Source organism: Crocuta crocuta, unplaced genomic scaffold, assembly GCF_008692635.1.
Source record: "Crocuta crocuta isolate KB4526 unplaced genomic scaffold, BGI_CrCroc_1.0 scaffold6, whole genome shotgun sequence".
Taxonomy (NCBI): Eukaryota; Metazoa; Chordata; class Mammalia; order Carnivora; family Hyaenidae; genus Crocuta; species Crocuta crocuta.
Genome location: NW_027531917.1, coordinates 7,216,944 through 7,289,032, shown reverse-complemented (window position 1 = coordinate 7,289,032; position 72,089 = coordinate 7,216,944).

Below are 72,089 nucleotides of genomic sequence, written 5' to 3'. Positions count from 1 at the left end.
AGGAAGTTTTGTAAATATTAAATGAGATGATAAATGAGAAGCAATTAGCAAAGTTCTAGGCATAGGTATTCAATAAATGAAAAATGTTATTAGGTTTAAGGATTATAATGATTTTATAAATTTTATGTCTAATTCTGATGACTAATACTTATTTTAACATCTTTTCCATCATATACACTAGGGAGTATTTCTGAGTTCCAAATTGAAATATTAATAGAACATTAAAATTGGAGTTAAATAATAAACAGACATAACAGAAAAATGCGTTAAATCTTATTTCTTATGCAAATAAGGACAATAAAATATAAGAAAAAGAAATATGGTTGAAGTATGTATATGAGCAGAATGAAATGAATTACTGCAAAATATAAATTATCCAGACTAATGTTTGCTTTACTGCAAGATCTCAGGAAAAACTTTAATCTTCCAGAAGCCCATGATTGTAAAAGACAATGTTAGATACTTAGATTCAGGAAATAAAAAACTTGGCTCTCTCTTTAAAGTGTAGATAAAGCAGAAGGATGGTTATATAAATGATTAATATGGTTGGTGTGTTCAGGAAAAGGATGCAATTATACATTTAAGTTAAATTCTCACTTGATAATTGGTATCAAGTCAGACGTAATTGACAGATCTTTGCTGTTTCTCTTATGCATATAAAATTAGAGTAAAAACCTGTAAATTACGTTTGTTTTCTTCTCAATATACATATTTCATTAGTTACTTTTAAAGAACATGCAGTGTCCACAATACCTGTGGCTAGAATTTTATAACATGTTGCTGATAAATATAACTAGATCATATATTTAAAAGGTATCAGAGTGGTAAGCAAGGGAAAATCATTGCTAGTATGGCTTTTAAGTAAACAGTGGTATTCTTAGCATTGATCAGAGAGGACTTCCAATATGTTACATGCTCCAGAGAGCTGTAAAAGTGATATTCTGAGTGATGTATTATTGGACTGAAATGCTACATAGGAAAGGTATTTTGCAATTGAGTTCATAGTTTTGAGATGTTGCAAGTACATCTTACTCATTTAAACTAGTCTTTCTCTCTATTAGTAGATTCTCAGCAGCATAGGTACTTCCTTTCTCAGTAATGGTCGTATTGTCAAACAATTCACCAAACTGTTTATTTTTATTTGCCTAATTAAAGCCTGTGGATCCAGGTAGTTAGCACGTGGTTGGCATTTGTATCGGTAAGTTAAAATTTACTTTTAAAAAATCAGTACCCATGTTTTACAATTGCATTCAGGGTTTTCTATTAAAATTCAGTGTACCCTAAACGACATAATATCTAAGCACTACTTCTCAATTACAAAGAAAGCTGAGGAAATGTGATTTTCAAATGATTTGTTATTTGTTTGAAGTGATTTGACCTGATTCTAGTCATATACTCATTTGCATTTATGAATATATTGAAAAAATAAAGTGTGGGAAAGAGATAAGACACTTGATTTTCTAATGTTTTCATTTGCAAAAAACAAAAATGTGTTTATCACTTGGTCTTTATTACCAGCATTTTCATGTGTGATAAATACTTTTCGTATGGAGAGTTATGAAATATCCTGCTCTTGGATCATTATAATGACACTGAATTTTTCTAAATGCTGCAGATTAAATTTACTATTAGAAAAAGCAAGCAGGCTGAGAAATTCAAACTTGAACTCCCATTTTAAGATAAAGACATATAAAGAAAACACTTGGGAGTAGAAGGCAAGCATAATTAAGTAATATTCACCAAAAGTTAACTTAAAATGGATATCAGACTTTAACATAGAGGCTAAAATGATAAAACAAATGAGAGGAAAACAGGACTGCTCCATTATGACCTTGAGATTACAAACAATTTTTAGATAGAACATAAAAAGCACTAATTATAAAACTAAAAGGAATTATAAAAACTTAGAAATATAAATTGGATTCTAAGCAAGTCACAAACTGAACGAAAACAACAAACACACACACACACACACCCTGCATATGCATCTGACATAGAACTGATATCCAGAATATATAAAGAGCCCTTACAATTCTGTAATAAGAAAACAATCCAGATTTTTTAATTGGTGAAAGATTTAGACAATTTTCAAAACAGGATATACAAATTGCCAACAAGCATTTAAATAGCTACTCTACATTTTAGTCTTCAGAGAAATGGAAATAAGAACACAATGAACTGTTGCAACACACTTTCCATGATGGCTAAAATTAAAAAGACCGATATAGCAACCCTTGGTGACCACGTGGAGAAACTGGAATCCTTATACATTTTTGGTGGGAGTGTAAAGGGACACAGCCACTTTGGAAAACAGTTTGGCAATTTCTTACAAAGATTAACTTACAGTCAACATAAAACCCAATAGTTTTACTCCTAGGTACTTCTCTAGAGAAATGAAACAATGTTCACATAGAATCTTGTATACTATATACACAGCAGGTTTATTTACAGGAGTCCAAAACTGAAACAACTAAATATTCATCAACATAAATGTATAAACAGATTGTGGTATATACTTAGTAATATAAATGAATACTGCTGATCACACAAAAATATGGATGGAACCATAGATAGCATCTTAATAAGGAAAGATGCCAGGACGATATAAATAAATTGTATATCTTGATTAACATAGTGCTTACATGGTTATATATTTTTTCAAAACTCATCAAACATCATACAAAATGACTATTTTAATATATATTTATGAATTTACTTTAATAAATATTTAAAATTAAAATTAATTTATGTTAATTGATCAATAGAAATAATTATATGTTCATATATATTATAGATACACTTTGTTTTAGGTAAAATTTTTGATGAAACATGGAATTGCATGTAATATATTGAATAATTTGAGAGAGGAAGAGAGCACTCGCAGGTAGGGGAGAGGGGCAGAGGGAGAGAGAAAGAGAATCTTAAGCAGGTTCCACACTCAGCATGGAGTCCAATGCTGGGCTCAATCCAGTGACCCTGGGATCGTGACCTGAGGTGAAATCAGGAGTTGGATGCTCAACCTACTGAGCCACCCAGGAGCACCATATAGACTAATTTATGAGTGTATATTGGGCCTACATTTCATCATATTTAACATTTATTAGACATGTAGTGAATACCAGAAGGTGCATATCTCAAGGTTTGGAATTTAATTTTACTGTTGTTTACTATTACACAATTCTTTAGGTTCCGTCATTTATTTTACACCACCATCAGGCATTAAGTCGGGAATTGCATGTCTAATTGTTAAGAGTTTTCCCATTGGAAAATAGGACTCATACTGCACTGTGGTGTGTTTTTTTTTTAATTTTTTAAAAAAATTTTAAATGTTCTTATTTTTTCCTGGTTCTTTTCCTTAGTATACCTAGTAGTTTTTGTTGAATGCAAATATTCTCCAATGACCACAGAAGCTCTGGATGGTTGATATGTTTTTCTTTTCATCATGTTCTCTTTCAAGTAGCTATAGTAGGAAGAGAGCTCCTCAATCCATTCAGGAACTAAGATGACCTCAGTCAAGGTGTCAACCATTATAAGGCTTCTTCTGCCTCTGATTTTAGCTTAATCTCACAGTGTAGATCTTGAGAGGTCCCATCTGAGAGTCAGTGAATTTTACTAGGGTCATTTCTTCACTTGTTTGTTTTTGGGTGATTTTTTTTCCTTCCAAAACTATAAGATTAGCAAAAGCTCCACTCAGGCTTTCTGTCACTTTCTGCTGGTTTCCTTAGGCTTTCATCATGAGCAGCTGAGGAATCACAAATATTTGTGAAGAAAATCAGTGCACAGAATTGGGTTTAATTGTCTGTACCACCTGTTAACTAGAATCTTGACCCTAAAAATCCTGTTTGCCTCCAAGTTTCATGCCTGTGAAATAACAAGAAATATGTGCATGGCCTCTGCTCCTGGTTTCTGCTAATGTTTGGTCTTTGACCTGGATTACTGTCATGGAGCTTCTAAAACCCTTGGAATTTCTTGCGTGATGGGAATGCCGTTTTTTCTAATAAGACAACTTTTGGATGGAGCTGGTCACTAGAAAGATCAGACTACAACTGTAGGGCTATAACTTTCAGCCCTACCCCATCCTCCAGAGAGGGGAGAGGGGCTGGAAAATGAATTAACACCCCATCATTCCTACATGATGAAGCTCCAGCAAAATCCTCAAGTATGGTGTTCAGAGAGCTTCTGGGACAGTAGTGCAACCCAAATCCACAGGGACAGAAGCTCCTGTGTTTGGAACCTTTCCAGATCTCACCCTAAGGATCTCTTTACCTGGGTTTTCACCTCTATTTTTTATCATATCCTTTGCAATAAGTTGGCACTAGTAAGTAAACTGTTTTCCTCAATTATGTGAGCTACTCCACTAAATTATATAGCCTGAGGAGGAGGTTGTGGGAACCTCTGACTTGTAACCACGTGGGACAGAAGTTGTGCATAACCTAGAAACAAATTACTTTCAACTGGATATGAAGTTGGGCTAGCAGTCTTGTGAGACTGAGTCTTTAACTCTTGGATCTGAACTAACTCTGGTTAGTGTCAGAATTGAGCTGAATTGTGGGACACTGAGCTGGTGTTGAAGAATTGGCCACTGTGGGAAAACACACACACACACACACACACACACACATCCAGTGTCAGAAATGAAGTGTGACAGTCAAAGAAAAAGAGTGTGCTTTTCTCTGTATTACCATCCCACATTAGAGTTGCCAAATTACTCAAGGAATATACTTGCATGTACGATGTTCAGGTTTACCTTTATGAACTTTCCTTTCTTCAAGGATCATGATCTCTCAAATTCTGCCACACAAAATCTCAGAGGACTTCAAAAATATTTTCCCTACTTTATTCAGATATAGTTGTTCTTAGGGGATAAATGATTTTATTATAAGCTGTCCCAAAAATACTACAAGTGATAGTCTAGAGTGTTTATGAGTTAACCATGGTACCCAGAAGCCATCTTGCTAGAAGAGAGAGCAATAGCAAATTTCTCATAAAATGCCTAAAATCTAATAACGGTACATGATAATAGGAAGATACCTGACAGGAAAGGCATAGAAAGAAATGTGTAATTAATTTCTCCTCCCAAAAGGTTTTACTTTCATTTTACAATGTCAGATCCTATGAACAAGAATTTCAACACAGGGCAAAGGAAATTTTGTTTTAATTTTCCATACACGATAACCCTGTTAGACTTTCAAAAAAGTTTCACACCATCATAAATTACCATTTTAGCTTCTTTCTTCCTGTGATTATAATTAGAAGACTTGAGTGAGCTAGGATAACTGACTTGTATGAACTAATCTGAAAAAATTAAAAAATGAACCCGACAATGGCATTCTTTTCATTCTACCTGGCATTCTTGGGTACGGCTCCCCCTTTCTTTCAATTGTCTGTACTCTGGACCAGTTCCTTGCTAATTTCTCTGAATGGCTTTACATAGATTACATTCCGACATACCTTACTCCTGCTTGTTTCAATGGAGTATATGGTGTTTCTCTCACAAGAGCAGGCTTCTTACTGATAGGATATAGGCATTCTTTTCTATCCCTTAGAGACTTTTTTGAAATTTTAGATCCACCATTGATTAAAGACACATAATTTTCAGAAATTTACAGGTAAATATTCTAACCACTACCAGATGGCCACTTTTTTCAGCCAACCCACCTCAAATCCATGCATTGGAAACTCTATATTTTGCAAAGTACAAGTGTAGCATAAGTGTTTCTTTTTTTTTTTTTTAACTTTTTTTATAGTTTATTTATTTTTGAGACAGAGAGAGACAGAGCATGGGGGGGGGGGGGGTGGCAGAGCGAGAGGAAGACACAGAATCTGAAACACGCTCCAGGCTCTGAGCTGTCAGCACAGAGCTTAATGCGGGGCTTGAACCCACGAACCATGAGATCTGACCCGAGTTGAAGTTGGACGCTTAACCAACTGAGCCACCCAGGCGCCCCAATAGCATAAGTGTTTCTTAACTGTAAACTCTGTCTTAGGGCATTCATTTCTTTTTTAAAACTATAAATCAAATGGCATTACAATGTGTATTGAAAAGCAGCTCACATTGTTTTGTTTTAATGGGTTTGTTTTATAAATTGTTTTTGATTAAAAAAAATTGGTTAAGTGGTACTTGAAATTTATTTATTTATTTTTAATAGATATATATTCTTGCTATTAGTATGTTTCAGGAGATTTGAACTATATGAGATTTCAGAGGTGCAAAAAACCACGTCACATTGAATACCATCAAAAAGACCTACTGGAGTATTTGTGGAAACAATTCCACAAATGTCTGTTTCTCTTTCTTGCACGAAGAATTTAAATTCTAGTTAAAATTATTTAATTTCAAAATTGGATAATACACCTTCATTTATGTTCCTCCATAGTTGCGCAGTATCAAACAGCGTAATACTTATACAGTCATTAAGTATGTGATGTTCACCTACATAGATTTCCTTTTTTATGTAAGTATCAGTGACATATACCTTCTTCATGAAATTAGTTATTTTAATTCAATAATAAGTAAGTCATAGAAGAGTTGTAGGGTGTCCTATAAGGATGAGTATTATTAAGCATCATCTTCCTTCAAAACTAGAGTAATTATGATATGTTTAACTTTCCCATAAAGTTAGTTATTTGTGGGCCCACATACCTAAATACGTTTTTGCTTAAAAAAATTCATTTCCATAATATTTTTTACATTTCTAGTAGTGCATATTATATGGTGGGATATATTATTTATAGTATAAAATATGATACCAGTTTTCCATAAATTAACATGTTATGCAGTAGACATTTTTTCTATCCTTCTTAATAACATGTGTTTGTGGAATTCTCCATAAAATAAATTGCAATTTTTAAATTTTTTAATGTTATTTTATTTTTGAGAGAGAGAGAGACAGAGCACCAGTAGGGGAGGGACAGAGAGGGAGACACAGAATCCGAAGCAGGCTCCAGGCACGAGCTGTCAGCACAGAGCCCAATGTGGGGCTTAAACCCACGAACTGTGAGATCATGACCTGAGCTGAAGTCAGATGCTTAACCGACTGAGCCACCCAGGTGCCTTGATAAACTGCAATCTTTAAAACAGGATTTAGCATAGGCTTTTAAAGTAGTTTATTTAAACTAATTTAAATTAGTTATATTGCCTTGCCTCTAAATTAGTTTATAAAAAATATTTTGTTCTAAATATGTTTGTATTCATCATTGATCTTTCTGTCCAATTGCTTATTTTACCAACTTTGGGTTCCAATTACAAAGCTCAGGCTTGGGGTTTTGCATTTTTTTTAAATCAACATTTTTTAAGGTAGATTTTAAATAAAATATAATGGAGGTCAAGTGTATCTCTGATCTTCTTTCATCACTTTTTTTCCTGAAAATGCTCTTATCTTTAACCAGAGCTAGCAAGAATCTAGGATCTACCTTGAAAATTAGGGAACTGTATTATAAGTGATAGTTCATTGATTATCCCTGAAATAAATTCTCTTGCTCACAACTAATTTTATATTTAACTATTCAGTATTTAATAAACATCCTGAATAACAGTTTTCTTTAAGATTGTATGACTGTACAAAATCTCTTATTTATACTGTGAAGCACAATATAAGAAACAAAGGAAAAGTTAATCCCTCCTTCTCCTTTCAGTCATTTTCCTTTCCCTCCTTCCCACAGATACATTACCCATTTATCCAAAAACATTGCAATGAAAACTGAAAAGAAAAAGGAATATTACTTGAAAAATATAATTTTAAGGTTAAAATATTTATATACAAGAAATCATATGTGTGTTTTATATCCAATTTCATTTAATTAATGGCTTTGAGATTCATACAAAATATTGTAGGTAGAGTGGTTCATTTATTTTTATTTCTGTGTACTGACTTTAATTTATCTCAATTTATCAATTTATTCTTGTGTTTATTGTTTTGGCTAATGTGAAGATGATGATATTAACTTTCTTGAAAATTTCTTTTGACACAGATTTACACAATTCTGTTGGGTACAAAGTTTGAAATTGCTGAATCACATATTATATATGTTCAACATTAGTGTACATTGCCAAACAGCTTTTATTCATTTTTTAACTTTTTTAATGTTTATCTTTAAGAGAGAGAGAGCACGCGGGCACGCGTTTGACACAGGGAAAGGGGGGGGTGAGAGAGAGAGGGAGACACAGAATCCAAAGCGCCTCCAGGCTCTGAGCTGTTAGCCTAGAGCCCTATGCTGGGCTAAAACTCACAAACTGTGAGATCATGACCTAACCTGAAGTTGGATGATTAACCAACTGAGCCACTCAGGCGCCCCTGTCAAACAACTTTTAAAAGTGGTTTTATGGTGCGCCTGGGTGGCTCAGTTGGTTAAGCATCTGACTTCCGCTTGCGTCATGATCTCGGGGTTCATGGGTTTGAACCCCAGGACGAGCTCTGCGCTGACAGCTGGCTCAGAGCCTGGAGTCTGTTAAAGATTCTGTATCTCCCTCTTTCTCTGACCCTCCCCTGATCACACTGTCTCTATCTCAAAAAAAAAAAAAAAACATTAAAGAAAATAACCTTAAAAAAGTGATTTTATAAATTTACACAAATAGAGTGACTTGAATAAATTCCGTATAGCTTCCATCCTAACAGCTTGTATGTCACACATATCATTTAGAATCTCAATGTAGGTTTAATTTGTTTTTCCCTGGTTTTGTATGGCCTCTATTAATTGGCCATGTTTTTTGTGTTACATTTTATGAAGGGCTTATTCAAACATTTTATTCAATTTCTAATGTGGTGTCTGCCTTTTTCTTATTTATAATAAAATAGCTCTATATTTATTAAAGATGTTAAAAATGTAGTTTTAAACCTTCCGAAAAAGAAATCTCTAAGTTTAGATGGCTTCTCTGGTTAATTTTGCAAACAGGGAGAAAATATATCCATTTTATTAACAACCTTTCCAGAAAGAGTTGGGAAGGGGAGAATATTTCTGTAATTACTATATCAGGCTAACATGATCCTGATATAAAAAATCAGGGAGAAGAATCAGAAGAAAATTTTATTAAAGACCAATATGTCTCATGAACATAGGTATACCAATTTAAAAAGTTACTCTAGCAAATATTAAAGGTTAGTTTAATTTTTTTAAGTAAAACAATGTAATTTACCATTAACAACCTAAAAGAGAGAAAGTATACATAATCCTCTCAACAGATGCAGAAAGGTATTTTACACTATTCAACACTGATTCTTGATGAAAATTCTCAGCAAATTAAGACTAAAATGTGACACTGTCTTAACAAAGTCACAGTTAACATCACACTTAGTGGTGAAAGCCTATTGGTTTCCACCTAAGATCAGGAATAAGTTTATTCAACATTATGGTGAAAGCTCTTTCCACTGCAATAAGATAAGAAAAAGACATGGAGGTCATTCAGATTGGGGGAAAAGTAGTAAACTTGTCTTATTCAAAGAAAACATGATATTTTATGTAGAAGATCTAACAAGATATGCAAAAAAAGAAAAATTACCAGAAGTAATCATGGATTTTAGGAAGTTTGCAAGACAAAAGATGGATCTTTTTAGTTGTAAAAAACAAGAAGAAATTGAAATTAATAAAATAATACCTATTGCAATAATATTGAAAAATAAGTTATAAATATGACAAAAGATGTACAATTCCTTTATACTGAAAATAACAAAATGTTGCTATGAGAAATTAAAGAAGATTTAAATTAATGAAGAGCTAGGGGTGCCTGAGTGGTTCAGTTGGTTAAGCATCTGACTTTGCCTCAGGTCATAATCTCATGAGTCATAAGTTTGAGCCCTGCATCAGTCTCTGTGCTGATAGCTTAGAGCCTGAAGCCTGCTTCAGATTTTGTGTCTTCCTCTGTCTGCTCCTCCCCTGCTTGCACTCTGTCTCTTGCTCTGTCTCAAAAATAAATTAACATAAAAACAATTTAAAATTACGAAGAGCTATATAATGTTCATGCATTAGAGGACTACATGTAGTTTATATATCAATTCTCTTGCAACTGATTGATAGATTCAACAAAATCAAAGTCTAAATATCTACACAAATTTGTAAAACTTCTAAACATATCTAGATTTCTTCTGTAAATCAAAAGAGCAAATATTCTGAGAAAGAATTAAATTGGAGAACTTAACACTATCTTGTTTTAAAATTATTTTAAAGCTACAGTAATCATTTTATTGGGAAATTATTCTAAAGGAAGATACATTGATGATTCGGTAGAATCCAGAAATATACCCGAAAGTATATAGATAACTGATCTGTGACAAACACGCAAAGCAACTGAAGTGAAGGAAGTATAGTTTTTTTCAAGAAATGGTACTGGAATGATCAGATATCCATTTCAAAAAAAAATCTTTGACACGTACTTCATACCATATACAAATTTAAGTTAAAATGGATCACAGATCTAAATATAAAACCTAAAACTATAAATAAAGCATCTAGAAGTAATCTGTCACCCACAGGTTTGGAAAATATTTTTTAGATATGTGAGGTATGATGCTTAAAAGAACAATTTAGACTTTATCAAGATTAAAACTTTCTACTGTAAATAAGACACTGTAAAAAGAATAAAGAGGAACCCCAGAAGGAAAAATATTTGCAGGTCATATGTCTGATAAAGGACTTGACTCTGGAATTCATTAAGGAAAAAAACAACTGCCAATCAATTTGCTAAAAATGGACAGCAGCCTTCTCAGTATAAGCAATTGCCTACAATTAGGACAAATATCTGAATAATGTAGGTTTAAAAAAAACTCTTTGGTGGGATGCCTGGGTGGCTGTCAGTTGAGCATCTGACTGCATCTGTCTCTCTATTTTGGCTTATGTCATCATCTCACAGGTAGTGAGATGGATCCCTGCCTCAGGGTCTGTGCTGACGGTGCAGAGCCTGCTTGGGATTCTCTCTCTCCCTCTCTGACTCTCCATGTGCAGTCTCTCTCTCACTAGATAAACTAACAAACATTTTAGTCCCATATTTTAAATATTTTGATCAGTAATTTTTTCTGAATTTATAAAATGATTTCTATAATACCCTATCTTTCTATCCATTTATATTCCCTAAGATTGCATTGGCAATCCCACACTCAGACATTACAAGTATTAATTATAGTTCCACACACAGAGGGAGAGAGAATTAAAGAAAAGACTACAAGTCTAATTGCCATTTCTGGAGTATTTCCATTTTGTATTTATCTGAGGACTCTATTTTCAGTGCCAGTAAATCACATCAGATAATGCTGATGAAGTAATTGATTGCATTGCTTTCAATGGACCCTGCTTTACATTTAGAGGGACTAATAACTTTTTCTCTAACAACTGAGGTTTATCAATACTCCTACTCATTTAGAACTGTTTTGTGAGATATCAAAATTTTGGATAAATCTTAAAATGCAGATCACTTTGGGAGACTAATTTCTCCTTTAAAAGGCATGTTCTGTCTTTCAGGATAAATGAAATATTTTTATGGGAAGAAATGAAATCTCATCAGCTAGATCATAGCAGTTGATTTGATTTCCATGCTGATTTGAATTATCTGATATCAGATTAAATACATTGATTCAGTTGATTTGATTTCCATGCTGATTTGAATTATCTGATATCAGATTAAATACATTGATTCACTAGTTTATCTGATATTATCAGTAGCCAAAAAACCCCATAAAAACCATTAAAAAACAAGTCTAAATAAATGACTTCAGAAACGTTCTGTAGGAGTTGAACAATTGTCTTTGTTGGTTGAATGCCCTGAGATTCTGGGCACTCTGTCAAACCAAGAATTTCAGGTGGTTAGAATGTTGCCACCTCTTCACTACCTTATAATCACACTTAATTAGTTGCAGCAGGTGGTGGTAGCTGGCACAGTTGAATGGCTCTACTCTCTCCACCAACAATTGGCTATTTGTTCAGCAAATGTAAAGGACTCAGCATGAGGAATGAACAGAGAAGACCTATGCAGTAGCTGTGTTCTACCGATTCATTTATTCTTTTTTTCTTTTTTTTCACTACAGAATTCGTTCTTTTTTAAAAGATAAAATAATGTGTTACCTTTTTCAGGTAAATAAACTGTGTGTGTGTGTGTTTATATATTCAGTGTATATACATATATTCAGTAATTATATTTTCAAATGAATTGAACTTAGAGTATTTTTTCTTGGCTAGTGAAATCCTTTTCCTTTAGATGCCTATTTTAATGGAAACATATATATTAAATATATATTTTAAAAGAATGAAGGCCGGGGGTGCCTGGGTGGCTCAGTAGGTTAAGGGTCCGACTTCGGCTCAGGTCATGATCTCACTGTTTGTGGGTTCGAGCCCCATGTCGGGCTCTGTGCTGACAGCTAGCTCAGAGCCTGGAGCCTGTCTTCGGCCACTGTGTCTTCCTCTTTCTCTGACCCTCCCCTGCTCACGCTGTCTCTCTCACAAAAATGAATAAAACATTTAAAAAATTAAAAAAATAATTAAAAAATAAAAGAATGAAGATCTTATATAACAATATGTTCTAGACATAAGACACATAAGGACTTCTGAAAAGCTTCCATTGAAGCACTTTAATAAACATCTTCTTTATTTAAGTGTATATACTCCGAATTTACTTGATATAAAAGCAGAATCAAGATTACTACTGTGAGTTTGAAATACTGTTTCTTTTCATTTAGAAACAACGACAGAGGAGTCTGGGTGGCTCAGTCAGTTAAGCAATCCACTCTGGATTTTGGCTCAGGTTATGATCTTATGGTGCGAGATAGCCCTGCTTCTTCACTTCAGGATCTGGGCTGACAGAGGGGAGCCTGCTTGGGAATCTCTCTCTCTCTCTCTCTCTCTCTCTCAAAACAAAGAAATAAACATTAAGTACAAAGAAACAATGACAACTTGCCTATCTATGTCCTAATATCTCAAATGACCACATATTTGGTTTTTTCCACTTTGGGTTCATTGAAATGATTATTTTAATAATCAGAAGTTATTTTAAGATAATTATTATAATATTTTCTGCTTTGATTAGTTTTAGAGTGAGCCTAATTTTATTCTTTTGGGTGTCTTTTTTTATATTGTTTAATATTATTTTATAACAGAGATTTTGTCTAGGTTAGGGAAACACATTTTTATTACATTTCCAGGCAATTTTAGAATAGCAACAAGGTAAAAATAAGGTCTATGGCTGCTGATTGAAGGTAGTAAGGAGGTATCTTACATAGACTAAAAGAAACTTATAAACAAATTTATTATGAACAAATAAAATTATTATGAAAACTTTGATTAATGCCTAAATCCATGTATTAACTTTGCCAACTGCTCTTTTCTGGGATTTTTTTCTAAGAGCAGTCTTTCTTTGTTTCTAGGCATAATCAATTCCTCTCCCCCTCAAAAAAGACAACTAAGTCAGGAAAGGAAAATAGAATTATTAATATAGTTTAACAGAGTAAAAAAAAATTTGATTGGTTTGGTCATCTTTGAATTTGCTTATTTTTTAAGCAGTACTTAATATATTAACATATATCAACATATCAAGGCATTTATGTTGTTAAAGTAAGTGCTGATGCAACTTATGAACACTTTCACTGCAGTAAATTAAATCCATGTACTAGTAATACAATAGTTTGGATTTTAAATATTTAAATAAAATAGTCTTCCGATCTTTCAAATTTTATAATTAGCATTTTATTTGTTAAAATGGAAACTGTCACCACCGATCTCAAATACTAGAACTTTACCAATGCCTGTGCTTGTATATGTGTATTTCCCATAATTCTCTATCCCTCTGCCACACAGATGTAACAGATGTCCTGAATTTTGTATTTATCACTGCTTTAACAGAAAACTATATTTACCATTGTGCCAGTATATCTTTTTATAATACAGCATCAAATTTATTTTCTCACATGTTGCCTATCTCATCAGAAAGAAGCCTAGAACCATGTTTCTTGGCACAACTACCAACACAATTTTTGGTTAGACTTTGATATTGAGAAGCATGTATATTTAGGAGGCAGAAGGAAACCCCATCAATGTCCAGAGAGGAGGATTTTTAACCACATGCATGTATTTTCATATAAAGCATCTATTTGGCATGGATATCAGCCAATAAGAATACTAAGTATTTTCCAGAGGTTTCTGGAGCCTCCTGATATTCTGAAGTCAATGCAGTTTTCTCTCTCTTTTGCTTCCCCAGCCTTCAAGGCAGTCTGTCAGCTTTTAATCTCCTATATTAACGTCTTTCTGCCCCCTATAAATAGAGATGTTTCTGTGTTTCTGCCTGCACCTCAATGATACATAAATGAATCTAAAACAACATGTAGTTTTTCTTTTTTTTTTTATCCTCAGAAAGTGATATCTAAGTACGAATTGTCCTGTGTAACTTGCTTTTTTTACTCAACATTAAATATCTGTTATTCATCTATGATGTTTTATGTAGATGTGGATCATCAATATTTAATTTTGTAAATCTCCATTATATGAGTATAACACTATTTCTTTACCCATCTGTTGATAAAGTTTTGAGTTGCTTCCATTTTTCTTTTTTCTTTTTGTTGTTTGCTTGTTTGGTAGTTTAAAGCATGATGGCCAGTTGCATTCTTAAGAAGATAAATGTCTATAAGGGTTTCTCTATGGTACAGACACAGAAATGTTATTGCTAAGGTGGGAGAGAATCTGGATTTTCCATTTTAGGCAGTGATATTATATTGTTCTCTGAATTGACCCCAATACAAGTATACCGAAAATACCCATCTCCTATATATTTGCCTAATCACGGTATTGCAGTCTTTATGATTATTGTCAATCTATTGGATTTAAACTGGTATCCGGTTGTAGTCTTATTTTGTTCTTCCTTCATTATTAATGACGTTGAGTAGTTTGTCTATGGTACATGTTTTGTTTTTGTAAGCTATCTGTCAATATGCTATTGTCAACAAATATGCTATCTGTCAACAAATAAGCTATTTGTCAAATTCTCCAATATATTATTTTTCTATTACATGTGAATTTGTTGGAGTTTCTTCTCAGGATATAATCTCATTGAAAATACATTTATTTCAAATAGTTTCTCCCATTTTTTCATTTGTTTTTCACTTCTTTTTGATGTGCTTTGAAGAAAAGACATTTTTACAAGTTAGCCTTATGTGTACTAAGAAAACCTTTAGTTCTATTGACATAAAGATATCCTCTATTCTTACAGAAGTTTTAGATTAGGATTTTCATTTCTTTGATGTAATAGATCTCCACATCTCTCCTCCATGTCTTTTGCCCTCTCCTTAATATTTTCAATCTCTTTATCTCTCTGTGGTGCATTACAGACACTTGATTCTCTCATCAGCTAATCTATAGTCTTGTTTTAATCCCACTAATTTAATTTTTATATAGTACTATATTATTAATCTCTAAATATATTAGTATTTAATATATAATCATCCTTATTATTTTTAATTACATATTATTACTCCATTACTTATATATCTTCTTTTATTTCTTTATGTATGTTAAATATATTTTTAATATTATAAACTAAAATTTCAGATATCTAAAATCCCGATGATCTAAATATTTTCTCTATTTTTTACTGACCTTTACTCATGGTGGCATTTTTTTTCTTGTTTGTTTTATTTTCTTGGATTTAACCTGTGAGTATTCTAAGGGTCTAAACTGAGATATCTCAACCTTAAATAGGAAGGATTTAAAATAACAATTAAGTAGTAACCAAACTGTCCCTAAGGAGTTGAGACAAATATAGTTCTTCTCATGGTTTTTGACTTAATAGAGAAAACAAACTTTAGTTTCTCTCACTTGTTATGTTTTCAAAGGGTCGGTCTCCTGATCCCACAGAATTGAAAACATTTGTTTCAAGAGTTCCAATATTCTTGGTTCCACTCACCATTCCTTCTCCCTTCATTCTTCTCTTCCTCTTTCTTGCTTTTCCCCCTTTATTTTCTCCCCCTTTCCTTCCTTTCTTCCTTTCTGAGGACCCTTGATCTCTCCTTTACTGTGAACTTAGCAATGCAATAAAATGATGCTTATTTCAATTTATCTAGAAACTATTCATATTAGAATCTTCTTCAGATCTTTTCCATCATGCTGCTAAGAATACAATTTTTGAATTGCTTTATGATAAAAATATGATATTACTTTTATTGCACACTTTACAGTTCAAACAGAAAATATACAAAACTACTCAATTTACATTATTAATGATGACATTATTGATACTTGCTGTATGTAAATGTTCAGCTAGAAGTTGAATGTGGGAGGAAAATGATTGACAACTGGTTCTATGACCTATCCTTCAGTCACAGAGAGGAGGTCTAAGAAATTGATTTACGTTCTACATTCTCTTTGAAACAGTAACTCATGAAATTGTTAAGAATTTACCCATACTGGACCCAACATGGTTGATAACTGGGCTAAGTTTTATGTCAGACCAAATGCCTGTATCTCCTGGATAATCACGCCATGACCAGTTGGTGGTACTGACTTACAGTTGTGCTGGAGAATGGAAAGTAGCACATACTCTAAGGGGTTGTCTGTCTAGCTAATTACATACTCCTGAGAGAAACATTGAAGTCAACTCCAGTGATGACTGCTTTTCTGATCTGAAGTTGTTTCACAACTCAGTGTCATATGCAGTGACCTTGAAGGTAATACAAAATAACTGAGTCATGAGAATTTTTGCCTAGGAATTATGAGACTTTGCTATGCTACTGCTATATGTGCTACGCGGTTTCCTGTCTTATATCTTCACAAAAGCTAAGAAAACATGGAGCTGGGTGAAACTGAATGTATATAGTGAAGTTGTTAACCAGAATCATGACCAATGCTAAGCATCAGGTACATGTTAGCTAATTTTAAATACCAAACAATCAAATGGCATTGTAATCTTTATCAATCTAACTTGTATGAGGAAACTGAAGATCACAAAAATTAACTAACTTATTTAAATTAAGGGCTTAGAATATAACAAATTAACATTTAAAGTTTTCTTTTCATTCATTCTGAAGTCATAGGATTATTTTTACTGCAGTTGACACACAATGTTACATTACTGTTCTATATACGACATAGTGATACAATATAGATTGTGCTATGCTCACCACAAATGTAGCTATCATCTGTTATCATACAATTCTATAACAGTATTTAATTTGTAGGAATTTTGAGGAAACTACTTTAGGATAATTATTCTTTTTGTTGTGTCAGATAAAGATCAGTATATTGGAAATATCACACACACTTGACTAAAGCAACATAAAATAATTGATGTCATAGAAGTAATACAATTGGGGTACAAGAAAGTTGAGAACTGAATATCTAAAACAACTGAATATCTAAAACACAATAAAATTAAACTCAACTTTAAAAAATTTCATCAGGTTAAGTACCGGCACCAGATATTAGTACTTGATATATCACTATACTAATTAAGGTAGTAGTAAAGGAAAAGATGATATGGCAAACGATTAGAAATAAAAAATATGTATTAAGCCACCAAAGAGATCCATATATAGAAAACAACTACTGGCAAAGCTTGACTTGCAATCTGGGAAAACACAAACTCTTCATTCAATGATTTTTGAAGTTTTTGGAAAAAATAGTAAGACATGAAGTTTAAACTGAACTATATGCAAAAATAAATCCAAAATGCATTAAAAAGTAAATGTAAAGGGAAAAAATAAACTGTTCAGAGAAATATTGTATATATGTATATATATGTGTGTGTGTTTGTGTGTGTTTATGGATATGTGATATAAAAATTTCTTTAAAAGTATTAAATGTACTGACTATAAGGGAAGATTGGTATAAATTCAACTGTATTTAATTAGTTACACATGTTTATCACATGGCATTATGAAGATCTAAACTTCAGAGTAGACATTTACAGCATATATAACTTAACAACAGCCAAGTAAGCTACCTAAGGTTGCCTAAGTATTTAAAGAACTATTAAAAATTTTTCAAAAAGAACAAAAGCATAGATATAAAGAAAAATAGTTTATTAATTTTTTTTGTAAATACATTTGGTACATCTAAGTGTATTTCATAAGAGAGGAAACACAGATGACAAGCATAGAAATAGAGGTACAGCTTTCTTAATAAGGTTGTAGTACAAATTGAAATGGTAATAGAATTATATTTAAACCTATTTGTGTAGCAATAGAAAGTCATCAATATTAAGTATTGGGGAAATTATGCATTAATCAGAATTCTTATATTTTAGCAAGTCAGGAAATATGTATACATAATTAAAAATACAGTACAGTTCAAGAAGTTCCAACTTGATGGCCAAGTCAATTCACTTGTAGGTCTATGCACTAGAGCAGTGATACTCCAAGTGGTTGACTACTGACTCAAAGAAAGAAATGTATATTCCAGGTCTCTCTCTCTCTCACACTCAGACAAACACACGCGCACACACACACACACACGACTAAAACAAAGTTTAATAAGTGAGTAAACCTTACTACTGACATTTCATTCTCATATTTTCTGTCTTATTATGATTTATTTTTTCTATTCCATTTTACTGTTTTAAGTGATGTTTATGACCATTAAATTGATTGAGTGATCCTCAAATTAGCCACAACATTAATCTTGTAAAGCATTTCCTGAGAGATTATTGCATCTGTAAAAACTCTTAACTGCAATGTTTTAATAGCAAACTCCTTTGAACTGTAAGCGGTAAGTATCCAACAATAGGTTAATGAATAAAGAAATTGTGTTTTGTTCATACAATCAAATTGTATGCGGTAATAAAAAAACTAATGAGCTGCAACCACATATGTCCATATACATGAATTCCAAGAAAATTAAGATTGAGTGGAAAAAAGAACAGTAAGTTGTCGTATATAAGAAGTTCAAATATTGTCAATACATGAGAATATGTATTTTAATAATAAATAAATATGATATAAACTAAGAAAAACCAATTAGATGACAAAGACAACACGAACTTTGTAGTTCTGTGGGCAGCAAGGATGGAAAGGAAAGAAGTGTTGAGAGAAAGTGTCACAGTTGCTAAAGGCACAAAGGATGTTAAAGAGACTGCAGAATTCTGTCATTAATATGGGTGCCGAGAACATGAGTGTCTAATTCTTATTAAATTAATTTAATTATAATTAAAATATGATTATTTAATTAGTTTCCCCTTAAAATGAATGTAAGTGGGAAAAAGCCATTAACAAAAGGGGACATATGTAAGAATAAGTACTTCATGGCATATGTATCAGGGAAATATAAATTAAAACCACAATGAGTTACCACTACTCATCTATTCTAATGGTCAAACACCAAATGCTGACAAGTATGTGAAGCAACAGGAATTTTAATCATTGTTGGTAGGAATGCCAACTGGAAAACAGCTTGGTGGTTTCTTATCAAGCTAAACCTAGTCTAATCATACAATCCAGCAACTGTGCTTCTTGATATTTATCTAAAGGAGTTCGGAACTCATGTCCATAAAAAAGCGCACATGGATGTTTATAGCAGCTTTCCTTATAATAAAATCTGGAATTCATCAAACTGCCCCATTGTTTTTCTATGGATGTGAGAAAGGGGTTACTCTCTGATCTGTTCACGATGGGTATGGGAAACTTGTGATTATTTGCTTTCTGCCCCCTAAAAACCCATCTTTGTATCATATAGACTTCAGTTTTAAATATTGGGCAGGTTAGCTAAGTGTCCTTAGCACATTATATCATAATTTTTATATTCTTGGATTAGTGAAGAGGTTACTATCTTTTGATTCCTTGTCAGTTTAAATCTTTTTTCTTGCCAATTTAATTGCCAAATTAGTAAAAATTATAGGACTCCTGAAATTATAAAAATAAACAAATCATGAGAAAAATAGCTTACACAGTACTATTTGTTAATATCATTACACATAATGTAAGGGGGTTTATGCTAATTAAATGTTTCCATGTACTTGCCATTTGATTTGTCTGTTACTGTCTTATATATGTACATGTAGACTGTTCTCAAGACCACAAAAACACTCAAAGGTAGTCAGTCATTTCACAAATTACATAAAAGCAAGACCAGAAGCCCATAAAGCTTGGACTATGATTTTGGAATTGGGATAATTTATTCTAAGATTTAGGATACATGGTGTGCATGGAATCACTTTGAGAACCTTTGGGTAAATTTTAAAGTTCTTTTTTTTTTTAACATTTATTTATTTTTGAGAGAGAGAGACAGACAGAGCGTGATAGGAGGAAGGACTGAAAAAGAGAGGGAGTCACAGAATCTGAAGCAGGCTCCAGGCTCTGAGCTGTCAGCACAGAGCCCGACACAGGGCTCAAACTCATGAACTGTCAGATCATGACCTAAGCCAAAGTCAGATGCTTAACCAACTGAGCCACCAGGCATCTACTGGGTAATTTTAGTGGGATAGGAAGCCATCTATCAAAGAAGAAGATGAAAATTACATATGGACATGTCTATATGACAGCTGATTAGGAAAAACACATTAGGTATATTAAAATGAGGTAGAAAAAAAAAGTAATGTCTTCAAATATGCATATGTTCTGCAAAACCGAGCAGCAGGAATTTATAAATCTACCTATGAAGAGATATTCTTCCAACAATGCTAACTATTCACAATGGCACTTGTTAATAAAATCCCAATTCTTGTTTCTAATGGACTTTTTTGTTTGGTAAAATCTGAGAAAGTTTCTAAGTCCATCTGGAATCAAACCCGATGTTGTTAATAACTACCTTATTTTAGGAAATATTTAAAAACCAAAAGATTATTACAAATTGGAATCATGCATCTCTCAGGTATTAAAATATATCATGACATTTCAGAGTGCAGTATATAGATTTAAATTTTTTTAATATTTTATTTATTTTTTACTCAACATTAAATATCTGTTATTCATCTATGATGTTTTATGTAGATGTGGATCATCAATATTTAATTTTGTAAATCTCCATTATATGAGTATAACACTATTTCTTTACCCATCTGTTGATAAAGTTTTGAGTTGCTTCCATTTTTCTTTTTTCTTTTTGTTGTTTGCTTGTTTGGTAGTTTAAAGCATGATGGCCAGTTGCATTCTTAAGAAGATAAATGAGAGAGAGAGAGAGCATGAGCAGGGGAGGGTCAGAGAGAGAGGAAGACACAGAATTGGAAACAGGCTCCAGGCTCTGAGCTAGCTGTCAGCACAGACAACAAGGTGGGGCTCGAACCCACTAACCATGAGATCATGACCTGAGCCGAAGTCAAACGCTTCCAGGGGCCCTGTGTGCAGTGTATAGTTTAAAGGAATGTGAAAACAAGTTAAGAGGATAAAACAGGAAAATTAGAAATAAAATATATAGACAGATTTTCTTTGTGTATTACCAAATGAGATAATATCTGATACTTCACTCACAGATAAGAACCTTGTGGTTATTCTAAAGCATATTAGATTTTTGAAGACTTTCGGAACTTCCAGGAAAAGGCAGGTGCTAAATGTTCTGCCCATCTCCTATATATGTTGATCTGCTTAATGGAGTAATTTAGTATTGTCTGCCAACAACCACAAATTTGGTTTTGGCACAGTTCAAGGCTTTCTTATATTTCTTATAGTAAATTACAAGTTTAGTTAATTCTGAAGCAACCTCAGGTCATAAGTACATAAATTCCTAATCTGTTGTAGAAGTAGAACATAAATCAAGTAATTTTCAAGTTTTGGCAAGTTATTTGAATAAGTAAAAAAGACAATTTTTTTCCACCATTGTCCAATGTCACTTGAGATTGAAATTTTGCTCTACATCTGAAAAATCACTAATTTCTTTCATGCTCCCAGTAACCCATTGTCATTTTTCTGTTTTTATACATCTGAAAATCATTCTAATTTTCTTTTCATCTTAAGCTATCTTTTGCATTAAAAGTGACACACCATAGGATGTTTTAGTATTTTAATACTTTTAATTTTCACATTTTAAACATTTGTATATACAACTAAAGTTATGTTAAATTTTATGTTACTAGCTTTTAACATATGAAATCCATTATTTTCTCTAAAATATTGGGTTTTTCTTTCTGACTTCGTCATTGTGTCATTTCCTTTCTCAGAGAAAACATTAATCAATTATTTTAAATAATAATAGCCATCCTATTTATCTTAATTGCATATCTATTTATATCTATTTATATCTATGAGCTTTGCCTACTTTTAATTTGTATTAAAAACTAAAACCATTTCAAGAAACCAAGTCCCACAGTAAGATAGAAATAAGAACAAAAGCTAATTTCACCATATAGACCAAGAATGTTGAATGAGGTTTAATTATTGGTTTGAAATGACAGACATAAATAATGGTAACAGTTTATAATTGTCTATAAAAGAAAAATGAAGTAATACTAATGAGTGATAATTTGAAAATAAGACTTTATCTTTACTGAAGTTTCTAAAGCAATGCACTAGCCTATAAAGCCTAGCTATAGATGGAAAAAGTAATGTATGTAATGTTGGTCATTTATAAAATTAAGAAATGTGCAAGTATTTAACAATTTAAGAACTATAGAGAATTTTCATTATTACTTTCCTACTCACATTAAAATATTTAGTTCGTGATGAACATATACAATATGATGTAAGTGGAGGTTACTGATTTATTTCTCTTGATGTTAGGCTTAGTTTTAAGATACAGACAGACATGAATGTAATGTCTAAACTGTTTTTATAAACTTATAAATAAATCTGCCACTTGATGTGTTTCTAGCAGCTATCACTCGGGATGTATCTGTGGACAAAACCCACAGACATCCACTGGTGAACTGGTGTTGGCAAATCTTAGTTTTTGAGAGCAGATTGTTAATTATTTAGGATGTTTGTGAGCCAGTCATTGACTGCAGTTGGCCATGGTGGGGATATTTGACACCATGAAATTCATGCAAACAATTCAGATCAGACTGCCTGCCCCCCCCCCCCGCCACATTTTTAAGAGCCAATTTACCAGCATGGCATTGCAAATATCCCTTTTCTGGCACAGAGAAGCAGACCAAAACCAATATGGATGCACAATAAGTAAGTATACAATATAGCATGCTAGATGTTGATAAGAGGTAAGGCTAATAAAATAGAGAACAGTAGTGGAATTGTTAGTGTCGCCAGTGAGCGATTTGCTGTATAAAATAGGTTAGTGAGGGTCAGCCTCATGAAAGAAAAACATGAAGTTTTTTAGAGGATTATCCACACAAAATATCTGGAAAAAGTGTTCTGGGCACAGGGAACAGGTAGAAAAAAGACCTTGGTTTGGGTATTGCCCAGTGCCTATGAGGAATAGCAAATAAGCTATAACCGGAGCAGAGTTGAGAGGGCAGAGTGGGGGAAAAGGCAGTAAGAGGGATAACAAGGTCAGATCAGGTCATCTTCCAGAAGCTAGAAACAAGTTTTGACTTTTCCCTTTTAATGTAATAAAGAGAACCTGCAGGGCTTGAAACTGACAGGATCTAATATGTTTTTAAAGATAACCCAAGCTCCTGTGATGGATGGAAATTAGCATGTGGGAGGCACGTGGACAAAACCAAAAGTGCAGCATGTTAGGATATATCCCATTAATCAACATGAAAAAGGATAGCAATTTCATGAGAAAGGATAACAGTTTATAACGGAGTAGGAGCAAGTAGACATGACAAGATGTCCTTGGATTCCAGGTATATCTTAGAGCTAGAGCCAAAAAGGACTTCGTGGTGGCAATTGCCCATGCCTCCCTCACTATTAACTAATCACTTAAAGTTGGATATTCTGAAAAATTAAACTTCCGTCATGACCAGTGAGTTGCCCTTGGTGCAAAATTTTTAAATGTATGATTTATTACAATTGTTGTGATGTAGTCTTCTCACTTTCACTGCAAGCTTATTTTTAGAATTTCACCTTTTTTAATAAGGTTAATTTTTTTCTGTAATTTTGAAGCATTAACAATATCATTTTGACTTTGAGCAAATTTGAAGCTTTATTCCATTTGTGTTACCATATGCCATGAGATGGCCTTGTTCATCAAGAGTGTCACTAGCACCATAATTAACATACCACCAACCTGAGGCCATTAACATGCATTTTGCTTCACATTGGATATCTATGTATTATTCATCTTAAAAGTCAACATATGTTTTTTACTAATGAATTGAAGTAGTATGGGAGTTCTAATTTACTTAAAACTAAGAGGTATTTTCTTTCAAGTCCCTGGATCTACTAATAAAAACCTACTTTAGGGCACATTTCAAGGTACATTAGACACCATCAACTTTCTTCACACAATGCTTCCATTGTTGAAACATTAAATGACCCCCTCCTCAACCTGAGCACAGCATCTAGTCACTGTAGAAATTAGCAGTTAGCAGTAATCTTTCCTAAAGATGTAATAAATGAACTGTGTCTGAATTAAATAATTGTTATTTCATACATAAAATGTTAGTTCAACCTTCAGAGGACCTTTGCATTCAGGTAGTAACTTACTGTACATACTTGAGAAAAACTGAACTCTATAAAAATAACAGAAAAAAGGAATTATCCTAGAGAATCAGTTTTTAAAAGTTTATTTATTTATTTTTATGTGGGGTGAGGGGGCAGAGAGAGAGGGAGAGTGAGACTCCCAAGCAGGCTCTACTCTGCCCGCACAGAGCCTGATATGGAGATCAAACTCACAAACCATGAGGTCATGGCCTGAGCTGACATCAAAAGCCAGATACTGAACCAATTAAGCCACTCAGGCTCTCCTTAGAGTGTCTTTGTCAAACAACATTCCTATATGATTATCTATGATATTTGGCCATTATTTGCATAATGATAACCTTGATGGCATATTATAATTTTATATCTCACGAGAGCTACTACTATGATGTTTTAAAATAAATTTTAATTGTCATAAAACTAATCTAAATACCCAAATTCAAATTTTTTTTTCTTGAGATTTGTATTTGAAATGAGGTATAATTAGTACAGAGCTTTTTAAAAAGTTTTTTATTTAAATTCCAGTCAGTTAATAGACAGTGTAATATGAGTTTTAGGTGCACAATATGACTCAACACTTCCATACCCAGGGTTCATCCACAGCAAGTGCACTTCTCAGTCCCCATCACCAACGTAACATATCCCCCACCCACCTGCCCTTTGGTAGCCATCAGCTTATATTCATTAGTTAAAAATCTGTTTCTCAGTTTGCCCCCCTCTCTCTTTCTTTTTCCTCTGCTCGTTTGTTTTGTTTCTTAAATTCCACATAGGACTGAAATTATATGGTATTTGTCTTTCTCTGATTGACTTACCCAACTTTACTTTTAGAAATGATCACCATTTTGTATATGTGTGTATACATATATANATCATTGCAACTGAAACGGATATAAATGTCACATCAAAACTCCTACCTAAGTTATGTGGTAACTAGGACTAGAGGGGTTGATATAACGTACCCAAGGCCAGACACACAGCAATAGTATTGGAATTAAGTCCATCTTTCCTGAGTCCATATTGTGTGGCACTTAAATCAAGCCATAGTGTACCTTCTGGGCTTCACTATCATTTCTAAATTACTCTGAGGCATCACATAACAATTTTCTATTCTGTAGTTCAATATCAAACTATTATTTAATATTGATGAAAATATTAAGGATTGTAATAGGCATTTCTAATAAGCACACTAATAATTTTGACAAATATTTTAATAATCCCAAGTAAAATACAAGGTTGAAGATTATATTAAACGTGTTAATAAATACATTTTGAGTTATTTCTTGGTACAGTTACATCCTTTACTAATGATGAATTATGTTATATGTAACCTTTTTTAAAAAGAAGGATTTTTATTTTTATTTTTTAGCATACTCCTCCCTACCTGATGGATTCTTAAATCTAATAGCAATGGTTTTCAGTAAAATGAACACCTGGGAATATTTGATCAAGTTAATTGGTTACGTAATATCATAAATCAAAAAGTGTATAATTCAGATAAAACCTTGTCAGAGAGTGTATGCAATGGTGTTGAGTTGGAAATTGGATATATATTCTTTATATATCACAAATAGTCACAAGCTAGAGGATGTTGACAAAAGGCCAGATACAACAAGACTACAGCTAATATCATGCTTAACAGTGAAAACCTGGAAGCTTTTCCTCTAAGATCAGGAATAAGAGACGGATGCCCACTCTTGCCACTTTTATTCAACATTGTATTGCCTGGAAGTCCTAGGCAATACAGTGCTCCAAAAGGGCATCCAAATCAAAACAGAAGAAGTAAAACTGTCCCTATTGCAGATGACAAAATAGTATACATAGAAAATTCTAGGGGCACCTGGGTGGCTCAGTCGGTTAAGTGCCCAAATTTGAATTAGGTCATGATCTCCTAGTTGTAGATTCAAGCCCTGTGTCGGGTTCTCAGTTGACAGCTCAGAGCCTGGGGCCCGCTTCAGATTCTGTCTTCCAATCAAGCCCCACACTGGGCTCTGTGCTGATAGCACGGAGCCTGGAGCCTGCTTTGAGTTCTGGGTCTTCCTCTCTCTCTGCTCCCTCCCATCCTTTCTTTCTCTCTCAAAAATGAAGAAACATTAAAAATTCTTTTTAAAATCCAACTCAAAATGACTAAAAATTAAAATGTAAGACCTGAAAGTCTTAGAAGAAAACATAGGCAGCAAGCTCCTTGAGACGTGTCTTGGCAATGATATTTTGGATTTGACACCAAAAGCAAAGGCAGTGAAAGCAAAAATGCAGAACTGGGACTATGTGAAACTAAAAAGCTTCTGCTGAGCAAGGAAAAACAACAAAATTAAAAGGCAACCTACTGAATGGAAGAAAACATATGCAAATCATATAACTGGTAAGAGGTTAATATCTATAATGTATAAAGAACTCATGCAAATCACGAACAACAACAAAAGCACCCTGATTTAAAAATGGGCAGAGGCCTTAATAGACATTTTCCCCAAAAAGACATACAAATGGCCAACAGGTACATGAAAAGATGCTTAACATCACTAATTATTAGGAAAATACAAATCAAAACCAAAATGAGCTATCATCACACACCTATTAAAATGGCTAGTGCCAAAAAAAAAAAAAAGCAAGAAATAACAGGTGTTAGAAAAGATAGGGAGAAAAAGGAATCCTTCTGCACTGTTGGTGGGGATGTAAACTTGTGCATCTACTACAGAAAATATTGTGGAGGTTCCTCAAGTAATTAAAAATAGAATTACCATATGTTTCATCAATGCCACTTCTGGGTATTTATCCAAAGGAAAGGAAAACACTAATTAAAATAGATATCTGCATCCTTGTGTTCATTGGAGTATTATTTACAGGAGCCCAAACATGGAAGCAACCTAAGTGGCCATCAGTGGGTGAATGGATACACACATGCACTCTCGCGCGCATGCGCACACACACACACACACACACACACACACACACACACACACACAGATGAGTACTATTCAGCCATAAGAAAGAACAAAATCTTGTCATTTGAGACAACATGGACTGAGGGCATTACACTAAGTAAAATAAGACAGAGAAAATCATATCATATGGTCTCATTTCTAAGTGGAATCTAAAAACGGTTTAAAATAGAAACAAAAACCCCAAACTCACCAATACAGAGAATGGATTTATGGTTATGGGGTGGTGTGGGTGAGAAAGGGAAAGGGGGTTAAAAAGTACAAACTCTAGCCATAAAATAAGTAAGTCATGGAGCTAGAATATACAGCATAGGGACAGCAGTTAATAATACTTTATTGTGTATTTGAAAAGTTCTAAGAGAGTAAACCCTAAGTTTCATCACAAAGGGAAGAAAATACAACTATGTATGGTGACAGATGTTAAAACTAGACTTCTTTTGATCCTTTCATAGTACATGCAAACATCAAATCATTATGTTGTACACCTGGAAGTAATATATTTCAGTTGTATCTAAATTTGTTAAAAAATGTTGCTGAAATACAAGTTAATGAAATGAAGTCTTTGATTATGTGTTATCCTATAGCATATCTAGGAAGACAAAAAAAATCCCATATTTTAGAGCCATCAAGATCCTTGCGGGTAGCAATGAACACCACCTCTAAAAGTACAGATTTGGTGTTTTAGATAGTACAATATTTCCCACAGTTGAAGAGAGGAATTTAAATGAAATTACAAACTAAGCCTCCTCAGAAAAACACAGTTGATATTGGTGCCTAGTAACCACTCTCTTCCCAATCTTACCCTGGTCGATTTTCAAATAAATAATTCCAAATGGGATCAAACTTCTTAGTGAAGGTTGACAGTGTTTAGGTCTTGGAATAATGTCCAATTTGCTCAGGACACACATGCTTAGAAGAGTTCTTCAAAAGAATCAAGCACAGAATAGGATGTTGTCCAACAGAATGAGGTGTTATTAACAAATCTTAAATAATAATAGTAAATTACTGTCTATCTTTACATTCCTTGTCATCTTTCTGTGAAAGTAAAACATTATGTTCTTCAGAAGTCTAGGGGCACTAACAAGTAGCCAGGCTTGGCCCTAGCCAGGACATGGGGATCAACTAACTAAAACCTACTGATAGGATCCAGGAAGACGGGTCTTGCACACCTTGCTGTCAACATAAAGGTTCTTGCTGGAAGGTGTTTTGCTGCTTGGAAGAGAGCAGTGAGCCTTGAGTGGGCTCCCTGAACAGAACAGGAGGAGCTAGGGATTTGCGGGTCCATTCTGGTTTCAGTCTCCTTGAGGGGGAATGCCCAAGGAACGTGACGAGGAAGGTGAGGGTAGATGACTATCAGCACAGATCACTAACAGGGCCTTTGCCTCGCTCCCCTATATCTGGAATAAAGAAAGTCCTTATGATAAAGGTGAAGAATGGGGGCAGTGTAGTGCAATGAGTTACAAGAGAAAACAAAGTAACAAAGCACAATTCAGAAAGTGAATGATTTCCTTAGCCTCCCAAACCTCTTCAAGTGCAAAGGATTCCCAGGCTCTCTGTGCTGAGGAAAGACAGGTGGAAAGACTCAACTTTCTTGGGATTTTACAATCTGTGGAGTAAAGCCACTTCCCAGGCTGGATACATGTTTCAGGAGAGTGTTTGTTCCTTATGTGAGAAGTTCAGAAATAACAGAAGTAAAACCAGTGAGTTATAGAGGTAGTAACTAGTGAAAGTTTATTGTGCGTCCACCAAGAAGATAGTCTGTGTAATGGGAGCACTCAAACCAAAGCATGGAATAGAGCTCAGGGGAATATTGTTCTAATTATACAGTGAGGGCACAGTGACTGCTTATTCTTCGTAGTGATTGGTTATAAAATATTAGAATGTTATATTTAGAATTAAATAATAGAGAATTGGTTACCTCAGGTCAACCTTGGGAAACAGTTCAGGCTTTGCTAATGATTTTTAAGAGTCGAGAAGAGGATTACTTAATCATGCAGGTCAAGCTAGTTGTGCAAAATAAGCTAAATAAAGTTTTGTAAGACTAAACTGGTTTTGCCTGCTCAGGGAATTTTCAAGCCTGGTCTCCATGTGTTTCTGATAGTAACACTTATTAGGTAACACGTGGGGCAAATGGGTGGAAAAGAGGCAGTTGCCCTTTAGCAATTAGCAGGTTTTGCCTAACAGCCATCATGTTCTAGAAACGGAGCTGCTCTTAAAAGGCAATGGGTTTTTTATCCTGCAGATCCGGGATGCCAGTGTGACAAACAGAAGCTGGTGGAGGCTCCCTGGCAGATGGGTATGCGGAGGACTCCGAGCATCTGAGGTGAGAGGGGGGTGGGGCACTGCTGCGGTGTGGAACCCGTGACTTCAGGGTGGGAACGGTGTCCTAAAATTCTTGATAAACTGCATACTCTAAGTGCTCAATGATTGCTTGGTAACTTAATCTTTGTTCTCACTAACTGAAAAAATAATATTAAATCGATAATTAAAATTTTATGTTTTATTTTTATAATATATTTTTTAGATAGAGTGTGAGTCAGGGAGGGGCAGTGGGAGAGAGAGACTTGAACAGGCTCCAGACTTTTCTACTAAAACAAAATAGTCATACTTTTCTTTTTACTTTGAAATATCTTTAAATATTTGTTGATGCTGCAAAGAGAGCCCCTTTTCTTTCTTGAAACATTTGAGATGGTATCTTACATAACAACTTACCTCCTGTGAATACTATAGTATGAATTTCTTCCAAATAAATATATTTTTCCATGTATCCATAATATAACCATAAAATAAGGGTATTAACAATGGCCCATGACTATCATGTGATCTTTAAGACCCTTGCAAATTTCCATTGTTACCATACTGTTCTCACCCTTGTACTTAGTTGTCGTGTTTCCTTATTTTCCTCAGTCTGTAAAGTTTATCAGTTGTTTTTTCATGTCTATGATGGTGATGCTTTTGGAAATCATATGCAAGTTTGTTGTTTTTTTTTATGGAATGTTTCTTGATTTGGGTTAATTTAATACTTTTAGATTTCCTTTATGCGTTCTTACCAGAAATATGGTAGATGTGATATTGTGTTGTTTCTGGTCATGATTTTGATTTGTTCCAATATTGATGATGTTCCGTTCAATCACATAATTAAAAGGTGGTGCCTGACAATTCCTTTATTGCCAAGCTACTTTTTTCCCCATTGCAGAAAAAGTATTTTTAACGTCCTTATTTCAGTATAATTTACTATAAAATGCCATTAAATTTACTCACTTTAAATGTACCATTCAATGACTTTTAATAAATTTACAGGATTGTAAAACCATCACAACAATCACTTTTAGAGTATTCCCATTACCTCCAAAAAAGATTGATATGCACATTTGTAGTCAATTGTCATTCTACCCCTAGCTGGAGGCAATCACTGATCTGCTTTGTTTCCTAAAGTTTTGCTTTTCAAATATTTTCATGAAATCAAAGAAGATGTAGTCTTTGTGGAAAAGTACTTTGAGACTTCCAAATATCCTATTTATCAAATTTTCACTCACAATTTAAGAACTGGTTGATGATTAGTGTATCTTGTTTCAATATGCATTCCCCTAATGTTAGATAATGAGCGTTTTTGTATGCTTAAATGCCATCCATATATCTTCTTTGGTGTGGTGTATGTTCAGATATTTTGTCTGTAATTGAACTCCTGTGTCCTTTTTTTCAATCTTGAGTTCTTTGTATATTTTGGACTCAAGCCCCTCCCCCCCCTTTTAAAAAATATTTATTTTACAGAGACAGAGTGCAAGCAGGAGAGGGGCAGAGAGAGAGAGAGACACAGAATCCAAAGCAGGCTCCAGGCTCTGAGCATGGAGCCTGACACCAGGCTCAAACTCATGAGCTATGATCAGGATCTGAGTTCAAGCTGGATCCTTAACAAACTGAGCCATCCATGTGCTCCTCAAGTTTTTTATCAGAGAAAAAAATAATTACAAATAATTTCTCCTATCTTGTGACTTGTCCATATTTTAAACAATAAATTTAGTAGAGTGAGTTTGTTATATTAATCCAATTCGTCATCTTTTCTTCTTCATGGATCATTCTTTTGCTGGTATATTGAAAAACCTCACCAAACCCAAGGCCATATGTTTTTTTTCCTCCTAGGTTTTATTGTAGATGTTTTATATTTTCCTTTTATATTTAAGACTTTGATATAATTGATAATTTTTTGTATACAGTATAAGGTCTGTTTCTATGTTCTTTTCTTTTGCATATGAATGTCTACTTGTACCAGCACATGTTTTAGAAAAGTCTATTTTTTTCTTTATTGAATTACCTTTGCTCTTGTGTCAAAGTTCAACTGACTGTATTTGTGTGGATCTGTTTCTGTGTTCTTTTTTTCTGTTCCATTTGATTTATTTGTATATTCTTTCACCAATGTTATGCTGTTATGAGTACTGCGCTTTATAGTGAGTCTTGAAAGTGGGTACTGGGTGTCCTCCAACTTTGTTCAATATTGTGTTGACTATTCTTAGTCCTTTGTGTATCCACATCAATTGTGGAATTGCCTTCAATGTCTACAAAGTAGCTCACTGGGATTGTGATTATGGTTGTATTGAATCTATAGATTGAGAAGTGACATTCAATAACATTTTGTCTGACAATCTATGGACCAAAAAAATAATGTTCCATTTATCTGGACCTTCCTTTATTTCTTCTTTTGATGTTTTAAAGCTTTCTGCTTAAAAAATCTGTGGTTCTTTACATGTTTTTGTTTTGTTTTAGATTTCTACCTAAGTTCACTTTTTGATATTTTAAATGGTACTTCAAAACATTTCCAATTCTAATTGTTCATTGATGGCACATTAAGAAAGGATTGACTTCCATTTATTTTCCTTGTCTCCATTGACCTTTGCCAACTCAATGCATATGCTTAGTTCCAGAATTTTTTTTTTTTTTTTGCTTTTCTACATAGACAACCTTGTTATCTATAAGATAGTTTATATATTTATTTCCTAGCTATATACATTCCATTATTTCATATCTTACTACTTTAGCTAGGATTTCTAATATTACCTTGAAAAGCAGTGTTGAGAAAACACCTCCTTGCCTTGTTGCAGATTGTTAGGGAAGAAAGGCTATTTCTCATTGTTAACTATAAATTGTTTTATTTTGTTTTTCATATTCCCCTTACTAGCTTAAGGAAGTTCCCTTTTACTCCTGTGTTTTGAGATTTTTCATGAAAGAGTATTACAATTTATCAAATATTTTTTCCTACATGTATTGATATAAATGGTTTTTGTTATTCAGTCTGATAATACAATAACTGAGAATGATCACTTCACAAATGTTGAGTGAGTCTTACACTTGTAGAATAAATACAATTTTGTTTTGATATATTATTTTTATATATTTCTGTATTTGATTGGCTAATATTAAAGATTTTCATGTTGATGTTCATGAGAATATTGGACTGTAGTCTTTCTTGTTATATCTTCATATGATTCTATTATAAACTCTGGCCTCATAAAATGAGTGAGAAAGTATTCTCTCCTACTTTCTGGATAATGTAGGGAAGAAAGGCCATTAATTCTATGATAAATTTTTGGTAGATTTCATATGTAAAACCTAAAGTGTAGTACTTTTTTGTAGAAGGGAAGAGTTTAAATTCTTAATTTAACATATTTAATAAAGGGCTACTCAGGTTAACTATTTTTCTTAATATAACTTTTTAATAGTTGGTGTTCTTCAAGAAATAAAGTCTCATCCAAATTATCAAATCTGTGAGCATACAGTTGCTCATAGCATTTACATATTTTTCTTTTTAATATCCATTATATCAGTAGGGATGACTCCAATTTATTTTTATTGAATTATAATTAAAATATTCTTAGTTTCACATGTACAACAATGTGCTTTGACATTTGTATACATTGCAAACTGATCACCACAATGACCCTTTAGTTACCATCTAGATTTACCATCACCATACAAAATTAATACAATATTATTGATCATGTTCTTCATGTTGTATATTCTATGCCATGACTTTATTTTATAACTTGAAGTTTGTACCTCTTGATCCTGGTCACCTATTTCACCCTCTGCCATTCCATTCCCCGATGGGGAATTGGGTTCGGTTTGGTTTTTTAGATTCTACTTAAAAATGAAATCATGTGATATTCTGTTCTTCTCCATCCAACTGACTTTATTTAGCATAGTACTTTCAGGTTTCATCCAAGTTGTCACAAATGGCAAGATTTCATACTTTTTTTTAGCTAAATGGTATTTTATTGTATATGTATATGTGTATATATGTATGTATGTATACACACACACACACACTGCATCTTTGTGTGTCTGTGGGTGTACACATACACATACGACATCTTCTCCATTCAGACATCATTCTATACTTTGTTTTCATATCTTTGACTATTGTAAATAATGTTGCAATAAACATACAGATGCATTTATATTTTTGAACTAGGGTTATGTTTTGTTTTGTTTTTGTTTTCTTGGGTAGACCCTGGGGGTAGAATTACTGGGCCATAAAGCAGTTTTATTTTTAACCTTTTGAGGAAACTTCATATTGTTTCCATGTTGATTGTACCAATTTACATTCTATTTTTAACCTTTTGAGGAACCTCCATATTGTTTCCATTCCATGTTGATTGTACCAATTTACATTTACATGTTGATTGTACCAGTTACAGTACTGCAATAAGGTTTCCTTTTCTGTACATCCTCACCAACCTTTGTCTTTTTGATTGTAGCAGTTCTGACCAGTACAAGGTGTTATGTCATTGTGGTTTTGATTTGCATTGCCATGATAATGATGATAAATATTTTTTTATGTGGCTGTTGGCCATCTGTTTTTTTCTGGGGTGGGGGGGGTGGGGAGAAATTCTCTGTTCAGATCACCTGCTCCTTTTTAAGTCAGCTTGGCTGTATAAATTTATATATCTTGGATATTAACCCCTTATCAGATATATGATTTCAAAATATCTCCTCCTATTTAGTAAGTTGCCTTTTCATTTTGAAAGTTTCCTTTGCTGTGCAGAACCTCTTTAGTTTGATGTCACATTTGTTCATTTTTGCTTTTGTTGCCCTTGCCTTTGGAATCAAATCCACACAAACAAAAGCATTACCAAAACTAAAGTTAAAAAAGCTAACTGTCTAGGTTTCTTTATAGGAGTTTTATAGTTTCAGGTCTTGCATTCCTGTCTTTAATCCATTTTGAGTTCATTTTTGTGGTGTAGGATAGTGGTCTAGTTTTATTCTTTGGCATGTAGCAGTTCTGCTTTCCCAGAACCATTTATTAAAGAGATCGCATTTTTTTCTCTACTGTATATTCTTGTCTCCTTTGTCATAAATTGATAGTATATATGTGGGTTTATTTCTGGCTCTCTCTACTGTTTTATTGATATAAATGTCTTTTGTCCCCATACCATACTGTTTTGATTGCTATAGTCTATTTTGAAATCAGAGAGCATGGTATCTTCAGCTATGTTCTTTCTCAAATTCCTTTAGTTATTTAGATTCTTTTGAGGTTGTATACAAATTTTAGTATTTTTTCCTAGTTCTGGAAAAAATGCTTTTGGAATTTTGATAGCAATTTCATTGATCTATAGATTTGGGTAGCATATTTTAACAATATTCTTTTAATATATGGACACAAATTCTTTCCATTTGTTTCTATCTTCAATTTCATACATTAATGTCTTATACTTTTCATTGTCTTTCATCTCCTTGGTTAAATTTATTTCTGGTATTTTATTCTTGATGCAATTGTAAATAGGATTATTTTCTTGATTTATTTTTTCTTTCTGATAGTTTATTATTTGTGCATAGAAATACAACAGATTTTTATATATTGATTTGACTTATATATTGATTTCGAATGCATTTATTCTAACAGTTTTTGATGGAGTCGTTAAGATTTTGTGTATATAATATCATGCCATCTGCAATAATGACAGTTTTACTTCTTACTTTCCAATTTGGAAGACTTTTGTTTATTTTACCTAATTTCTATGGCTACGACTTCCAATAATATGTTGAATGAAGGTAATGATAGTAGGCATCCTTGTATTATTCCTGATCTTTCAGGAAAAGCTTCCAGCCTTTGACCAATAAGTATATTTGCTCTAGGCTTATCATAAATGGTCTTAATTATTTTGAGGTATATTCTCTCCATAACAACTTTTTGAGAGTTTTTATTGTAAATGGATGTTGAATTTTAAACAATGCTTTTTATGCATCTATTTAGGTGATTATATGATTTTTAACTTTTATGTTAATGTGCTGTGTATAGTTGATTTGCAGATGTCAAACTATCCTTGAATCCCTGGACTAAATCCTACTTGTTCATGGTGTATGATCTTTTAATGTATTTTAATTCATTTTGCTAATATTTTTTGAGGATTTTTGCATTTATGTTTATCATTGATTTGGCCTATAATTTTCTTTTTTTTTTTTTAATGTGTGGTGTCCTTCTCTGGTTTGGGTATCAGGATAATGCTGACCTCATAAAAGGAGTTTGGAGGCTTTCCCTCCCCTTCAGTTTTTTAAAAGAGTTTAAGAAAGATATTAAATCTTTATATGTTTGGTAGAATTCACATGTGAAGCTATCTAGTTCCAGATTTAATTGTTGGGACTTTGTTTACTGATTCAATCTTCTTAAGTAATTGGTCTGTTTAGATTTTTATTTCTGCATGATTTAACTTTAGAAGATTATGTTTCTACAAAATTTATCTATAGGCATACCTCATTTTATTGCACTTCAGTTTAGTGTACTTTGCAAATAATGTGTTTCTTATTAAAGGTTTGTGGCAAACCTACAAACAAGCAAGTCTATTGGTACCTTTTCCAATGTCATATACTCTCATTATATATCTGTCACATTTTGGTAATTATTACAATATTTCAAACTTTTTAATTATATTTGAAAGTAACTATAGAGGTGGAAATACCAAGAGAACTAGAATTATAAGTGGAGTCTGAAGATGTGACTGAACTACTGCAATCTCATGATAAAACTTAAGTGGATGAGGAATTGCTTCTTATAGGTGAACAAAGAAAGTAGTTTCTTGAGATGGAATATACCCCTTATGAAAATATTGTAAAGATTATTGAAATAATAATTGCATGCTTATTTTTTTAAATGTTTATTTATTTTTGAGAGAGACAGAGAGTGAGTCGGGGAGGAGCAGAGAAAGAGGGAGATACAGAATTGGAAGCAGGCTACAGGCTCTGACTGAGCCACCCAGGCATCTCAATAATTGTGCGGTCATTAAAGCAGTGGTAGGGTTTGAAAAAGTGATTCCCATTATGAAGGAAGTTCTGCTGTGGATAAATACCATCAAGCAAAACCACATGTCTCAGAAAAATCATTTGTGAAAGAAAGAGTCAAATGATGCTGCAGACCTCTTTGTTTTCTTTCAAAAAATTGCCACAGCCACCCAAACCTTCAGGAGCCACCACCTGATCAGTCAGCAGCCATCAACACCAAGACAATACCCTCCACCAGCAAAAAGATTACAATTTGTTGAAAGCTCAGATGATGTTTAGCATTTTTTAGTAATAAAGGATTTTAATTGTTATGTCCATTGCTTTTTTAGACATACTGCTACTGGGCACTTAACAGAATACAGTGTAAACATTCACAAGCACTGGGAAACCAAAATTCATTTGAATCACTTAATTACAATATTTACTTTATCCCTGTGGTGTGGAAGAAAGCACATATCTCTGAGGTATGCCTGTATTTTCCTGTGTTGTACAATATGCTGGGATCGTAATTGTTTATAGTAGTCTCTTATGATCCTTCATATTTCTCTGCTGTATGTTGTAACTTCTCTTGAATTTCTGATTTTATTCATTTGAACCCTCCTTTTTGAATAAATCTAGCTGAAGGTTTGCCAGTTTTGTCTATCTTTACAAAGAACCAGCTTAGTTTCATTGATCTTTTCTATTTGTTAAATCTCAACTGCAAAATAATGAATCCTTTGTAACAGAGTTTGAAAACTCCTTAAAAGTATGTACTTTTCTCTATTGTGTTCAAAACTATGATCTATTGTCTTTTTAGACTCCATTTTATTTTACTCTGATCATTATTATTTCCTTCTTTTAGCTTTGGGTTTGTTTATTCTTCTTTGATACTTTTTCTAGTTGTGAGGAACAGTTGTTTGAGAATTTTGACCATTTACAGTTGACCTAATTATTGATGAGTATATACTTAGTGCCAATTTAATTGTTTATGTAACAATTCCATTTATTTAACTCCTCTCTTTTCTTTCTCTCTTATGCTTTGATATTTTCTTCAGTGTTATGTTTAGATTCCTTTCTTACACTTTTTGTGCATTTGCTCTACATTCTTGCTTTGTGATAACTGTGAGGTTCACATATATTATCCTATGTAGGTAATAATCTATTTTAGGTTGATAGCAGCTAAAATGAAAACACATTCTAAAAATCTACATTCTACTCCTTAAAACACATATTTTATGTTTTTGCCACATTTTACATCTTTTTGTTTTATGTATTCCATAACTACTTGTTGTAATTTTAATTTTATTACTTTTATCTTGGAATTTTATACTAGCTTTGTAAGTGACTAATCTACTTTTACTATATATCTACCTTTTTAGTAAGAGGTTTTTCTCTTATGTTTTCTGATTGCAATTTTTTTTCTTAGCCTAAAGAAATTCCTTTAACAATGCTTATAAGTCTGGTTTAGTGGTAATGGACTTCTTTAGCTTTTCCTTATCTGGAAAATTATTTATCTCTTCTTTTGTTCTGAATGATAACCTTGCTAGGTAGAATGTTCTTGACTGGAAGCTTTTTTCCTACAGCACTTTTAAAATATATATATATATTTGAGAGAGACAGAGACTGAATAGGAGAGGTTCAGAGAAGGGGACAGAGGATATGACGTGGGCTCCACGTTGACAGAGAACTCAATGTATGGCTCAAATTCACGAACTGTGAGATAACCTGAGCTGAACTCCAACACTCGGACAACTAAGCCATACAGGTGCCTCTTCTTCAGCACTTTGTATATGTCATGCCACTCCCTACTGGTCTGCAAAGTTTCTGCTGAAAAATCTGCTGGTAGACTTACTGGATTACCTTTGTATGTAATAATTCAGTTTTGTTTCTTTTGTTGATATTAAGGTTCAGTATCTTTAACTTTTGACATTTTCATTATAATGTGTCTTGCCATATGTCTCTTTGGCTTCATCTTATTTGGAATTCCTTGTACTTCCTTAACCTGATTTCTTGATTCATTCCCCAGATTTAGACATTTTCAGCCATGGTTTATTCAAATAAGTTTTCTGCCTATTCTTCCTCCTCCTTCTGGCACTCCTATAATATGGATGTTATTCTGCTTAATATTGAGCCATTGACTCTTTAAGGTATCTTCCCTTTTTAAATTCCTTTTTCTTGTGTTGCTGTGTTTGGGTGAGTTTCATTGTTTTTGTCTTCACCTCATTTATCCATTCTGCTTCATCCAGTATGCTGTAGGACCCCGCTAATGTAATTTTTTTCAGTTCCACTATCATATGTATGACTTCTGTTTGGCATTTTCTATCCGCTTGTCAAAATTCTCCTTCCCTTTCATTCATTTTGTTCTTAAGTTTGATGAGCATCTTTATGACCATCACTTTGAATTCTTTATCAGGTAGATTACTTATTTCCATTTTGTTAAGGTATCTTCCAGGATTTTGTTTTATTCTTTTGTTTGGAACATATTTCTGTGCCTCTCAATTTTGACTAATTATCAGTGTTTGTTTCTGTCTATTATGTAAAACACTTAACTCTGCTAGTCTTGAAGTAGTGGCCTTTTGTAGGAGATGTCCCATGGGGGCTAGAAGTGTAATCCTCCCTGGCTTCCAGAGTCAGGCACTCAATGGTTGTCCCTCATATAGACTAGGGCAGTAGGGCAGCAACTGAGGCACAGTGTTTGCTTCTCTATGATGTTTCTGTGGCTAGGAAGGGCACTCAGTTGGCTGGTGGTGCTGCATTTGTTGCACAAGGGATGAGATGTGCCCAGAGATCCTAGTAAGTTAGAGGGAGATGCCAAAATGGCACCTGCTAGTGCCAGCATTAACAAAGTAGAATGAGATTGCAAAAAATGTTACCTACTAACACATTTGTCCCCAGAGAGAGTCCCAACAGATTTGTCTCTCAGGAGGTTACTTTAACATTGGTAAGTCATCTTTTTCACATATGGTCTGAACTTTTTTCAAACTGCTGCTTTTGTGCTGTGTCCCAGGGTGAATGAGTCTATGCACAAGCCTTTGAGGAGCAGATTCTCCTTTTCTATGGTTCTAGATATACTCCTTACTGGTTTCCAAAGCCAAATGTTTTGGTCATTTACTTCTCTGACACCAGACCCAATGGTTGGGATGCCTAATTTGGAGGACAGATCCTCTCTAGTCAGGGTAAAGTTTCATATTTTCTATATCCCTCCCATAGGATTTTTTGGAAAGGGCATGTTTGTATTTCCTCTCCATGTTAATGTGGATCCTTCATTGTATCCTTTCTGAGGAAAGTATTCCATATGTAGCTGTAGGTTTGTTGTGTCCATGGGAGGAATAAGTTGATCTTTGTACATCACCATCTTGAAACCAAAAGCTCCCACTTGTGTGTCCTGTCTCCCTACCCCCTTAGTTTACCCAATTAAAGGCTGATCAATTATTAGTCTATTAAAAGAAATTGTGCTTGGTTTATTTACTTTTCTGTATTATTTCTCTTAAATTAATGGATTTCTTCTCATCTCTATTCTGCTATTTGATACAAATTTAAGTTTTTCTTCTTTGTCTACTTTTAAAAATGTTTGCTCCTTATTTAACTTTCTTCTTTCCTAATATATACATTTAATTCTATACATTTTCTTCTAAGTGTTCTCTGTACATTCCCAAATATTGATAAAATGCATTTTCGTATAGTTCAAAATATTTTCCAAAGTCTCTTGCAACGTATGTTTTGGTTTACAAATTATTTGAAAGTATATTTCCTTAATTACAAAATATTTAGGAAATTTTACCTTTGTTATTGATTTGTAGTTTAATGCTACTGTAAGCTGTGATTTTAATTATTTTAAGTAAGTGTGGTGTATTTTATGTCATAGAATGTGTTCTATCTTGGTGGATGTTCCATGTAAACTTCACTAGAATGTGTTCTGTTTTTGAATGGAGTATTTTGTAAATGTCAATTATGTCAGTAATTGATGTTACCATATAGGTCATCCATACCCTTATTAAATTTCTACCCAATTGATTTATCAATTGTTGACCAAACTAATGAGTTTGTTTATTTCTCCTTTTTAATTATTAGCTTTTGCCTCAAGTATTTTGACGTTCTGTTGTTACATTCAAACACTTTTGGGACTAATATCTTTAGGTATATATCCCTGCTTATCTATTAATGTTGGCATGTTATATATTCTTCCCTTTATTTTGAATCTGTTTAAATCTGTACACTTAAAGTTTTTTCTAATGAAACATATAGTTGGGTATTTTATTAATCAACACAAGCCATCTATTTTTTAGTAGGTGTGATTCTTTTGCTGTTTTAGATCTTTACATTTAACGTATCACCACTATAGGTGGATTAATATCTACCACATTTATAACTTTTCTGTTTTTGTTTTTTTTTACATTTTTTTGGTTTTGTTTTTCATTTATTGCAACATAGTTAATTCCACTTGAATTTTACATGTTTTTATTTTCCTCTCTTCCTATAGCATATTAATTTTTATTGTAAGGTATTTAAATGGGACTTTAATATGAGATATTATGTTAACATGTTTGGAATTTGGACTAGACTTAATGATTATTTTAGATAAACATATCAGAGACTTCAGATTCTTCCAGTGTCAACCCTGCCCCCATTTAATTGCCTCTTCCACTTGACTTTGGGAATTCCCTATATACTCTTTATCAAAAAGTCTATGCCTTGAAGATTTCTGCTGAAATCTTTGATTATACTCATAATATAGCATAAATATTATGGTAGTAATGCCTGGGAATGGTGTATTCTATAATCTCATGTTAGGTTTCTGTAGACTTGGGTCTTGGTGTTTGACTTTCACAAATGTTGCTATAAAATCTTAGGGAAATTATTTTGTTTTATTTCTTCTCTTATCCATATTCCCTTCTTGGATTCAGAATTCTCAATTGATTTCCCATTGATTCTCCCTTCACTTTTTATTTAGATGATATAGGAAGGCTGGAAGGGTCTAGAGTGGGGAGGAATTCCTTTCTTAAAGCTAGAATAAGGTTTTAAAATTTCATTCAGGCAAAAATCTTTGCTCTAAAGAATGTCTTTAAGGAGAAGGCTTTGCACATGTTTCACAGTAGTTACTTCCCCCCCTTCCCTTGCCATAATCTTTATCCGGTTTCCATATTGAGAGGAGTCCCAGTGGAAACTCCATAAAAGTGTGAGTGTTACCTCAAGACTGAAACCACCAAGGGTTTCTTACTATTATGTTAGTCCACATTCAGCCTCCAGCAGTTTTTCAAAACTGCTGTGTTTAAATGTTCTTATAAGTTTACGATGCCACTATCTTTTGTTCCAGATAAGCATACTTGGTGGCTGTATTTCTCTGGATGTACCTTCTTTCTTTATATTTTGTGATGATGGTTTGCCCTGAGAATGACTTCTTGGATTGGTTCAAGAAAAGTGCTTGATTTCCAGTTTGCCCATCTTTCTTGTTAAAAGGAGAGAAATGAAAAATTTAAAGTGAGAGCTAAAATGAGATGTCTTCATTACATTATTTTTTATTTTTAAAAATTTTAATGCTTTATTTTTATTTTTGAGACAGAGACAGAGTGTGAGTAGGGGATGGGCAGAGAGAGAGAGAGAGAGAGAGGGAGAAGACACAGAATCCAAAGCAGGCTCCAGGCTCTGAGTTGTCAAGCACAAAGCCTGACGCGGTACTCAAACTCAGAAACCATGAGATCATGACCTGAGCTGAAGTGGATACTTACCAAGTGAGCCACCTAGGTGCCCCTATATGATTTTTTAATGTAACAACTTTATAGTATATTTTTATTGGTGTTAAATAATAAGTTATTATGAGTTGTTGACGTTTTTCCCTATCTAACTCTGGAAATACAGTATGAGGGCAAAGTATATGGATGTAAGAGATTTAAGAAAAGCTGTGAGAAATTCTTTGATAGACAGAAGCCTCTGGACATATAGAGACAGAAGAGTCATAAAAGATAAGATTCTTGAGGGAAAAGTTTTTATTGGCATTCTTAACTTTAGTGGGGTTTCTGTAATAGATTATTGTATTTCTCATCACTACTGTAGCACAGAATGCCTGCTTCTTTAAAATAGTCCTAGAAGACCAAATCCTTTAAAAAGAAATAAGACTTACAAATATTTGAATGGGATGAACCCTATACTATTTACCAATAATGTGATTGTCTACGTGAAAATATACTAGATCAACCACTGTGACTAATTTTAGAATTCATCAAGTTTGGCAAAAAGATAAACTTTCAAGATGCTCTAGAACTTGCTTACTACAGCAATAACCCAGTAGAAAATAATATAATATGACAGTCAACTCTATATTCTTAAAGTGCCTAGAAATGGACATTTGAAAGTATATACTTATAGATTTTTGGATCTACTTTATGCATGCCTAAGATTACATTTTCCTTAGGGTACTTTCACCAGTGTTTAAGTATAGTAGGAATTCTTTGCAGTTTGGTTTGAGGAGTATCTATCATCTTTTGAAGACTTTATCAAAACAGTGCCAATGTAGATTTTTCCTTTATACTCTTTTCTTTCTTTCTTTTTTTTTTTTTAATTTCACTTATCTCCTACCAGTCTTACCTAAGAGTTCTCCTTGCCTACTTCTGCTTCTGAGATTAGTCAATGGGATGCATTGAGAACACTGAATATACTTCATCTTGGACATGTTTTTCTCTCACTAGGCCAACTATATTTTCTAATCGGTTCCCAGTGAATTAGCTTCCTATCATTCAACAAAGACTGGGAGATGGGGATTCTATTTTCCCTAATGCTTATAGTAAAACATGGACTCAGGTCCTTGAGAAAGACAACTTCTGGGTTCTAAAACTAGCAAGATTTTTTGAAAGGGGGTTAAAAATGTGTGGCTACCGTTTTCTAAAATTTTTCTAGGAAAAGTAAGGTCAGGGCCATAGAGTCAAGAAAAACCTATCTAGGCTGCCTGGGTGGCTCAGTTGGTTAAGCATATCACTTTGGTTGAGGTCATGATCTCATAGTTCACATTTCAAGTCCCTTGTAAGGCTCTGTGCTGACAGCACATGGTCTTCTTTCAATTATCTGTCTCCTTTCTCTGTCCCTCCCTTGCTCCTTCTCTCTCTCTTCTCAAAAATAATAAACAAACGTCAACAAATAAAATAAAATACTACCCCTTTAAAAAAAGAAAGAAAGAAGTCTATCTAAACTTTAGTCATATTGAGGGGAACGTTAAGGCCATCTTAGTCACCTATAAAGAAAAATTGTGTTTGGGGCACCAGAGTGGCTCAGTCGGTTAAGTGTCCGACTTTGGCTCAGGTCATGATCTTGTCGTTCATGGGTTTGAGCTCCACATCGGGCTCTGTGCTGACAGCTAGCTCAGAGCCTGGAGACTGTTTTGGATTCTGTGTCTCCCTTTCTTTCTCTGACCCTCCCCTGTTCATGCTCTCTCTCTCTCTCTTTCTCAGAAATGAAACATAAAAATTAAAAAGAAAAATTGTGTTTAATGACATTTCAACACTGCATATTTAAGAACACCCATTGAGTATGTCAAAACATAAATGTTTAAATAACACTAGTTGTATATCTTTGATAACTCCCCTCTTGTTTCAGGACAGAAGCCTTCTTCAAAAATTTGATACAATTTTTCAAATTTATTTATGGAATTCAATGCTGCATTAGATTCAGATTTACAGCATAGTGATTTGACAACTCTATATATAATGTGTTGCTCACCACAAAAGTAGCTACCATTCATCTATTTATAAATAAAATCATATGGTATTTGTCTTTCTCTGACATTTCACTTAGCATAATGCCTTCTAGGCCCATGGCAAATGGCAAACTTTCCTCTTCATGGCCAGGTAATATTCCATTGTGTGAGTGTGAGTGTGTGTGTGTGTGTGTGTGTGTGTGTGTGTATCACCTCTTTATCCATTCATCTATCAGTGGACATTTATATTGCTTCCATATCTTATCCATTGTAAATAGTGCTGCAATGAACATTGGCATGCATATCTTTCTGAATTAGTGTTTTTATTTTCTTTGAATAAATAACCAACAGTGGAATTACTACATCATATGGTATTTCTATTTTTATTTATTTGAGAGAGTGAGAGTGTGTGTGTGTATATGTGTGCGCACGCGCATGTGCACATGCGTGCATGGAGAGGGGCAGAGAGATGGAGACAGGAAGCAAGAGAGAATCTTAAACAGGCTCCACACTCAGAGTGGAGCCAGATGCTGGGCTCAATCCCACAACCCTAGGATCATAACGTGAGCCAAAGTCAGGAGTCGAACAGTTAACCAACTGAGCCACCCAGGTGCTGTGGCATTTCTATTTTTAGTGTTTTGAGGAACCTCCATACTGTTTTCCACAGTGGCTGAACCAGTTTATATTCCCAGTAATAGTTCATAGGCTTCTTTTTTGTCTACATCTTCACCAACACTTATTTGTTGTCTCTTTGATTTTTATCCATTCTGAAAAGTGTAAGACAATAGCTCATGGTGGTTTTGATTCATATTTATCTGATGATTAGTGATGCTGAGTATCTTTTCATGTGTCTCTTGGCCATATGTAGGTCTTTGGGAAAATGTCTGTTTAGTTCCTATGTCCATTTTTTAACCAGATGTTGATGATTGGTGTTGAGTCATATATATTCTTTGTATATTTTAGATATCAGCCCCTTATTGGATATATCATTTGCAAATATCTTCTCCTATTCAGTAGGTTCCGTTTTTGTTTGGTTGGTGGTATTCTTCACTGTGTAAAAGCATTTTATTTCACTAAAGTTTGATATAATTGTGAGAATATATAATTCTGACTATGTAATATAAAAGGTTATTCCTAGAGTATTTTTTTAGCTATATGGTTTCCCTCCTTCCTGGCTTTTGAAAAGCTAGAAGAGGACAGGGGAAATTACATTATCAGCATCCTTCTTAATCTACATTCAGGAATCTTAAGTTTTATAGAGTGTCTCCCTACTTCATCTCCACAAAGACTCCTTACCCGTTTATATTTTGCTAAGACCAAAGCCATAGAAAATATGACCAAAATATCATTGTGCTGAAATTTTAACTTACTTTGAGAAACACCAATTTAATAAATGAGAATTTTTTTATGGAGTTCTAATGATCCACAAAATATTAACTTGTGATTAATGATATGTCCTAGCATAACAAATATAGTCTAAACAGAGGAATAACAAATCAGCATCTAAAGATTCTGACATGCATAAAAAGATGTACTTCACTTATTTAAAGGCTTTTGAGATCGGGTTCCATAGTTGGAGTTGGTGTGCAGAAGTGTCCCTAGGACCATGACTATGGAAAAGAAGAAGAGGAAGTAGGATTGTGCAGATGGAAAAGTGAAACTCTGATATAGGCACAAAACTACACAAGGAGCTCTAGGGGTAGAATGACTCTTCATAGTTGTCAAAAGGTGGGTGAGATTTCTAGGCTTTTATAACCCCATATCAATTGGTCTTGGGATGCAACCTGCCCTAGAAAGGGATGTAAACTTGGTCAAAGTAGATTTCTCCAGTTGAGGTCATTCCTAAAGAGGCTGACAGAACTTTACTGACTGGCACAAGCCTTTGATTGGAGGCATGTATTAGTTAGAGCTGTTATCATAAATAGCTTAGACTGGACAGTTTTAACAACATTTATTTCTCACAGCTCTGAAAGCTGGAAGTCTGAGGATCAGAATGCCAGAATGTTTGGATTCTTGGTGAAGGCCCTTTTCCTGGCTCATTTTTGTTTGTGATTACACTAAAAGAGAAATATTTTGTGTTTCCTCTTCTTTTAAGAGTATTAATCCCATCATGGGGACTTTATACTCCTGATCTATTTTAACCCTAATTACCTCACTAAGGTCTTCCCTCTAAATAGCATCACATTGGAGATTAGGGTTCAAAATATGAACTTGGGGCAAATGCAAACATTCAGTACATAGAAAAGGGATTCTGGACATCATGACATAGTCTCAAAAGTTTGATAATCTTAAAAATTAAGAAATGTTCACTATACTCATATATAATGATCTATATCTTTATATTCTAGTAGAAGAGCTAAAAACTTTAAAAATATAACTCCTGAAATTTCCATAGAGAAAATAGAACCTTACTTTCAAAATAAACCCTGGCAAGATTTAATCCTTCTAGAATATTAGTTTAATTACACAAATAATATGTCCCTATTAAAAAATCCAATATGGTGGAAGTGTAAGGGTAAGAGAAGAGGGTCTCTTTCATAATTTGCAATCATTAGCTATATTTTTCCCTAAGGAAACTGGTTTTGAAAATTTTCTATAACTTTCTATAACTATGAATTCTTATAGATTTTTAAGTATGTTTAAGTTTTAGTATTTTTAATCATAAAATATTTTAATGGAAACTGAAATCCATGTTCCAATAGACTTTCAATTAATCCTCATGTTTTGCTCCATCTGAAACCCTGATTTAGTTAGCAGGAGTCATTTATTCCTCAGCTTTCTGAGGTTCAAGCAAGGCTTAGTCTGCTACATCCTTCCATATGTGCCTAAAATTTCAATTTCTTCTGGCTGGTAAGTTACGACCTGCCTATCTGCATTAAAGCTCCCAATGTTCTTTGCTCTCATCTCTCCTGTTCCCTTTGACTTTGTAATGTTTATTATTTCAGAAGGAAATACTACTAAGAATGCATATTAAATATGTATTGATTAACTAGAGATTCATGTATGGAGACAGTCCTCATGAGAATCACCACAGATGCTTTTAAAGATTTTCTGCCTAAGCTTTTTCTTAAATAATTCTTATTTAAATAGTTAGTCATGAACCACAGATAATCTGATATACAACCAGGGACAAACATCATATATGTATATCATCCACATACCAAGGAACATATTTCAGAAAGCCTATATCATGACCTAATAGGCAGAAAATACACTTGGAATGTTGAAAGTTGATTTCACCTCAAACAAAACAATAAGGAATGTTCTAAGCTAAGGAACATAAAAAGTTCATACATACATACATACATACATTAAAAACTTTAGTTTTACAAACTTCTATATATATGCATGTTTTAATAAAAATGAGGTTCACCTAGGTTTGATTCTTCTATCACATAAAAATGTGTTTGTATGTTCTTTATCAGTACATATATGTCCATCTCACTTTTATTATTGAAAACTTTCTATTATATAAACTAATTTAACCACATTTTTATTGTTAAGATTATATATGCTGTTTCTTTAGTCATTACAAATTTTCTTATATTTAAACATTGTGTATGTATATGCTAGAGGTAGGACAGTTTTAGTTTTGATAGTTGTCATTTTAATTGTTCTCTGAAAAACTTGTACCAATATGTATAAATTCTCAACAACAATTTGAGTCTGTTAACCCAAGCATTCACCCAACAAATGGGCTTTTTTCAATATTCTTGAAAGAATTTCTAAATTGATAGCATTATTAGCTATCATTATTAGCTATGTGTAGACTTTTGTTTTTACCATCAATATGTAAAGGGCTTGGATATTGTTATTCTCATCCTCACAAGAAAAACGCTGAAACCTGAAAATCAGTGACCTTTCATGGCTCATCAGTGGAATGAGATTGCCGAGTGTATTAATTATGGTTTTGCAGAGAAAGAGAACCGTAGTATAAGTATGCATGTGTATGTATATAAATTTATATTATGGTATATAACTTATAATAAGATATTGGCTCACACAATTATAGAGGCTGAGAATTCCCATAATTCATCCTGGAAGCTTGTTGGTCCATGAACTTGCCCATATATAAAGGGCAAGGAACGACCTAAGAAAGAGGAAGACCGCTCCAGATTGATAAATTCCTTTGTTTATTAAAACTGTAACCTAATTAAAAAGTTTGTCTTGGGCAGCCTAAAGACAAATAGATTTCCACATCTACTCACCATAAACTTAACGGCCTCTTTATGCATGTTTCCAGTCATATATACTGTACAGAAGTCTCAGTGGGAACAGCTCCCACTATAGGAATGGTGGCAAGAATGTACATTTCAAGGACAGAGGGAGTGAGGAGTCTCTGATTGCCTAGGTGCAGCTTGCTGGTTACCAAGTGGTCACATCCTCTTAATTATTTCCTCCAACAAAGATATAGACCAAGAAACCTAGTGGTGTGGTTCAGAGGTCTGAGAGGCAGCAAGCCAGAGAGCCAATGGGATAGATTCTAGGAAGAACCAGGAGGACTAAGGGCAGAAAATCAATGTGTCAGCTCAGTCAGGAAGAGAGAAAATTTCCTCTGCCTTTTAGTTCAATTCCATCTCTCAACAGATTGGATAATGTCCACCTGCATTGGATGGCCATCTGCTTTACTCAGTCCTTCCAATTTAAATGCTAATCTCAGAAACATCCTCACAGACACACCCTAGAAATAATACTTAACCAGCCATCTGATGGCCCAATCAAGTTGATATATAAAATTAACCATCCTATAGGGCAGATCATCACAGTTTAATCTGAAGAGTCTAAGACAAAATCAGGGGCAAGATCCGCTTATGTGAGGCAGAAGCCTCTGGAGACATTAGCCGATAGGAACACTTAAATGGTAACTTTGACAAATTGATGGAAACAGAGTATAGACTAGCATCATGGTTAGATACCCCTGAAAGACACAATCTTAATGGCTCCTCTACACTTTTGTGGGCTTTTATCTCTAGCAGTCTCCCCACATTCTCCTGGTAAAAACCCAAGAAAGAAACCTTTTTGGTTTCTGGCAGGGGAGGAAAAGGCAACCGTTTTGAAATCTCCCGGAGAATTCTTCAAAACAAACATCTACTCAGCAAAAGAAATTTTTACTAGAGCCTTATTAGACTTGTAGGAAGGAATTATCCAGCTCAGCATTCATACTTCAAGTAAGGGAGGAGGGGGAAACTAAGAAACATGTCTTAATGTCCCAGTCTAGAGACTGGGTTTGAGGTGTAATCATAGGATTATAGAATACTTTCCCTTTCCCTGCACCTTTGCACCACATCAACAGAGCTTCAGTAATACAACAGTGAATTATAGCTGAGAGATCTGCATAGCCCAGACTATTTAAGAAAGGATTATTATGGAAGTCTAAGAACAACAAGGACTATTAAAACAATGACTTTACAGGCAATAAAGATTCTGGCACCCACAACTACCACAAACATTAAAGCACAACTCCTGGACAAATTAACATAAAACCTTATACTAAAGGCTCATTTACTTCAGTTCTCATTACCTGACCCATCATGTTCAGCTTTCAAAAAAATGACAAGGCCTGCTAACAGGCAAGAAAAAGCACATCATGAAGGGAAAAAGTTAGCATCATAAACAGACTCAAGGGGACACAGATTTTTAAATTATCAGACAGGACACTGAAATAACAATGAGTAGTATGTTAAGTGCTCTAATGAAAAAAAAAGGCAATGTGCAAGAATAGATGGGTAGTGTAAGCAGAGAGACAACAAATCTAAGAATCAAAAGGGAATGCTAAAAATCAAAAACACTGACAGAAATGAAGAGTGTTTTCAATGGACTCTTCAGTTTACTGGGTGCTGCTGAGGAAAGAATGAGTGAAATTGAAGATAAATCAATAGAAACTTCCCAACTGAAATTAAAGAAGAAAAAAGAATGGAAATGAAACAGAACTGGCACCACCAAATGCTGGATTCTCGCTCGTTGCTAGTGCAAATACAAAATGGTAGAGCCACTTTGGAGGACAGTTTGCTACTTTCTTACATATCTAAACAAGGCTACCAGACTATCCAGCATCCACACTCCTGGGTTTTTATCCATTTGATTTGAAAATGTGTGTCTTGTGTGGGAAATTTAAATGCATATTTCTAAGTGAAAGAAGCCAGTTTGAAATGATTACATGTTATATAGTTTTAATTATGTGACATTCTGGCAAAGGCAAAACTATACAGACATTAAAATATCAATGGGTACCACAGATTTTTAGACCAGTTAAACTATTGTATGTGATCCTGTAATGACGGATACATGACGTCCCGCAGTTGTCAAAACACATATAACTTAAGTACATGAAGTGTGAACTATAATGTATGTGAATATTTTGGAGTTTTAGAGATCCTAAGAAGGAAAGCAGACTCTAACTAGAGAATCTTTCTGTTACAGTGCATGAAACAGCATGTCTTAAAGTGGTGGGTAGAAGAGGTGCTGACCTAAGAAACTTTAGAAATGACTGGAAGATGTTAGAATTAAGGCTAAAGGCACTACATATAAGCACTCTATTCTCCCTTGTAAATTTGTTTCCCATATGGATATGGGTTAACAATTTTGATACTCCTATAAATAATATAGGAGTTTAAGCATTAAATAAACGGGAGGCTGGTGTTGGGGGCCATGTGCCTGACTGTGGAAATTTACAGCTAAGCAGTAGGAGGAAGTGAGAATTACTTATGTGGTAGTGGTAGAATTCCAATTAGAATTGGAAATGTGAGAACAAGTGTGTAGCTTAAAACATTTACAGATGGTTACATGTACAAATAATTATATATATGTGTGAATACATAGGTTAGTAGACTCCTATCCTTATTTGCTGTCAGGTGAAAAGGCCTAAAAGAATGACACCTCAGTAGTAATGAACACACTTTGTATCCCAACTGGTTTTTCTACTACTATCTTCCAATAAAAGGTACCATAGTTTCCTGGATGCCGTTTCTAGGAATGGGGTTAATAAAAAATATACAACATGAGTCTGGAGTACCTTGTGCTGAACACAAGGAGGTGAGATATATAAAACAGATGTATAACATAACACATATAAGATATAACACAAGGCTGTGAGTCTAAGGAGGCACAGGAACCATCTGATCGAACTCCCAAGGACTAAAGATGGAACAAATTGAGCAATACAATTAATTAGTATTGGATTCTAACTCAAAGCATAAAATAAATATGAGTACATATTGATGTAAATAAATGATTGAATAATAATAAATGGGAAAGAAAACTCTCCCATAGTGGAAAAAATGCTAGGAATTCATGTAAATAGTCCACCCTAAAGGAGGAGCGGCATGATTCCCTACTCCTTAAGTGTGGGCTGTGCACAGACACTACTTTCCAAAGAGTGAAGTCTGCAAAGGAACCTGGGCATCACTTCATAGTGGACAACACTGACTAACATTTCTTCAGGCAGATAATCAAGATTAGCATTAACACCACAAACACCAAAACAAACATGTTGATAATATATGCTCTTGATGTGACTAAAATGGCACTTTACCTCTGTAATCTTCATCCTCAAAACTGTAACTGCAGTCTAATAATTAGAAAACCAGGCAAATTCCAGTAGAGGTGCTTTTTAAAATATCCCTGCCCAATACTCAATAAAATTCCCTGGAAAGGTCAGGGTTATCAGAAATGAGGAAATGCATGCGTGCCATAGCTAAGAGGAGACCAAGGGGTCATGACAACTGAATGTTATGTTCTGTCCTGAATGGGCCACTGGAACACAAAAAGGACTAAAGATTCTAAGAAGTCTTAATAACCTACAGACTTTAGTTAATAATCCATCAGTGTTCACTAATTGTAACAAATATGTACCTATTAATGTAAGATGAAAAGAATAGGGGAAACTGAGTACAGGGTATAGCAAAATCTTTGTAGATCTTCTAAAATTTTCTGTAGATCTATTATATACAAAAGTCTATCAGATATATAAAAATGGATATGTATATCTTTTATTTGATTTTGCTTTCTTGAGAAACAAAGTATTTTGTGGCTATTGATATTTCTTTCTCACTTTGAATAATGAATAAGAAGCTAATTTTTTAAGTTTGTTGATTTATGATTTTTTTAAGTTTATTTTTGAGAGAGAGACCACATGAGCAGGGGAGGGGTAGAGAGAAGGGGAAAGAATCCCAAGCAGCACAGAGTCCAATGTGGGGCTCCAACTCATGAAACTGAGATCATCACCTGAGCCCAAACCAAGAGTCTGACACCTAACCTGCTGAGCCAACCAGGGGCCTCTAAGTTTATTATTTTTGAGTGAGAAAGCATGCATGTCTGAGCAGGGAAGAGGCAGAGAGAGAGAGAGAAAATCCCAAGCAGGCATTGCCCTGTTAGTACAGAGCCCACATCGGGGGGAGGTGGGGGGGGAGGGTTGGTCTCACAAACTAAACCATGAGACCATGACCTGAGCTGAAACCAAGGGTTGCACACTTAACCGACTGTGCGCCTAGGCATCTCAAGAAGCTAAGTTTTATAGTTGTGTTTTGGCTTTGTTTTGAGTAGTTATTTTTTCCAGAATTACATAATAAATAGTTTATACTTCTTCTAAAATATTAAGACCTACACTATTAGGTTTCAGGAAAGGAGATATTCACTATATCTCTCCATTAGCTTACCCAAAGTGATAAGCTATTGGTGACGATAAACCATTCTGAAATATTTATACTAGTGTCTTGTGATAAGCATTTATTTCTCAGCTTGTATTCTCAAGTATTTTGTATACATATAACCATTTTGTATTCTGCACCCTAATTAGTAACTCTTCATTCTCCTCTCTCACATACCTGAGCTCTTCTTCAGGCTTCTGACTTAGAAATCCAACTTGAGAATTATTTACCTTAAATTTTGCAGAGTTCTTGGTATATTGTTGATTCTATCTACTTTGCAAACTTTAATATCTTTCCAAGTTGGCAGGACACGATATTTGGACTTTCGCTCTGAGATGAGGTCTACACTTAAAATATTAGGCAGGTCCACATATTGACTGAGGATAATTTTATAAGTGTTTATTTTATTGCTACCAAATGTTTGTGTGTCTCTCTCACACATACATACACAGAAGTCTAGTTAATATATTAAACAAAAATGGGCATTTATTTTATTATAAAGGACAGAAACATTATGACCTCTGTCCTACTGTTTAGAGGTAGATTTAAATGATTAGTGAACCTAATTTTTAATGATTTTCCAATTAGATTCTGGGTAAGTAATTTAGAGTTTCAGGCAATTGGAAAAACAATACTACAAACTGTTTTCTCTTATGAAAAGAATNTAAAAAAGAATTCCATGTGAATAATTTTTTCTTAATAAAAATTGACAATAATGCTAGCAGCTTCTAATAGGGTAAAAATTAAAATTTCATGTTTATTTCTCAACATATTTATATTAAAACTATTTAGGAGGAAAAACAAAATGTAAAATGTTTATGTTTAATTTAGTCAAATATTTACTAAATTACAGTCTCTCAAGATTGGAATTCTCTAACTTATTTACAATGTAAAATAAGCCACTAATGTTATGTATACTTGTTATGGGAAATTTGTTTTGTTTTAAAAGAATCTGAGGGTAACTCAGGTCCCATCAACAAACAACATGGCATTTTTCTTATCACTCTTCTTTAGGGAAATAGCTTATCAATTATTTATCTTTTGTGGATTTTTCTTAGTTAGTGTATATAAATATTTTTCTTCTCTTTTACAGAAAACAAATAATGGCTACACAAGTAAAAACCGATAATGTAGTTTTATACTGTTTATGCTGTTTATGGGTTTCATATAACTGTCCTCTGGATATAATTTTCTTGATTGTTAAAATTACACTGAGTATTATAAAATCCCATTATGCTAAATAAAACAGACTTTTTTTTTAAGTGACAAGCTAATATGTAGTGCCATATAAGTAAGAAACTGACTCATCTTGTACTAATATTCTGAATTTTATGGCAGTACTGTGCTATTTCAAGTAGTAAGAAGGTTAAGGAAACTACCTTGTGATTTTGTGTCCATATATCCTTTTTCCAAATCTGAAATGAATATTGATTTGTTTTTTAAATTATGAACAGAATAACCATTCACAATTAATTAAATTCATAAGCAGCTTTAGTAAAACTAGTAGCCTAATAATTATGAAGATTTATTCAACACAGGATTTTTAAAAGCTACTTGAGGTGGTTCAGCTATGTCATCTAAAAGTTTACTTTATACTTCATATGAAAGTTCTAGTTTATAAATTCTAGGTGCTTTCATATATGTTGTTTTAACAATCTCCAGGCTTGGTTTCCTTGTCAATCTTCTTCTTACTATTTTTAAGTAAAAATACCTTCTTTTGATGCAGAAGATGAAGCAGAACTATAGTTGAATGTATTCACAATTTCCTTTGCTATATGTTTGCATTATCCATCTGTTTGAACATACTTTCAAGTGTTGTTTCGCTTCCAAAAGCAGCCAAGAGAATTAATGTTAATGGAATAATGATAGAATTATAATGAAGTCAGATTGTTGATAGAAGAATAGATGTATCTCTACTTTCAAGACCATGTCCTAAAAGTAACAATACTCTATTAAATTTGTAAGTTGTAATTTTCAATTAATCACTGTACTCTCTATAATCACTTCTTCTTAGTATGTAAACAAATACTGGATGTATTTTATAAAGAGAGTTATGACACATTTTTGGTTTTTTGTTTCCATTCAGTGATTTCCCTGCCCTCAAAATTCTGTTTATGCATTTAATTTGAATTTTTATTGGTTTTGCCTATGAAAAAATCACTACAGGTGAAACCAAGCTACTCCTTGCCCTGAGTCTTAATGATCATACAAAATCAGAGAGGTTGTGTTTCTGTGCTTCCAGATAGGTCATTTTTTGTGAAGCATGTATATCTGGTCTCTTTCCTAAGGTTACCATTCTCTCGTGTATGTGTGTATGTTGGGGGGGGGTATTTAAACTATCTAGTCGAAAATAAATGGACACATCATGCTTTCTTTAAAGCATAATAAAATAATAATTGGAATTACATATATATATCTACATATAATATGTTTATATGTATAATATATACATGATGCATTGACCGGAAAAATGGAATTACACAAACTTGTTGACAGCATTTGTCCCTGTGGGAACATAAGGTGCTTATCTCTTTATTTTTCTCTATTTAAATTTTCTTACTTATAAGTATTTATAACATTTTAAATATGAAACAAAATCTTTACTAATGTGGGGAAAAATAAAAAATTTAGATCTGTTTAACATATACCTTGTTAGCTTCTTTTTGCATTTATTTAGTTTTGAGAGACAGAGAAAGACATGGCACAAGTGAAGGAGGAGCAGAGAGAGAATGAGACACAGAGTCTGAAGCAGACTCCAGGCACTGAGCTGTCAGCACAGAAGCCGACACGGGGGTCGAACTCACAAACTGTGAGATCATGACCTGAGCCAAAGTCGGATGCATCACTGACCAGAGGCTCCTAACTTCTTACCTTCTAATTTTCTCTTTTGGTGTGTGCTCAGTAATCTTAGTGTATCAGCAATTCTAAGCTATCAGTGAATCCCAGCATGCACAAGTCTGCCTTTTACTTCTGTTCCAGGAACCTATTTCCCAGCACCTATCATATTATGCAGATTTTATTTTTATGAGTTACAGACTATTCAGAGTGTGGAACAACGATGCTGAATAGGGGAGGAACTGGGTAGAGCAAAGAATGTCCTAAACTAAGGCCCTAAAATAAATAGAAGGTTTTTTGTGTGAATTTAAAATATGGTCCCAAAAGAGAGCATTTTGAAAAAGTCCATTTTTCATATGTTACCATCTAGGCAAGTCTGCTTAATTCTAAATATCTGTGAATGACTCCTGTAAGGTTTGGGGACTCTTGGGGCATTATTTCAATCTAGGGTCAAGAATAAAATAAAATAATAATATTTTTGGAAAAAATAGGTTGAAAAAAGAGTGTATTTATAAGGGCAGATGCATGATAATTTGTTCATTTGCTCTTGCATTCATGTCCTACAGTTTTATTATACTATGAAAAGCATATGGGAGAGAAAAAATGATTTGGAGTAATATTTCTGAAAAATAAATTGAAATCACTTTATATTACTGTACCATAGTCAACTTAAAAACCTATAGACTTTTCCTGAAAACCAGGTCAAAAAAAAAAAAAAAAAAAAAGGCAAAGAACCCAGAGTATAGGTGCTCTGCTGCTTTCTTTCCTGAGGAATTAACTAACTGCATCTTGCATTCAATTTAAAGACTTTAGAATAATCATTTTTCGAACAGGCTACCTGGTTTGGTTTGTTTCTGTGTCCCCTGAGGTAAATTTGATGTTTGTGGAGCATGTACAGTTCTCACTGGCTTCTAGTTAAAGTCACAAAATTTTACCTTCTTTCTCTTCCATTGCTGCAAAGTTTTTAGAGTGTATCATTTCCTTTGAGTTTCATGTAATGACTCAGTCAATGCTAGCCGTTTATTCCTTTGGGCCATTGATTGCTGTTTCCAGATTATTAACTTTCTCTGCTAATTTGTTCAATTTAGACTTCAAACCTTTATGCCCCCTTTGCATACTATCTGTCTTTTTGTCAATTTTCATTAGTAGGGCATGAGTGCAAAGCCACTAATGACAGACAGTTCTATTGGTTCATTTGATTGCTGTACTAGTCACAGAATGCCCCAGGTATTGGCTGGGAAAAAAATAACTCAGTGTAGCATGTATATTGATATTTTCCTGGCTCCTTTGATCTAATTCTAACCATTCTGAAGCTCTCTCAGTCAAAGCACATAAATCACATACCTTTCCTGCAGATTAACCATCTTGCATCTTGATGATTGAACATCTGGATCCAGTCTGTTTATATTTCATTTCATTGTGTGATGCCAGGTTTACTTCATTTCAGGGAAAGAAAGTTATAATGAGTTTTTGAAGATTTGCTGAGTTGATCAAATTCATTGATTTCCAATCTTCAATGCCAGACCCCAATATAGTGACACATGTATTTTAAGATATTGGTAGAAGAGGTATAACTTAGGGTCAATATTTACTATATTAGTTAATGAGTGAAATTGAAATAAAAGGATGATGGCTTTTTGTTTATGAAACCTTTGCATTAAGAACTATGCTTTGTAATGATCATAGTTTATGCTTTTTTAATGTTCTGGTAAAATAGTGTTTTATGTATAGTTCATATATATATATATATTTGTACTTAGCAGTATTTCTTTAGGTATCTGTTTAGGTTATTCATGATATAAATAACTTGTGAAACAGGCTTCAAATGTATGTGTCAAAGTAAAAACTTTAAGAAATCATTATTCAATATCAAAGATAGTTAAAAGAATCAATACCAGTGATAAATAATCACCATTTTTTTGGTCTTAATAAAGCACATATTTCTTAAGACATAAAAAAATTCAAGCCACATGGGTGTATATAAATGCAATGCAGTATAAGTGAAATGCTGGTGTTTTTACTGTCATTGTAAAACATTATGAAAATCTTTGACACTTCTTATAGTTCCTACCCAGAATTATATTATTCACAGTTAACGTTTGGGAATATTTTCTCATTCGAAGTAGGACATTTAGACTATAAAAACTTACTAGGAGAATGTTTTACCATTAAGACTTAGTAGCATCACATTGGTGATTCCATGGTATTCTTATGTTTCTATTCCAAAATGTAGTATATTTCTTATAAGTTGTCAGCAGGTGATCTCAAATATCAGTCTGAAGTAGGTCGTTGAAAATCAATACAAATCAAAGTATTTTTTTTAATCAAAAAGTAATTTCTTTTTGTAACTTTTAAGTAACACTATTCCAAAATGAGGAAGAAAGGACCCAAATTTTTACCTATCTATGTTCTGTTATAAAAATATATATTTACGCACAAAGTTAATCAAATAACATATGTGCTTCAGTTCTACTTACCTCTTTTGAATAATAATATCTTAAAAAAATAACCTAAAAAGTCTGCAAAAATTAGATATCCTAATCTTTGTTTCTAGCATAGAATTTAAACTAGTTTCAAAATTTTCAGTGGACTAAATTCCATTAATTTGTTCTATTCATTGAAATATTTGAATGCTAACATTAAAAATTAAAACTAACATGGAAATATCTTAATGAGTTAGATTAAAATGATTTAATAAGTACATAAAAGTAGTATGCTTTACCAAATATTTGTCTATTGTTTTTCACAACTAAAAAATATTTTGTTGACACAAAGTTCCAAATTAGGACTTAATATTATCATTATAATGTAAGAAGCTAAGATTGAAATCCCAAGGCATACTATAAGAAGATCATTTAATATAAATTTTACAATAAAATAAATAAGTCCACACTAATACAACCGGAACAATAATTTTTAAAAAAGTAAATTTTGAGAAGTGAATGCACTTAGAAACAGCATTCCAAAATAGTCTAGTATTAAGCTAAAGTAGTTAGAATTAATAGTCCACCTACATGAAATGTGTCAAGACTCAAGTTATCACTAAGAAACATACTGCGTCAGAAGCAGAAGACATTTTTATATTAGCATGCAATTGGTAATGATTGCAATTTACATTAAATTCTCACACTTTTTGTTTTTTCTAACTGCTTTGTGGGAGAAGAGGAAACTCAGTAGTTGAAATCAGTTTTTGTAGTTTCAATAAAATATTTAAATGGAAACTTTAAATGGAAATTTAAATGGAATTTAAAATTAAATGGAAAGCTTAAAGAGCTAATGCAGTAGTTTTAAAGGAATATTAGAATATTGAAAAATCAATGAATCAATTATATCCATCAAGGACATTGTTAGTATCTGATTTATTGATCTTAGATGTGGGGTAAATAGCTTAGTGTCTTTATAAATTCTTTCAAATAAACATTGCTGACAAATGACCTTTTATTAATATTTAGAAAGTCTGCAAGTCCATTGGATAACTCAATTTTTCCATGACAGGTGTTGTACTAAAACATTGGATCTACAACTATGCTGTAGGGAATATAAATAACTCCTCTTAAAAATGTCAGCCTTGACTCAAAGCAGACAACTTTGTGCTCTGCGTTCTCACAAGTCAAATGGAAAGAATCACACCTCTGTTTTCTTCATAGTCAGAGACGTCCTCACACCCATGTCAAATATGTTCCTGGAGCATGGCATGTAAATCAAACTTATGTAAACTATATTTTTGTTTAAGACTCTGCTTAAGATACTGCTTCTACATTATTCTAACCCCTATAGTTGTAAGAATTCCTAGTTTAGTACTCAGCAAGTTAGACTTGTCGGTTCTGTTCTTGGTATTATTCTGACCTTTTCTCTCCAGTCTCTCGTTAACTAAGTTCCTGCCACTCTCCAAATTCCTAGAAACTAGTGTAACTGCTTCTAAAGACCATCCTGAGGGACAAGTCTTCTTATTGTCCTTCACCAGTATTAGACATGGCAGCTTTCAGATGAAGCAGTGGGGATTGAAGCCAGAGGCACAGTTCAGGAGAATGAAGTTAATGGGAACAAAAATGCCAACAAGGCTTTGACAGTAGGTGGTGTCTTCTACAGTAGGTGGGAAGCAAGAAACTTGACTGTAAGTTTGAAGCTGCAGGATGAACTACAAAACGTTCTCAAAGGAGAATTGACTCTAAAAATATGTCCAAAGAATGGAATCAAGTCTGTATTACTGGGCCAGGTTAGAATCTGACTAAGGTTAATTGTCCGATCTTGAAGCTCCAACAGCAAGAATTATCCATCTACTCCTTTGATGTGAGATAATTCAAGTGGCATCCTACATTTGGAGAATTAGTGGGGTTGGATGGAAATTATTTGTAAGCCCTAAGGGACCTTAATCTATCAAGGAATACCATAGTTAATTCAGCAGTTGTATTCTTAATCTTTTAAATCTTGTTTGTGCAAGGCAGCAGGAATATACAATATGGAGATAAAATTTTATTTTTATGGATAAAAAGACATTATATGTATTCATTTATCCACTGAAACATATTTAAGTTGTTTCCACAACTTGATTTTTGTGAATATTACTACAATAAACATAAAAGTATGAATACCTCTTCAAAATCCTGGTTTTAATTCCTTTGAATATATATACACACCCAGAAGTGGGTTTGCTCGATCATATGGTAGTTCTATTTTTAATTTTTGAGAACTCTGCATACTGCTCTCCATAGCAGCTATACATTTCCACCAACAGTGCACAAGGTTCCAATTTATCCACATCATCACCAGCACTCATTATTGTTTTTGTTTTTTTATTTTGTAATTGCCATCCTAACAGGTAAGACGTGATTTCTCATTGTGGTTTTGGTTTGTATTTCCAAAGCAAATTTTGGTTTGATGATTAGTGATGTTGAGCACCTTACATATATCTTTTGGACATTTTTATATCTTTTTGGAGAATATTCAAGTCCTTTGCCCGGTTTTTAGTTTATATTTTTTATTTTTTTTTATTTTTTTAAATGTTTATTTATTTTTGAGAGAGAGTGTGGTAGAGAAAGAGAAGGAGACACAGAATCAGGAACAGGCTCCAGGCTCTGAGCTAGCTGTCAGCACAGAGCCTGATGCAGGGCTTGAACCCACAAACTGTGAGATCATGACCTGAGCTGAAGTCAGACACTTAACTGACTGAGTCACCCAGGCGCCCCTATATTTTTTTTTCAGTTTTTTAAACGTTTATTTTTGAGAGGAAGAGAGGGAGAGAGAGAGAGAGAAGGAGGGAGGAAGAGAGGACGGGGAGGGGCAGAAGGAGAGAGGGAGACAGAGGATCTGAAGCAGGCTGTCCTTCAGAAGAGAGCCCAATGCAGGGCTTGAGCTCACAAGCCATGAGATCATTACCTGAACAGAAGTCAAACACTTAAGTGATAGTCACCCAGGAGCCTGAATCCTTTCTCCAGTTTTTAATTGGGTTGTTTGTTTTTCTGCCATGAAGTTGTAGGACTTCTTTATGTATTTTGGATATTTACCTCTTATCAGGTATAGAATTTACAAATATATTCTCTCACTCCACTGGTTGTCTTTTCATTCTGTTAATTATTTCTTTTGCTGTGCAGAAGTTTTTGGTTTGATATGGTCTCACCTGTCTATTTTTGCTTGTGTTGTTGCCTGTGCCTTTTGTGTACTCTTCAATAAGTCATTTTCAAGACCAATGTCATGACCCATTCTCTCTATTTTAATATAGCAGAAAATCTAGTTTTCTACAATAGTGTTAGTATATGGAAACCACATTTCTAATGTTCACCTTTTACAAAATGAGCCTGATGGGGACCAGGAACAGAAAAAAAACACCAGAAGGTATAAGTAATAGCAAAATTCAATACAGAAATATTTAAGGACTTAAGATTATCTCTTAATGATAGACCTTAAAGTACTTACTCTCTTAAAGGTATCTCAAGGAGACTATTGCTTATTTCCATTCACCAATTTTATTTTGTGAATTTCATAATAAATCCAAACTTTGGACTTGGCATGCAAGGTGTTACATCCTGGAAAAGGTTCTTGGTCAGGATGGCTGCAAGAGGTTATTTTATATCCTATCAATCACCTAGGAACTAATTATAAAGAAACAAAATAAAATGTATGCTCTATGAGGTAAATGGTTTAATATGCATGCAAGACACTTTAAATTTGGTTCCAAATTTAAGTTTGAATTTTCATTAGTGAATTCTCATCATTTCCTCAAATACACTAATGCTTTAGTTAAACTTTCTTCCTCAGATTTCTCATATGATTTGATAGCTCTGTGTTGTTGCATCAACTGTTTTATCTACCTGGAATGCTTTACCTATCTATCTCTCACCCCCTTTTTCCCCTCAGTCTTCACCTGAAAAACTGATAGCTTTAAAATTCTACTCAGAATTTCTTTCCTTGGATTTTCTATTTTGGAGAGAATTGGTTTGCTGGGACTCCACATGAGTTTGTGAAACTTACAGCACTTAATAATTACTATAGTTATCTATCCCTCTAGTGAGACTATAAGCTACTTGAGGATAGAGACAATATATTTCTTAATCTTTATATTGCTAGTAACTTTCTCAATACTGAACACATAGAAAGTACTCAAAAATGAATATTAAATGCTTTAATATTTGTATTGTTATAGAATTTATATTTTCCAATTTGAATTAACATCTATTTAGAAACATCAATTATAAAATTATATAACACCTATTATAAACTAGTAAGAGTAAATTATTTCTTACATAACTTATATTACCCAAGAAAGTATAGACTGAGGATTATTTTTAGGTGGGATTCATGTTGATTAGTGGGTTCAAACTATATTTTACTCTACAGAGTAATTTGTTAGATTTGTACAAAATTATCTCGTGTTTGAAAGTGGCAAATTTCCTCATTTTGAGATTGGTTATTTCTATTGAGATTGTTGTATTTTTAAAGAACTTCTAACTGAAATACTATCATTTTCATTGTTTCCCCTACCATAGTTTTTTTTTGTGTGTATGTTTTACATTTGATTCTTGGAGTTTTATCCTTTTTAGAAATGGTTCTCATGATTAAAAATAAGATGAATTGAAAACTTTTCCCTCTCCTTTATTTAAGATAGACTACTATCTTTGGTTTGTGGGGAGTCTGTTTGCCCAACTTCTTACATGTAGCTTAAAAATATTGTTCAAATACAAGAATTTATATCTGAGTGTGCAGCATGAATTTGAGTTCAAAACTGGCAGTACTGAGAAAGGGCATAAGGACTATGTGCAAAAGGAGAAGAGACAAATCTCTAAAAGACCATGAAATCAGAGTTGGCAGGTATATGATGGAATAGGGGGATCAAAGGAAATATCTAGTTCAGTAAGGAATTCAATGATCTCAGTTACCTAGAAAATGAAATTTTCATAATGTTACAGTGAAATTTCAACATAAATTTTCTCTAATTTTGTTTAGGTCATTTTTAGGAATTAACATTCGTTCGATCATTAATATACACTGAGTAACCACTATCTGTTGGGGACTTTTGTAGGCCCTGGAAATCCGGTAATAAAAGAACCTTCTGCTCTTAAAAAATTTAACTTATATCGTAATGGAACTTAGAAGTACTTAAAAATAGTTGAAGATGTAGGCAATTTATTTTTAAGCTAACAAAATTATTGTGGCTCATTTCACATTAAGAAAATATAGCTTAACTATAACTTTAAGGATAATAATCATTGAGCAACTGTGTGTGAATAACTTACAAATAAAATATTACCAAAACTGCTGAAAACTCTTGTATATCTGTCTGTCAGCAGGCCCTCTTGCTCAAATATAGACCTCAATAGTTAAAACCAGAAATGGAAAAGATCACTTAACTCATGTTCTAACTGAAATCCATTTTTCTTTCTTACAACACTTTCTTGAGACATTGATGAAGATGATTTCCAATGACCAGAACATACCAACCCCCATACCAAAAAAGCTCTGATAAGAATGGAATACCTAGACGATTACATTTCACACATACCTTTCCCTGCTTATGATCAAGTGCTGAACACCTACAAACCCCACCCATGATCACAAGCCTTCTGCTTGCTCTCTTGCACCCACCTCCTTTAATGTCTCCTATAAAACTCTAGGTGTCCATCTTGCCAACAGAGAACTCAGTTGTTAAGGCTTGCACCCAGCACCTCCCCTGACTACCAGCACCTAAAATAAATTTCTCCCTTTCTCTTTCCCAAACCCTCATCTCTTGATTATTGGCTTTTCTTGAGATGAGCTTATCTGAGTTTGTTCAGCAAACACTGTTGCCAAACCCAACCAAGAGCTATGCTTTCTAATTGTCCAACCCCCTCAGGATTCCCTGGGATGGAGCATTGGCCAGGCAGCTTACCCATTTGTTTCTTGTGTTAGCAGCTGTGATGGAATAATAACAGCTCCATATTATTCCCTCCCATATTATTATTATTCATTACTTCTATCATTTTTTAATCTAGTTGATTATACTCGTGTTTTTAAAAAATATATGATAATATAAATATTCCTTAAATAATTACTGTTGTTTTTCTTGTTTTTAACCTTAAATATGTTAACAAGTTTTGGGTATTTGAAATTTATTTATTCAGTAATATTTTGGAGGAATTTATGACGTAACAAAAACAATTTTTTGATACTTAAAATGAACATAAAGCATCTAACATTGCAACAATCTTTGTTTACTTTGATGTTTGTTTGCTTCAATCATTCATTCTTACTTTATACATGAAAAAATGTGTAATGGAGAGGTTAAGTATCATGTATAAAGCTAAGTAGCTAGTATGTGGCTAAGCCAGGCTTAGAAACCAGGAAGTTTAGCTCCAAAAATTTAGTTTTTATATTTTACATCCCCATTAGATTTGTTTATATTGATGGCTTTTGTTATTTTACCATTTTCACAATTCTGTAATATTCAATTGAGATATAAGACTTTTGGGGCACATAGGTGGTTCAGCTTGTTTAGCATCTAACTTGATTACAACTATAGTCATGATCTCATGGTTCATGAGATCAAGCCCCACGTGGGGCTCTGCACTATCCAGAACCTGCTTGGGATTCTCTCTCGCTCTCTCTGTCCCTTCTCAACATATGCTCATGGTCTCTCTCTCTCTCTCTCTCTTTCTCTTTCTCTCTGTCTCTCTCTCTCTGTCACTCTCTCTGTGTCTTTCTCAAAATAAATTAATAAGCATTAAAAAAAAGACTTTTAAAAAACTTATTAATGGGTACTTGTGTTGTTTCTAGGTTTTTCTATTTACTGCTATTATGCTGTCTTTCTAAGAAATGTCAATCACTCAATTCCTGTAGTTCTAATTAGGGTTTCAGAATATTTATTTTCCATGTTCATGTGCCTTTATCAGAAAAGTACTTTTATGGCTTCAATATTACATACAAAAAAATTTAATAATGGCTGTTTAATTTCTTGATCAGTCTTTGAAAGCTGTAAATTCATTCAGAATCTCTGTAAGGTTTAGTCTTTTATTTTGTTCATGGATTATTTATTTTCAAATTAAAAAATACGTGTTTTCATTTAAGAAAAAATGTAATCCAAGATACACCTCCCTCCCATTTATTTTTTATGTGTAAGTTTACATAAATCTGTTTCTCTCTGAAATGTAGATTTTTTTGGGACTAATGAACTGTAACCAAAATTCTTTAAAAAGCATTCACAGTTAAATAAATCAAACTTTTTTTTTGTATCTATGTTTGATGCAGTTCTGAATATGTTCTCTAAAATTACTTATAACTGCATTGATATTTATTATCTGTGATTGTGACTTATAGCAAATATACCTCCTACTCACTCACAGGCAGTTCAGTGGAGATGCAGCACATAATTGTATTCATCTGTGGCAAACACGTACAGCAGGTTATGTTCCTTCCATCTCTTATTTAAAATAATCAGATATGGTTTTAAAATATGGTGGAGGGACACCTGGGTGGCTTAGTCCGTTAAATGTCTGTCTTTGGCTCAGGTCATGATCCTGACTCATGGTTTGTGAATTGGAGCCCCACATCAGGCTATGACCTCAGAGCCTGGAGCCTACTTTGGATTCAATGTTCCCTAGCTCTCTGCCCCCTCCCCCACTCATGCTCTGTCTTGCTCACTCTCTCTCAAAAATAAATAAACATTAAAAATAGATAAAATAAATAAAAATATGGTGGAGGTTAAGTTTTTTCAAACTAAAGAAAATGAAATTAAAATGAATTCAGTATGGTAAGATTACTTCAAGAAAGAACTAAGATGAGTGTGAGCAAAGAAGTGCTATATTTGAAGTGCTCTCTCTCTCTCTCTCTCTCTCTCTTTTTAATCATTAAAGACATTACACTACTTACCAGAAACAGTTTTGCACTAATACCTCAGATAAATTGTATCTTAAAAACCTAGTTTTGTGGTTTTTTTGTTTTTAAATTTCCTCTGAAACAAAGTTTCAGTAACTATGATTTTAGTTGATGGAAGTAGAAAAATCTGCCTCCCCCTCTCTTTGTAACAGCCTCCATACATCTATTTAAATTCATGTTCAAATCCATTTTGAATTGTTATCACTTCACTTATCCAGGTCTTTGTTCCCCCTCAGAGTTCTCTCTGCATCTCTGTCTCACTCAGTCTGTCCTTTTTTCTATTTCTTTGTGTTTCCTACCATGTGGTTTCTTCTCTCTCTCTCTCTTTTTTTTTTTTTTTTTTTTTTTTTTTTTTTTTTTTTGCCTTTGTCCCTGTCTTTTTGCAAGGTTGAAAGCTGTACTCAAGATAAACTATGGCTTTCTATTTAGTAGGGCCTTTGGTCTTGAGTTGAAATGTGATGTACCTGCCCACGTTTCACTGAGCAACTGGGAAATACAAATGTGTGGAGTATTAGTAATAAAGGTCAGAAAACACAGACTAATTTAAAATTACTTTCCTATTATAGTCCTATATGAACACAGTAAAAATAAATCATCAGTTGAGAATATGCGTGAATAAATCCAATCTAGTTAGTTTAAAAACCTATGAAATTCATAAAAGCTTAATGAAATGAAGAAAGTCTATTAACCCAAAATACCAACAGAATTTATTAGAGTTAATTAAGCTTTTCAGACAACAGATACATGAACAAGTTTTAGTATGGAAGTAAAAGTGTGTGGGAGAGCATTAGAGTCACCTTTTTCAACACTATATTCACTCTTACTTCACTTTATTACATTCAGAATGAAGCAGCAGAATGAATATAAAAGCATTGCTAATTGAAATTTTATTTTCCTATCCTCTATATTAGAGATTTTTGAAAAACAGATGCAAATATCTGAGGCATATAATTTACTTTTAAAAAGATTCGATAGCTTAGAGTTCAATTTGTAGTGAGGTGGTATTTTTTGACATCCTTCATTAGATAAATTTTGTATTATATATTCAGAGAACTATACCACTTTTAAATTACATCAGTCTTGAATTGTTAAACAACAAAATTCAACTGAGTACATTTGAAGATCTAATTGGCTTTATTCAATGATTCATAAATCAGGCAGCATCTCCTCTAATAAGCAGAAAGGAGTTCTGAGGAGCTCTACAGAATGGGAGGCTTTTATAGGCAGAAGGCGGAAGGGATAAAGAAAGGGTAAATTATTACATCTTATTTGGGGACTAAAACATAGTCTGTGTAGCAGATTTTCTCATTGCCGCTGATCAAAATATTCCAGACTGACTAGTTAAGATTGCAAACTTGGAGAAAGTTGAAACTGCAGTTAGGTTAGATATTAGCTTTGGTGACGTGGGATTTGCACAAGCAACTTTATGTGGGGCCAGTTATCTTTTTCAACAAAAACATTACATGCATATTTAAATAATATAACTTATGTAAGTTTTAAAATAGAAAATAAAATGTTATCTTTCAAAATTGAAAACCTCAAACAAAAACTAGGTGTGTCCAAGGTTTAAGCTATTTTTTTTTTAGGGTTTTACTTGGTCACTATTATATATTTAATGCTATCAGAATTAAAATGACACATGAGAGATAAATTTATGAAGTGTTAAAAAACAAGACAAGAGGCCCCAAATGAAGTCTTCTGCTGAGCCCCATATCACCAAACTAAGGCTTACTTACAGCTTAGCTCACCCAAAAGTGAAATCTTAAACCAGTCAATAGGTAATTGCCTGATCAACACTAGTTAGGTAATTAGCTTGACAGGCCCACCTTTTTCTATTGGGAAGTAACCTTGCAATGACCAATCCACTCTTGGCCTAGTATAACTTTCTTGTTCCTACTCCCTTCTGCCTATAAAAGTGTTTCATTGTGATTAGCTCCTTGTTTTTTTTCCATCTGTTAGATTTGGCGCTGGCTGATTTGAATTGTTTTGGGCCCAATAAACTCTTTCAATTTATAATATGCCTCAGTTTATCTTTAAACAGAAGTCATTTTGATTGGTTTAACTTTAAAATTTTTAACAATTGGTGTTGGGATTTAACTTAAAAGTATGTTACTATATTTAATATGAAAGTTACATTTTAATAACAGCATTATAATTATCATTTTTAGCATCTATACTAAGATATAACTCATGTATCACATATTTCAAGCATTCAAAATATACAATTAAAGTAATATGTGCAGTTGAATAATTTAAGCATATTCCAAGAAGACCTGTACAACCATCACTACAGTATAAGTTTAGGACATTTTTATCACTCCTCCAAAAAATATCTACCTATTGGCAATCACTACTTCCCTACACCCATCTAAGCAAATGCTAATCTCTTTCTATGTCTACATATTGGCCTATTCTTTACTTTTCATGTAAATGAAATAATATAGTATGTGATCTTTTGTGACTGCTTCTTTTAACATAATTATTTCAAGTTTCACACACGTTGTAACGTGAACTAGTATTTCCTTATTTTTATTTTTTTAATTCGGGAAATCATTTCATTGTATGGATATGCCATAGTTTGTTTATTCATTCTTGAGTTGACAGACATTTGGATCATTTTCAAATTTTGCTATTAAAAATAATGCTGCTATGAATGTTTTATCAACAAGTTTTTGTGTGAACATGTTTTCATGTGCTTTTGGTATATAAACTTAAGAGTGGAATTGCTGGATCAAACAGTGTTTTCCAAAGTCCAGAGCCATTTTACATTACACCAGAGGTGTATGAGAGTTCAAATTGTTCTACATCATGCCAACATTTGTGACTTATCTTTTTTAAAATAGTCCTCACAGTGAGTGTGAAGTGTATCTCATTGTAGTGTTGATTTGCATTTCCCTAATGGCTAATAATATTAACAATTATTTCAAATAGAGTTGACCCTTGAACAACATGGGTTTGAAATGCATAGGTCCACTTAAAGGTGTTTCTTTCAGTACTGTACTATAAATGTATTTTCCTTGTGATTTTCTTGATAACATTTTCTTTTTTTCTAGCTTACTTTATTGCAATAATACAGTATATTATACATATATCATACAAAATATGTTATTAATCAGCTGTTTCTTATCAGAAAGGCTCAGGTCAATAGGAGGCCTCTTAGTAGTTAAATTTGGGGGGAATTAAAAGTTAATACACAAATTTCAACAGCATGGCGGGGAGGGATTGGCACTCCTAATCCCTGTGGCGTTCAAAGGTTAACTGTATGTAGTCATTTGTATATCATCTTTGAGAAAAGATCTACAACTGCTCTGTCATTTGTTAATTGAGTACTTGTCTTTTTTATTAATTTGTTAGTGTTCTTAAATTTTCTAGATAACATTCTGTTATCAGTTATGATTCCAAATAGGTCTTTGGATTGTCTTTTTCTTTAATGGTTATTATTTGCAGCACATTTAAATTTTTATATAGTCCAAAAAATTAAAGTTTTTCTTTTGTAATATATGCTTTTGGTGTCATATTTAAGAAATCATTGCCTAAACCAAAATCACAAAGAATTGCTCTTATGTATCCTTCTAAGGGTTTTATAGTCTTATATCTTACTTTTAGGTCTACTTTCTATTTTGGGTTAATTTCTATGCAGTGTGTAAAGGGCCTGACTGATTCTTTTGCATGTTAATATCCAGTTCCCCCGGCACGATGTGTTGAAAAGATTTGTTCCCCATTAAGTCATTTTGGCAACTTTCTCAAAAATCAATTAACTATGGATATTAGGGTTCCTTTTATCCTACGAATTCTCAATTCTATTCCATTTTTCTCTGTTTATCCTTGGGCTAGTACCACATTTTTGTGCTACTGTAATTTTATGGAAAGTTTTGAAATGAGGAAGTAAGAAGCCTCCAACATTTTTGTTCAAGATTATTTTGGCTATCCTAGATCTTTTTCATTTCCATTTGAATCTTAAAATCAAGTTTATCAATTTTTACACACATACATACACGCATACAAAAATGGGTGCTTTGAATTTGTCAGTGATTACACTAAATGTGTAGATCAATTTGGTGAGTAGAGCCATCTTAACAATATTAAGTCTTTTAATTCATCAACACAGATATCTTTCCAATTATGTAGGTCTTCGTTAATTTTTTTCAATAATGCTTTGTAATTTTCAGCATACAAACAAGCCTTTACACTTCTTTTGTTACATTTATTCCTGTTTTAGTATTTTGATGATTTTTATTTTTTTAATTGATTTATTTTGTGAGAGAGCACGCAAGAGCAGGTGAGGGGCAAAGCTAGAGAGGCAGAGAGAGAATCCCAGGGAGGCTTTATGATGTTGGCAGGAGCCTGATGTGGGGCTTGAACTCAAAAACTCTGAGATCATGACTTGAGCTGAAATCAAGGGTCAGTTGCCTAACTGACTAAGGTACCTAATCACCCCTGTATTTTGATAATTTTTAAATGTTTTAGTTTCTTTAACATTTGGATTGTTCATTACTAGCACATGGAAATAAAGTTTTGTATATTTAACTTATATTATGTAAACATGGTACTTGTTTATTAATTCTAATGGTGTCTGTGTGTATATGTGTCTATTTGTGGCTTCCTAGAATTTTCTGTATATGAGAATTTGTCAAATAGAGAAAGTTTTATATTCTCCTTTTCAATTTGGATACCTCTTCTTTATTTTTCCTGTCTAATTGCCTTGAGTAGTAATTCCATTACAATGTTAAGGAGAAGTGGCAAGAGATCATATCTTTGTTGTCTTCCTAATCAGTTTTCACCATTAAGATGATATTATCTGTGACTTTTTGTAGATATCAATTATCAGTTTTACAAATTCTCTTCTCTTCTTAGTTTTTATCCCAGGGTTTTTATCATGAAATGGTATTGAATTTTGTCAAATATTATTTTACATTCACTGATATGAGCATGTGGTTGTTGTTTATTCTACTGAAATAGTCTATAACATTGATGACTTTCCTATGTAAAAAGCAACCCTGTATTCCTTAGATAAAGCCTATTTAGTCATGCCTGTAATTCCTTTTATGTATTGCTGGATTAAATTTAATAATATTTTGTTGAGCATCTTTGCATCTATATTTAGAAACTATATTGGTCTCTAGTTTCTTTTCTTGCAATGCTTTTGTCTGGTTTGACACAGGGTAATACCTTAGAAAATTATAGGGGCACTAGGGTGATTCAATCATTTGGGCATCTGACTTTGGGTCAGATCATGATCTCATGATTGCTGGGTTCAAGCCCTGTGTTGGGCTTTATGCTGACAGTGTAGAGTCTGCTTTGGATTCTTGGTCTCCCTCTGTCTCTGCTCTTCCCCTGCTCTCTCTCTCTCTCAAAATTAAACATTAAATTTTTTTTAAAAAGTATATGAGAATTATTCCCCTATTTTCTATTTTTGGAACATTTTATGACAGGACTATTTACTTTTTTAAAATTTATTTGTTGATCAGTTTGATAGTTTATTGTTTTACAAGAAATTTTTCCATTTCACAAAGTTACTTACCTTTAAAATATTCCCTTTTCTTTTATTTTTTTGTCACTAAGTGATGGCAACTATTTCTTGGCTTTACTAATTTGAGTCTTAGTTCTTTTATTGGTTTGTCTAGCTAATGGTTTGTCAATTTTTTCATCTTTTCAAACTATAAACTTGCTTTTGTTGATTTTATCTATTGAAAATAATATATATGATAATGTGTATTACACTGAGATTCACTTATTTCAGCTTTAATCCTTATATCTTTATTCATTAATGTTTTAGAATTAGTCAGCTCTACATTTTAACTTATTTTAGGTGAATAATGATGAGATCTTTTTTTTTTTGCATAGGCATTAAAACTATAAATGTCACTTTTTGAAGCACTGTTTACCTGCATCGTTTAAATTAGATATTTTGTCATCTCTCTATTTTAATCCTTATTGTTTTGTATAAATATACAATATTTAAAAATAT